The sequence below is a fragment of the Medicago sativa genome, chromosome 5 (assembly GCF_051527215.1).
Source record: "Medicago sativa cultivar Bolivia chromosome 5, Bolivia_mono, whole genome shotgun sequence".
NCBI lineage: Eukaryota > Viridiplantae > Streptophyta > Magnoliopsida > Fabales > Fabaceae > Medicago > Medicago sativa.
In genome coordinates, this window is record NC_140753.1 from 64,629,754 (window position 1) to 64,701,842 (window position 72,089).

Consider the following 72,089-nt stretch of genomic DNA (forward strand, 5'->3'; position numbering starts at 1 on the left):
ATAGCTTATAGCAACACTTCTACAACCTACAACAAGACTCTTACAACCTACAACATTAGTTATACTTATAATAATAAAAGCAAAAAAAATAAAACATAAATAGAAACAGCAACTATGTAGAGCAAAAGATGACAGTTTTTTTTTTTTTTGCAGCATCAGCAACAATTTTTCAGCAAAGGGCAACAATTTTAGCCGTGAAAGCAACTTTTACAGAAAACAGAACAACCAAAAACAGAAAATAGTTTTAGTGACAGACACCAGAAAACATAAATACACACTAAAATGGTTTTAGTGACAGACAACAAAAACACAATTTCATATAGGATGACTTTTAGTAACAGACAACAAGAAAACAAATTATAATAATAAGAACATCAACACATAGAAAAATCAATGGGCTAATCCTATAAATATCATTTATAAGGTAATATATCATCATCTAAATCCTCTTTAATTCACAGACTATGATCATCATGTTTTGTAAGAGTTATTTCTTCAGTAAGTTAGTCATTTATCTATGTTTCATAAAAATTGTTTCTTTGCTACTAATAACATATCATAGGCACCAAATACCACTATAGAAAAACATGAGTTTTCAAACTCAAAATGACAGCAAATAATTTTTTTTTCACACAATGAAGAAATCAAATAACCATCCATAAGAAAATAACTCAAAAACCAAAATCATATGTTCTATAAGTATTATCAAAAGTAATTTTTTTTAAGCAAGGTGAAATAATATTAAAAAAAAATCACAAGATATGACTAAATTGCAAAGTATCAATACTACTCTGTATATAGCAGATAACTTAAATCAATTGCAACACCTATAGTCTCTAAAGTTTTTCTAACAAACCCCAAAAACACAAACTGAAATTGACAATCGGAGACCAAAGTCTAAGAAATTAGTGCACTTTCAAATAAATCGAATACTTTGATCATATAACAAGCTTATAAAACTACCACCAAACAATCCACCATATAACTAAAGTGTCATTTACTTTTCTAGAAACTCAACACCAAGCAAAAACCAATGTTGCTTAATCCATACCAAAACAAGTTTTTTTTTTTTTTTTACTTCTTTCTTTATGTGGATATCTAGTTCACCATATTTTTGTCTTAACCAAAGCAGACTCAAACTTAATCCAAAATTCAAACTATGTCACATCTTTACCCCAAGTTACATATCTAGATCAAATACACAATAAACTAAGACATCAAGAAAACATAATATAGAGAAGGACCATAAAGAAGAAGAAAAAAACATTAGCAGTCCTGCACCAAGTTAAATCACACCACTAACGAAACAACACCTATAAAATGCATTAAAGCCACACTTCTACATCAACTCAAATTAATCACGAGACTTTACAAAAACATCATGAAAGAATTAAAGATAATATAAGACGCCAAACTACTCAATTGATGCAGATTCATGCTCAACATACTCAATTTAAATAAGCATCAAGAAGCCATAAAATACAAGTAACTTTCGATCATCAATTTAATAATAGTAAAAATGTAAAAAACAAAAAGATAAAATCATTCAAAAACATCAATCAAAAGCATGCGTCATACAAAAGCGTCCCACCCAAAAATAAGTCCGAGGATTATTGCTCTGATACCATAATGTAACGCCCCAGATTTTGGTCCAAGACATTACGCCTAAATCATTTTCTTTTTCTGAAAAACACTACTATTTATTTATTTTATCAATAATATATATTCTAGCAAAACCTATACAAAATTCTTTACATAATTTAATAAAAATTCTTAAACTAAATGTCCTTCAAAATCACTTCTAAAATTACAATTTAATCAAAAACCCAATTTCGCCCACATACGCGCTTCAAGCAAAACACCAAAGCAAACACATCTCTTCATGTTCATGGGTACCTAAAATGTTGGTGTAAGGGTCAATTTCCTTATCCAAATTGGTTCATACTCAAAGCACAAGAAACAATGTCATAGAATAGACAGTATCAAAACTTCTCAATCAAAAAGAATTAAGAAAAATACATTTAATTCTTTAAGGTAAAGTTCATACACATTTCTTTTATATATATAACAGTTTAATCATTTATCAACACACAGATGTATAATAGACCCAATGCAATGCAATGATGTGCAAAATGCATGCTCTTATAACTATATGATCCGGATATAATTCCCGCCACTAAGGCATCCACATAGAAATATAATTGCAATTCCCGCCACACATGCATCCACACAGAATATAATTGCAATTCCCGCCACATAGGCACGACACAGATGCATATGACATGCATGATAATGATAATGAAACTAAATCCCGCCACTTAGGCACCACTAAGAAATGCAAACTAAATCCCACCACTTAGGCACCACTAAGAATATAATTATAACCCGCCACACAGGCATCCACACATATATATAATATTAACCCGCCACTAAGGCAATTACAGTCAAATATTAAGGCATCACCACACAACCAAAAGTCAATCATTTCACAAACTCACATTTTCATCTTTTTCTTTTCTTTAATTAATCAAAATATAACATGTCTTTCTCAGCATCACAAAAACATATAAACATAATAAGATAAAATACAATTATCATTCCACATCACATCACACACAACTTTCATATAAAACATAATTAAGAGTAATCACTTGAAAGGATTAAATTTTACCAAGAAAATACATTTTAATTATTTTCTTTTTTAAAAGACAAGTATTGCCACCACTATTTAATAACACATCCCTAGCACTTAGTAAAAAGCCCTTACCTCATACGTTTTACTTCCTAGCCGAAAACTCTCGATCTATACACGTCCCTCTTGCTCCACTTGGTTTATTTCCCACCTTGCTGATATCTTGCGTAAACAATCTCTACCATTTTTATGTTAAATTCACACAACCGCTGCAACACTATATTTTGGCTTCCCTCTGATTGTTTTTCAAGTTACTAATCTCTCAGTAAGATGGATGAAAATAAAGGAAGACTTATAGTAGGATAAGTATGTGAATGAGGGGAGAGTGATAATTGTAACAGCCCGATTTTCGCTAGATTTATTTTATTATTTATTTATGTGTGTTGTGTGTGCTATTATGTGATTATTTGCATCTGTGTGTATTTTTGGTTGGGAATTGTAGAATTCTGTGTAGAAGGGTATTTTAGTCATTTTGAACTTAGGGGCATTTTGGTCATTTTAAGAGTAGGGGTAATTTTGTAATTTTGGTTGAGGATTATTATTTTGAGTGTTAGTAAGAATGTTATTTTACCAAGTTACTAGAGAGGGTGTAGTAATTATTTTATTTACCGGTAAGTGACCGTTAGTGTTGAATTTACCATTAAGTGAGTAGTGACATTTTGGGTGTTAGAATAGAAATGGGTTAGGCCCATTAAGGTTGAGAGATAAGCCCAATTGAATAGAGCACATATATAAACTCTAGTTGTTGGTGAAAATTAGGTTTCACAACATTATTTATTTCATTTCATTTGAGAAGAGAAGAGATAGAAGCTAGAGAGAAGAACAAGAACAAGAGCTAGAGCTAGAGGAGGGGATTCATCATCTAGGAGCTAAATTGAGGCTTGAATTAGAGATTCTTGGTGTTAGAGGTAAGGGGGTTAGTTTTTAATCATAATTTCATCATTTTTCTTTTACCCATTTTTATGAAATTGATGGATTGATTTCAATTGTTGTAAATTTGTGCATGATTGTTGTTGTTATGTTTGAGAACATGATTTGTATGATAATTGTGTTGTTGTTGTTGAATTTGTATGTCAAATGGGTATAGATGAATATGATATGTTTTTGTGGGAAATTGATGAAGAATGAAGTTGTGGTTGTTAAATTGTGGATGATTTCATGATTAGATGTTGTTGTTGTTGTTGTTAGATGTGTTGTTGATGAATTGATGAATTGGGTATCATAAATTGGTGAATTATGATGAGATTTGTTGCTGTTGTTCAATTTGTGAAGTGGTGTTAAGGTGTTCATGTGAAGGACCAAAATGAAGTTTTGAAATATGATGTTGTTGACTGAATTTTTGATCTTGTTGGATGAATTGAACTTGGTAGAATTTCTGTTTTCATGTTGTGATTTTGTTAGTCGAATCGTTTGGGAGAAAACGGGATTTTCGTGTGAAAATTCGAGTGTTAACCGTTTTGAAAATGAGTGTGATGTGAGGTTTTGGAAAATGATTTTGGGATGGTTGAAACTTGAATTTTTCTGTACATTATGATAGAGCTATGTGTTAGGAGAATGTAGGCGAAAACGGCATCGAAAACGGGTTAACGGTTTGGATTTTACGCGCGAAAACGTGAAAATTGGAAAATCTGATGTTGTCTGTCAGGTGGCCATCGTACTACGATATTGGCCATCGTACTACGATTTTTGACCAGTTTTTGGAGTGTTTTCGCACTGGAAAAATTGTACTACGATGGAGAAAAATCGTACTACGATTTTGCCTGACCAGAAATTTTAAAAATGCATTTTTCTTCAATCCAATTGCTTCCAAACTTGTTCCAAAGTGTAGGGGCTTTATCCTAACCATCTAGGGATGTTTTTATGAAGGAATTAACTTTGTTTAAAGAGGACTATTGAGTTCTTATGTTGCTTGGCATTGAAATGGATTAATTAAGAGACGAACTTGGTGAATCCTATAATTCGTCGTTTTTGGCCGATGAAATGCTTATGTATCCTCTACTGCACCTAAGAGTGACTTGTGAGAATACATGACATAGGAAATTGAGCTTTTAGAATTGGTTTTGGTTCATAACCTCTAGTATTTTTAAAACGGTGACTTTGGAGACGAACTTAGTAGAAATGAATCATGTTGAACTAAAGTCTTATGAATCTTTTGTGAATGGTCACATATGACTAAATAACTGTGTTTGAATGATTGTGGAAGGTTGAGAATGATGTTTGTCATAAATTGTTGTGTTATTCCATTTTACTTTATTTATGTGATGTAAATGGAAATGAATTGTAAATCGATGTTGATGAATGTTGATGGATCTTATGTGAGATGTGATTGTTGAATGTGTGGGCATGATTTCTTGATAATGCAATGTTGTTAAGTTGTTGAAATGTAAAGGGAGGTGTACCTTTACATTGTCTTTGGTAGTTGTTATGTTGGAGTTGTGCATTATCGAGTCATTGCTATATGTCCATGCATCATACCATGTTGTTGTTGTTGAAATGTAAAAGGAGGTGTACTTTTACATAGTTGTTGTAAGAGGAGGTGTACTCTTACATAGATGTTCAGTTTGTTGGAACAAAATGTGTTTAACAATGAACCTTAAAGAGTTTTGATGATAACAAGGTATTAAAAATTGTAAATTGGACTAGCTAATATTTGTTCAAGTGTACATGACCAGAAGCTGCGTTATCAGAAGCTGCATCATCAGAAGCTATGTTATCAGAAGCTGCCTCATCAGAAGTCATTTCACCAGAAGCTGAAGATCAACTGGATTTGCAAAAGATTCAAGGATTGAAGAATCATCACTGCAAAAGTTGTCTATTGGATTCGAAAACACAACAAAAGATTAGTGGAATTTTGCAACGGTCATTTCAAAGGTGTTTGAAGACATGTGCTTGCAATTTGGACGAAAGCGTTGACATTGTACTATTGTACGAACTGTACAACCACCTTCTCCACTACTCTGTTTTGTGTCCACGCTACACGACAAGAAAACAGCTCCAGAATACGGCTTCGCCTGCATAGATGTTCCTTTGGATAAGGAATGGATTTCAAATTGGTTCTTCATAGGACAACAACCAAATCAGGCAAAAGATCATTGGTGAAAGATCAAGCTTCAACAACGACTCTTTGATGTGCTGGCAATTTCACAACGTCTCTTTCACACCTCTATATAAAGGAGTGAAGACTTAGAGATTTGGTAATGCTGAACAAAAAGACTCACAACATTTTTACAAGTGCCAAACCTCTGCTGAAATTGTTCTGCATTCACTTAGAATTTCTGTGTCTCAAAGTCATATCTTAGAAATTCTTAAGTCCATTGAGTCTGTATCTGATTTCTATTGTGAGCACCTCTGATTGTATATCAAGTGTTCAACCTTAAACAATTTTCTGTGTAATTTTGTTTAGTTAGAAGTCTCTTGCAGTTGTGCTTGAGCAGGAAGTCTCTTGATTTTGTTCTTGAGCAAAGGAAGTCTCTTGCTTGTGTGCTTGAGCAAAGGAAGTCTCTTGCTTGTGTGCTTGAGCAATTGTAATCAGATATTACTCTTAGTGAAATCTCCTTGGAAGTGCAAGGGGGACTGGACTACTTCCGGATTGTGGAAGGAACCAGTATAATTGCTTTGTGTCGTTCTTCTTCTCTCTCTCTCTCTCTGTTTTATTCCGCTGCATTTAGATTCTGATTATCACTTCAGAAGCTGTCTCACTTAGCTTCTGACCAGTGTGTTCAGTTTGTAGGAGAAACGAAGAATTTTCCAAAAACACAATTCAACCCCCCTTCTTATGTTTTTTGTCACCTTCAATTGGTATCTAGAGCATTGGTCTGTTGTGTAACACTTAACCGTGCAACAGTCAAAGATCTGAGAAAAACATGTCTACTCCTCCTCCTACTGGATCTGGTGATACTAGCTATAAAAATGTCTCACATGATTATAGTGATAGTAAGAAATCCAGTGTTGGAAAGATTCCAAAATTCAACGGAGATGCTGAAGAATTTTCTTGGTGGAAGACCAACTTTTACAGTTATATCATGAGCCTAGATGAAGAATTATGGGATATTCTGGAAGATGGTGTTGGTGATTTAGTCCTTGATGAAGAAGGAGTTGCTGTGGATAGAAAGAAACATACTCCTGAGTTGAAGAAACTCTACAAGAAGCATCATATTATCGGAGGAGCTCTTGTCACTGCTATACCCAAAGCAGAGTACATGAAGATGAGTGACAAATCCACTGCTAAAGCTATGTTTGCTTCACTCTGTTCAAACTACGAAGGCAGCAAGAAGGTCAAAGAAGCTAAAGCTCTCATGCTTGTACTTCAGTACGAGTTATTCAAGATGAAGGATGATGAAACTATTGAGGAGATGTACTCAAGGTTTCAAACCATAGTCTCTGGGCTACAAATTCTAAAGAAGAGCTATGTTGCTTCTGACCATGTGAGCAAGATACTCAGAAGCTTACCTGCAAGATGGAGACCAAAGGTGACTGCCATTGAGGAAGCTAAAGATTTAAACACTTTAAGTGTCGAAGATCTTGTTAGTTCTTTCAAAGTTCATGAGTTAAGTCTTAATGAACATGAGTCTACTAAGAAGAGTAAATCAATAGCTCTTCCATCCAAAGGCAAGTCATCAAAAGCTCTCAAGGTGGTTGAATCTGAAGAGGAAGAACAATCAAGTTCAGATTATGAACCAGATACTGCTGAAATGACCATGCTCTCAAACAGACTTCAGTATCTGGCCAAGAAGAACAAAAAGTTTCTCGCTAGAAGGGGTAACTCTAGAAGCTCAAGGAAAGAAGATCAGAAGGGATGCTTCAACTGTAAGAAGCATGGACATTTCATTGCTGAATGCCCTGATCTTCAAAGAGAAAAGTCAAAGGACAAGTCAAAAAGGTCTACATTCAAACCAAGCAAATTAAAGAAGCAGATCAAGCAGAGTTTAATGGCAACCTGGGATGATCTTGGAAGTGAATCTGGATCTGACAAAGAGGAAGCTGGTGAAGATGCAAAGGTAGATGTTGGGCTGGTAGCAACAGCAACTTCAGAAGCTGGATCAGATTCAGACTCAGAAGATGAAAACGAGGTATATTCCAAAATTCCCAGAGATAAACTTGTTGAGTCACTTAAAGAACTTCTTACACATTTTGAAGTAAGAACCAATGAGTTGAAGGATTTAAAAGAAAAATATGCTAAATTGGTAAAACAGCAAAAATCAACTTTATTGGATCTGAAAGCTTCTGAACAAGGACTTAGGGGCTTTGACTTCATGTGTAAAACGTATGAAGATCAGCTCAGGTTCTTATGTCAGAAGCTACAAGAAAAGTGTAACAAAAAACATTTAAGTAACCATGAAATTGCTCTTGAAGATTTTATTATATCTGGCATTGACAGAAGCAAAGTGGCTTCTATGATTTATAGCATTTACAAGAACAATGACAGAGGAATTGGTTTTCCAGAAGTGAAACTTGAGAAAACCAATCTAAAATCTTGTTGTGAATGCATCAAGGAAGGTCTGAAAACCTTCTTTGTACCAGAAGGTGCTGAGTTGGAAACTGTTGTTCAATCAGAACCTGAAGCTTCTAGTTCTAAGGCTAAGATTAATTCAAAGCCAAAGAACTCTAAGTCAAAGGCTATGATCAAATCTGATTCCAAGACTTCAAAGATCAGAACATGTACCTCAGAGTCTGGTGAAACCAAAATCTGAGGTTCTGAAGTCTAAGTTTCAGAAGAAGACAGTTACTGTTTCTGAAGTACCAAAACCAAAGGTAATGGTTAATCAGAAGCAACCCAACTCACAACACAAGGTACAAGGAGCGAAGAGTAAAGCCTTAAGCACTAACCTTCCAGGACCCATAGGACAATGGGTACCTAAATCTGAAAATGTCAATGATGCAGGTATGTCTAAGAGCAGCACCAAAACAAAGATCATGGTACCTAAACAGCGGTTGCTCAAGACACATGACAGGAGAGAAGTCCAGTTTCCTCAGCCTAACAATGAAAGAGGGAGGAAATGTGAAATTTGGAGGCAACCAGTCAGGCAAGATCATAGGTACAGGAACTATTGGTAATTCCTCTACCTCAATTAATAATGTATGGTTGGTAGATGGTCTTGAACATAACCTTTTGAGCATTAGTCAATTTTGTGATAATGGTTATGATGTGCTTTTTGAGAAAACCAACTGTACAGTAATCAACAAGGAAGACAAATCCATAGTGTTCAAGGGAAAGAGAGTTGACAATGTCTATAAAATCAATTTTTCTGAACTGGCTGATCAGAAGGTGATTTGCCTTCTATCAGTGAATGATAAGAAATGGATGTGGCACAGAAGGTTGGGACATGCTAACTGGAGGTTAATCTCTAAGCTTAGTAAGTTACAACTTGTCAAAGGGCTACCAGACATTGACTATCATTCAGATGCACTCTGTGGTGCATGTCAGAGAGGAAAAATTGTGAAATCATCTTTTAAAACCAAAGACATTGTTTCAACCTCAAGACCCTTAGAACTACTCCATATTGATTTATTTGGACCAGTGAGTACTACATCCTTGTATGGAAGTAAATATGGATTAGTCATTGTTGATGATTACAGCAGATGGACTTGGGTGAAATTCCTGAAAAGTAAGGATCATGCATATGAGGTATTCAGTAACTTCTGCACACAAATTCAAACTGAAAAAGAGTCAAAGATTTTGAAAATCAGAAGTGATCATGGTGGAGAATTTGAAAATGAGCCATTTGAAGCTTTTTGTGAAAAACATGGAATTATCCATGAATTCTCTTCTCCTAGAACTCCACAACAAAATGGGGTTGTAGAGAGAAAGAATAGAACTTTACAAGAAATGGCCAGAACCATGATCCATGAAAACAATTTGGCTAAACATTTTTGGGCAGAAGCAGTGAATACAGCATGTTATGTTCAAAACAGGATCTATATTAGACCTATTTTGGAGAAAACAACATATGAACTCTTTAAAGGAAGAAAACCCAATATCTCTTACTTTCATCAATTTGGATGTACATGTTACATTCTGAACAACAAGCTCTACCTAAAGAAATTTGATGTCAAGGCCCAAAGAGGAATCTTCTTAGGTTACTCTGAAAGGTCAAAGGCATACAGAGTGTATAATTCAGAGACACTCTGTGTTGAAGAATCTATGCACGTTAAATTTGATGACAAAGAGCTTGAAGATAAAACTTCAAAGCAAGATGAAAGTGTTGCAGAGATACAGGTTCCTGAAGTTACTCCAGAACCTGATCAGATAGCTGAATCTGAAGAAAGTCCAGAAGTTGAACCCACATCAAAAGCGCAAGATGAAACTGCTTCTGATGAAGCACAAGATGGCTCACATCAAGAATATCCTCCCAGAATCACTTTCAAGCACAAGTCTTCACATCCTGAGGAGCTAATCATTGGAAACAAAGATAGTCCAAGAAGAACAAGATCATTCTTTAGACAAGAAGAATCAATGATTGGACTGATCTCAATGATTGAACCTACAACAGTTGATGAAGCACTTTCAGATGATGGATGGATCTTAGCTATGCAAGAAGAGTTGAATCAATTTCAAAGAAATGATGTGTGGGATCTGGTACCCAAACCTCAGCACAAGAACATTATTGGAACAAAATGGGTATTCAGAAACAATCTGAATGAGCAAGGAGAAGTAACAAGAAACAAAGCCAGACTTGTTGCACAGGGGTATAGTCAACAAGAAGGCGTTGATTACACTGAAACATTTGCTCCAGTTGCAAGATTGGAAGCAATCAGGTTACTTCTTTCCTATGCTGTTAATCATGGCATAATATTATATCAAATGGATGTCAAGAGTGCATTTCTTAATGGTGTCATAGAAGAAGAAATGTATGTCAAGCATCCTCCTGGATTTGAGGATATTAAATATCCTGACCATGTTTTTAAACTGAAGAAATCACTATATGGCTTGAAACAAGCTCCTAGAGCTTGGTATGATAGACTAAGTAATTTCTTAATCAAAAATGATTTTAAAAGAGGACAGGTTGATACAACACTCTTCAGAAGGACCCTTGGGAAAGATATTCTTGTTGTGCAAATATATGTTGATGATATAATATTTGGTTCTACTAATGGATCTCTTTGCAAGGAATTTTCTAAGTTAATGCAGGATGAATTTGAAATGAGCATGATGGGAGAGCTGAAGTTCTTCCTGGGCATTCAAATTAATCAATGCAAAGATGGAGTCTATGTTCATCAATCAAAGTATACAAAGGAGCTTCTGAAGAAGTTCAAGCTTGAAGATTGTAAAGTGATGAACACTCCAATGCACCCTACGTGCACCTTAAGCAAAGAAGATGAAGGAGCTAAAGTTGATCAGAAGCTGTATAGAGGTATGATTAGTTCTTTGTTATACCTTACTGCATCTAGGCCAGATATTTTATTCAGTGTATGCTTGTGTGCAAGATTCCAATCAGATCCCAGAGAATCTCATATGACTGCTGTCAAGAGAATCTTCAGGTATCTGAAAGGAACAACTAATCTTGGACTCCTTTATAGGAAATCCTTAGATCATAAGCTAATTGGATTATATGATGCTGATTATGCTGGTGATAGGATTGAAAGAAAGTCAACCAGTGGCAATTGTCAATTTCTGGGTGATAATCTTATATCCTGGGCTAGCAAAAGACAAACAACTATTGCTATGTCTACAGCAGAAGCAGAATACATTTCAGCTGCAAGTTGTTGCACACAACTACTTTGGATGAAACATCAGTTGGAAGACTATCAGATAACTGCTAACAGTATTCCCATTTATTGTGATAATACTGCTGCTATTTATTTGTCTAAAAATCCAATTTTGCATTCAAGAGCTAAGCACATTGAAATCAAACACCATTTTATCAGAGATTATGTTCAAAAAGGAATTTTAGATATAAAATTCATTGATACTGAAAATCAATGGGCTGATATATTTACTAAGCCTTTAACTGTTGAAAGATTTGATTTTATAAAGAAAAATTTGAACATGCACTTTGTGTCTGATTAAATGATTGCTTGCTCCTGAATAGGATTTTAGGTTCTGAAGTTAGTTCAGAAGTAGTAGTCCATCAGAAGCTGGATTTTATGCTTCTAAATAGTAGAGTTAGTGGAAACGTTGGGAGTTACTTTTTATGGTAACTTCTGGCCCACTAACTTGGTAGTTACTCTGTGAACTTCTGACGTGGCCTGTATGTATTGGTGTATAACTAAAAAGGGCAATGATGATTTAATAGCTTTGAAAGTACTTTTCACGCGCCCCCAATTTTGTCATTAATGTTATGTTTGTTTGTCTTTTTTGAATTGCAATCGTTTTACTTTTAACACTTTGTCAATTCACACACTACTCACTCACAACAAACACATTTACTTTCAAACCTTTTGCGAAGTAAGCGCATTCTCTCAACCCTAGAACCCTAAAATCATCATCTTCTTCAATCATCATCAAATGACATCATCAAGCTCAAAAGTTTCAGAATCCACATCAAACATGCAAGGTGCATCAGAATCTGGGTCAGTCTATAAAGAAAAGACTATGTCTATTCCGATCAACTCTCTGATAGTTCAAATAGAATCACCAGTGGACTTTGCTTCACTCAAGAGGTATAAAGTAGACATGGAAGCTTTTGTAAAAGCTCAGAAGCTGTCTGAGTATTTCAAGATGCTAAATGGGCCAACGTATGTGAACTTGGTCAAGGATTTCTGGTTTAGGGTTGAAGTGTTCAATGGAAAGCCTGCAAAGGTCGTGGGTAAACAAGCAGCTTCAAAGAAGGGAAAAATGACGGTGGAAATGAATCCTACCTCCTTCAGTCAATTGGAAGTAAGATCTGAAGTGATGGGCATTCCTGTAACTATCAATGAGGAAGTTATTGCTAAAGCATGCAGGGTGTCTGCTGAAGGAAGATTTCAGGAAATTGTAAAGAACGATGATATCTTGCTAAAGAGTTTCTATAACTTGCTTCTGGATGGAAATTCAGACACAAAGACTTCAGAAATGGAGATTCATAACAGGACGCTAGTAAAATTCTGCACTGATTGTTTCTTTCAGAAAGCAGGAGGGTCTGATCAACCCAATAATCAACAGAAGCTGGCCATCTATTTCATGGCAATCCTTGACAAGATCAACTTCACAAGATACGTCATGGATTATCTTTGCTGGGCTATTAATGAAAGCACTATCAAAGAAAGGAAGCAAGTGCCTTATGGAAGATTATTGTCTGAGATCTTTCATCAGGGAAGAGTGCTGGATTTCTTGAGAAAGACAAGGGATGCTTCTGATGAATGCTTTAAGGTTTCCACTGCTAAGAAGACTATTTGTAGCAAAACCTTGCATTCCATGGGTCAGTTCAAGAACGCCCCTAAAGATGAGAAATGGATAAAGCTGACCACAGAAGAAACTGAGGTCATCAGAGACTTTCCTCCCATCTTTAAGGAAAGTGACTCTGATTTCCTAGTTCAATCAGTTGCTAAGTATGTCTTGGAGGAAGATACAAGCACTCAGGAGGAAGCTGCTCCTGCTAAAGTGAAGAAAGTTAAGGGTGCTACTGCATCAAAAGCAGATACTGATAAGGGCAAGCAAAAGAAGGATGTTAAAAGAAAGAGGGGAAAAGCTGAAACAGTTTATCACAAGGAAAAACTGGATGAAGCTATGGATGAGCTCGAAAAAGAAGAAGCTGAGCCCAAGCTGAAGAAGAAAAAGGTACATGTTGATATGAAAACTTCTACGGTTGAACTGACTCCTGCCAAGGCCAAAATGGCTAAGGAAATTGCTGATTTTAAATTAGCAGATATAATGGAGAAGAAGAGAATTAAGGCTGCTTCTATTCCCATAAAAAGAAGTAAGGGCAGATCAGAGTCCATCATCACAGAAGAGCATCTGAACAAAGCTATTGATGGGATAAAATCAAAAGAGCTCGAGAAGAAAGCATCTGGGCCAATCTTCACTCCAATGGTAGAAGTTACTTCTGACATGAAGAAGAAGGCTGATGAAGAAGCTGCTCAGATGCTAGCTGAACAGCAGGAAAGGGAAGCTAAGAAGAGAAGGGATAGGGATGAAAGGCTTAGAGCCTCAGGCCTTGAACATTGTGATGAATTCTTCAAGAAGAAGTCTGAAGAAGTCAAGGAAGTAGCTGTTAAAGCTTCAGAAGCGGTTCTAAAAGCACCAGGTGCTACCACTTCAGAAGCTGAAACTACAGTCAAGATATGTCAGATTCCAGTCACCTCTACCCCCATTTCACCCTTTTCACCTCAAGCAACTGAGCAAGAAGAAGACACTTCTGTCTTAGAAAATCTTGCTCTCCACTATTCAGGTGAGTTACCTCCAGAAGATGTTGAACCTAACTCAGAGAAAGCCTCTGAAGCAACTCCAGAAGCAGCTGCTTCTGAAAATGTTGTTTCAGAAAGCCCCCATCAACAACCACCTGAACCACACAAACCCACATCACCTCCATAACCTCAATCACCAACTGTTAACATTGATCCCCAACTCATCTCTCAAACATCAACTTCACCACATCAACCACCAACTGAAACTGAAACCAACTCCCCACTTAACCAACAACCAGAAGAATCCACTCACCAACACATGGACATTGATCCTGACCAACCATCATCCTCAACCCAAGCTGAACAACTCACAATTCCAGAATCCATCCTTGTTCAAGATAACACTCTTAATGATTCTGACCTGGAAACCCTTGAACAACCACCCCTGGACATCCTGGAATCTGAATGTATTGACAATGAGCTACTCAAGATCCTTTCTGAAATGCATGATCTGGTGGATCAAAGAAGGACAATTGATCTCACCAATGCATATGAAGAAGCATGGACATCTCTTCAAAACAGAGCTGCAGAGTTAATAGAAGTTGTTAAGGCCAAGTGCATCAGAATCAAGGAAGCTTCCGTAAGAAGGTTAATGGAAAACCTGAAGCAAAGATTCAGAGTCAGAAGTCCAAGACTGCTTCTGGAAAACAAGCCTTTCTTCTCTGAAATGGATTATTAGACCAGAGACGCAAGGATGTTCAAGCTTCTGAGGCGGAAGATGGCAAAGCAACAACAAGAAGCTAAGGAAAGGGAATTGGAGCTTCTCCAGAAGCAACAACTTCTTGAAGATCAGTTGAGGGAACAAGCTGAAGAAATGGAGAGGATGAGGAAACTACTTAAAACCAAACCTTAGTTGCACACCTTGTGTTTATATTTTGTTTGTTGTTTGTTTAATCCTGTCTATTTCCTGCTTCTGATCACTTCTTATCTTAAGTTTCTTCTGCTTCTGAACTCTTAATGCTTCTGTTTCTTCAATATTTTGCCTTGTTCTTATATATATTTTCATTGCTTGATTTACTCAGTTATTCATGCTCTGTTTATATTCCTTGATGAGATTATAGGTTCTATTTTTTATACTCTCTTATAGTTTGAATTTTTCTCAAATCTTTTGTCTTGTTTATTTTTTATTTTTGATAATGACAAAAGGGGGAGTATATGTGATAGTATTTAAAGGCTCTGAGCCCCATTAATGATATTTGAAAATTTTGAAAAACTTATAACTTTTTGTCTTACCTAAAGAAAGGTGTATCAAAAAGGGGGAGTATCAAATTTCAAATAAAATTAATTGAACCACTCTTCTCATCTATAACTTATTTCATTTTAAAGCTCTAAGATTTTTATTGCGCGAAAAATGAATTTAATTAACTTGGATAGAACTTAGGGGGAGCTTACAAACCTCACCTTATAGACTATCAGACTCAGGGGGATTCTGAGCTTACAAACCTCAGAACCCCAAAGTCAACTTGTTAATTAGATTAACAAAAATTGATCAATTTTAAATACTATTGTTTGTCATCATCAAAAAGGGGAGATTTTTGGAACAAAATGTGTTTAACAATGAACCTTAAAGAGTTTTGATGATAACAAGGTATTAAAAATTGTAAATTGGACTAGCTAATATTTGTTCAAGTGTACAGGACCATAATTAAAAATTTACATCATTTATTGGTTCTGAATGAGCAAATGAAGAGCTAAAGGAATCAACAAAAATGAAGCTTAGTGCTTCTGAAGGCAACTCGCTCCTGAAGAGAAAAGCGCTCCTGAAGTAAAGCCGCTCCTGAAGTCAGAATAGTGCTCCTGAAGAATAGTGCTCCTGAAGACAAGAGGTCCAGAAGTCACATCATCAGAAGCTGCGTTATCAGAAGCTGCATCATCAGAAGCTATGTTATCAGAAGCTGCCTCATCAGAAGTCATTTCACTAGAAGCTGAAGATCAACTGGATTTGCAAAAGATTCAAGGATTGAAGAATCATCACTGTAAAAGCTGTCTATTGGATTCGAAAACACAACAAAAGATTAGTGGAATTTTGCAACGGTCATTTCAAAGGTGTTTGAAGGCATGTGCTTGCAATTTGGACGAAAACGTTGACATTGTACTATTGTACGAATTGTACAACCACCTTCTCCACTACTCTGTTTTGTGTCCACGCTACAAGACAAGAAAACAGCTCCAGAATACGGCTTCGCCTGCATAGATGTTCCTTTGGATAAGGAATGGATTTCAAATTGGTTCTTCATAGGACAACAACCAAATCAGGCAAAAGATCATTGGTGAAAGATCAAGCTTCAACAACGACTCTTTGATGTGCTGGCAATTTCACAACGTCTCTTTCACACCTCTATATAAAGGAGTGAAGACTTAGAGATTTGGTAATGCTGAACAAAAAGACTCACAACATTTTTACAAGTGTCAAACCTCTGCTGAAATTGTTCTGCATTCACTTAGAATTTCTGTGTCTCAAAGTCATATCTTAGAAATTCTTAAGTCCATTGAGTCTGTATCTGATTTCTATTGTGAGCACCTCTGATTGTATATCAAGTGTTCAACCTTAAACAATTTTCTGTGTAATTTTGTTTAGTTAGAAGTCTCTTGCAGTTGTGATTGAGCAGGAAGTCTCTTGATTGTGTTCTTGAGCAAAGGAAGTTTCTTGCTTGTGTGCTTGAGCAAAGGAAGTCTCTTGCTTGTGTGCTTGAGCAATTGTAATCAGATATTACTCTTAGTGAAATCTCCTTGGAAGTGCAAGGGGGACTGGACTACTTCCGTATTGTGGAAGGAACCAATATAATTGCTTTGTGTCGTTCTTCTTCTCTTTCTCTGTTTTATTCCGCTGCATTTAGATTCTGATTATCACTTCAGAAGCTGTCTCACTTAGCTTCTGATCAGTGTGTTCAGTTTGTAGGAGAAACGAAGAATTAACAATTCTGCAAAACTGCCAATGGCCAACCACAAAGTTATGACTCATTTGTTCTAATATATGCAATTGATCATCACTCATCATGTCATTTGTGTGAATATATTGGCTCTAATTTTATGCGTCGGATACAACCTTTTCACTGTATTTTTCTTTTAATATGGTTTTGGCTTTTCTTACATGCATGGTAGTTCTCTTTTTAGTCTAAATGTGTCGTGCACTCATATCAGTCATATGTAAAACCATATGCTAAGTTCAATTGCATGTAGAACTTATGGAGTGTGAATTCTGATGACAATGTTTTACAGGAGGCTCCAATAATATACAGACGCGAACAGCTATACAACCAATTTCACGGAAGATCATCATAAAAAAGAAGCATTTACCCCCTAAGTCTTCTTTCTAATACTTACTCTCACTGCATCATTCGTTTTTTTTCTTCCCTAGTAAAAGACACACAAATAGTTTTGCTAAATGATGAGTGCCTCAAGTTGTAAAAGACTAAAAGCCATGTAACAAAAAAAAAGTTGTAAAATCCACTTACCTAAACTTCATTCGTAAAAGATCAATCATTGATAGAAAAATTGGATGAGAGAAGACAAAATCAAGTAAAGGAGACAAAATTAACTTTAGACAAAGATTAATGGAATTGATTCCAAGTGATAGAACGAAAACAAAAACCCAAAACAAAAAATACCCAGCCAAGCAAACAACTACAATCAATTTCTACATACCCGCGCCATTTCCTCTTCTGCTCCAGATTGAAAAAACTGCAATGCCATGCTTGAAACAGAAGCAGAAAAATATATGAGGATAGAAAAAAATGATAGAAAAATGAAGAGAGAAAGCAAATGAGATGAAGGGTAAGAAAGAAGAAGAAAACAAATGATAGAGTATTAAATTAAAATGGAAAAAACTGTAAAGGGCAGCAAGCTAAGCTCGATAACATATGAGCTTGCTAATAGGATCTTGGAAATTGGAGAGAGGGAGGGTGGGGTAACATGTGCATCTGTGTGGGAAATATACCATTGTGGTGTTGAGTGGAGAGCTGTATGGTTTTCCATGGGTATCCCAATAGACGTGATTAAATGCAGTTAGTAGTTCAAGCATACATTCAAAACCAAAATATTCTGAAAGACTAATGTATCACGGTTCACAACATTGTTTAGTTAATGCCACCGAATTAATAAGGTCTGATTCCAAAAAACAAAATTCGAAATTAAAATCTTTATATCTAATCCTAGCTAACACTCCAACCCTAATTCCAACCCTAAACCTAATTGATTTAGGCGCCAATTAATGTTGACCGTTGATTTCAATCAAAATATATCTGACGGTCGAATTTGAATTGTTGCCTACCACCATATTGTTTGTTTCCAACGCAAATAATAGTTGTTGCCATTTAATGATAAATGTATTTCCAATGCACCACTTATTATCTTAGGCGGAACATGATTCCAATGAACCAAAAAGGCTTCATCTCAATTAACTTTGTTCATTTTCCAATTAAAAAATAAAATCAACATTTTCCTTCAAACTCTGAGACCCATTTCACCTCTTCCCCTCTCGACACCTCCACCGTCTACTCTTCATCCAAAACTTCTTTGGCGTCTTCCACTTTCCTCACCTGCACACTCGAAGAACCAAACAACCCTCAAACGCAACACCCATCGTTGACCGTTCGTCCTTCTCAACGTCTCTTTCACGCTTAGTTCATCTTCCCAAAATTCTCATGCATGTCACCCCATTGGATCATTCGCTCGCTTAGTTTTATTGCATCACGCCGAATCATCATTTCCGATCTCCACTCCGTCATCTTAATCATGATTCTATCAGTCGGCTTTTTTTGGTACGCCTGTTTTTTATTTTGCTTTGTCCTTGATTTTGCTTTTATCATTTTGAGTAGCATAGTTTTAGTATAATATCAAACTTATTCTTTGTACCTGCTTATCTAAATAGTTTGAAGCTTTTTTTTAATAGTACTTTCAATTGCACACATGGGTCTCCTTGATTCTTTTTTTTTTTTATCATATTTGCAACACTTGATGATTTTTATTATATGCTTTTGAAGTTTTCTATTGTTTTCCTTCTGAATTACATGAAAGAAGATATGTTTTTGGCAGAAGCTTGATTGAATGACTGACATTTGCGCTGCAAAAATCGTCGTAGAGAGACCAGCAGTGGAGAATCCGGGTTTCAACGAAAACGAGACACAACGAAGATATGCACATTTCATTGACATGTATGCCTCCTTGATGAAGGGTAAATCCTACCTCCGTATTTTTGGTGCGCCATGACAATTACATAATATGGCCGTATCTTATTTTTGTAATTCTTATGTTATTTGTATAGTAATTGTTTTGAATTTAACTATCAGGTACGTGTTCGGTGCATCCTCACATTTGTTGTTAGTGAAATATATGTTTCTATTTGGAGGATAGATGGCCCTTAAAAGCATTCACTTTGATGAAAACTATTTTGCATTTTAATTGATGTGTGTTTTGAGGTGTGCTAAGGCTGTTATTTTACAACCAAACAAGCTATTTGTACGTAGTTAAAGTAAGATTTGAGTTTTGATATCTAATTTTTGTTTACACTTCCAATTTCATTCTTGAATGAGCTTTGTTTCAAGATTGATCAATTTCATAGTTAAAGAAGATAAGGTAATCATGGAGTCAAAATATGCATCAACTACCCATTCACACATCTCCATTTTCCTGTTTCAACATTGATCAACTATTCAAGTTCCTCACGCTCAAATGAAAGGGTTGTATGATGTTTATTTTAGTTTGATATGCCTTTATATAGTTTATATTGAACTTAAAATTCAGTTTCTATTTTTTTTTTCTTTGTTGAAGGAATTCATGTTACCTTTTAGACATGTCAAATTGAGTAGCTTGGATGATCTGCGATTGATGAAGATGGTAATTGCATCAATACTACATCAAATGTGGTATATAAAGAAGTTTTCCGCAATGTGTAGTTTGTTCAATGTCTATGGTGAAAACTGTTTTGCTTTTTTGGCTGACCTGCTGCTTTGCCATGGATATAGGTAAATGCGAAACTGAAATACAACAAACTGTTATATAATATAGTCGTACTATGATGTGATTAATTTATTTGGCTGTTTCCGTATTTGTGCAGGTGAATTCAGTTTATGTATAATCATGGAAAATCTCACTCATGATATCTGAAGGTGAGAAAAACACAAGAAGGGGGGTTGAATTGTGTTTTGAAAAATTCTTTGTTTCTCTAAACAACTGAATACACTGATCAGAAGCTAAGTGAGACAGCTTCTGGAGTGATGATCAGAATCTAAATGCAGCGGAATAAAACAGAGAGAGAAGAAGAACGACACAAAGCAATTATACTGGTTCCTTCCACAATCCGGAAGTAGTCCAGTCCCCCTTGCACTTCCAAGGAGATTTCACTATGAGTAATATCTGATTACAAATGCTCAAGCACACAAGCAAGAGACTTCCAATGCTCAAGCACACAAGCAAGAGACTTCCTTTGCTCAAGAACACAATCAAGAGACTTCCTGCTCAAGCACAACTGCAAGAGACTTCCTAACTAAACAAAATTACACAGAAAATTGTTTAAGTTTGAACACTTGATATACAATCAGAGGTGCTCACAATACAAATCAGATACAGACTCAATGGACTTAAGAATTTCTAAGATATGACTTTGAGACACAGAAATTCTAAGTGAATGCAGAACAATTTCAGCAGAGGTTTGGTACTTGTGAAGATCTTGTGAGTCTTTCGTTCAGCGTTCTTGCATTACCAATTCTCTAGGTCTTCACTCCTTTATATAGAGGTGTGAAAGAGACGTTGTGAAATTGCCAGCACACCAAAGAGTCGTTGTTGAAGCTTGATCTTTCACCAATGATCTTTTGCCTGATTTGGTTGTTGTCCTATGAAGAACAAATTTGAAATCCATTCCTTATCCAAAGGAACATCTATGCAGGCGAGACCGTATTCTGGAGCTGTTTTCTTGTCTTGAAGCGCAGACACAAAACAGAGTAGTGGGGAACGTGGTTGTACAATTCGTACAAAGTACAATGTCAACGCTTTCGTCCAAATTGCAAACACACGCCTTCAAACACCTTTGAAATGACCGTTGCAAATTCCACTAATCCTTTGTTTGTGTTTTCGAATCCAATAGACAGCTTTTGCATTGATAATTCTTCAATTCTTGATTCTTTGCAAATCCAGTTGATACTCAGCTTCTGGTGAAATGGCTTCTGATGAGGCAGCTTCTGATGATGCAGCTTCTGATGGTTCAGCTTCTGATGAGATGACTTCTGCAGCTTCTGATGATGCGGCTTCTGATAATGTGGCTTCTGGACCTCTTGTCTTCAGAAACACTATTCTTCAGGAGCAGCTTACTTCAGGAGCGCTATTTCTTCAGGAGCAGCTTGACTTCAGGAGCGCTTTTTCTTCAGGAGCAAGTTGCCTTCAGGAGCGTCCAAGCTTCAAATTCTTGTTGTTTCCATAGCTCTTTATTTGCTCATTTAGAACCAATGATGATGTAACTTTATAATTATGGTCCTGTACACTTGAACAAATATTAGCTAGTCCAATTTACAATTTTTAATACCTTGTTATCATCAAAACTCTTTAAGGTTCATTGTCAAACACATTTTGTTCCAACAATCTCCCCCTTTTTGATGATGACAAACAAAAGTATTTAAAATTGATCAATTGTTGTTAATCTAATTAACAAGTTGACTTTGGGGTTCTGAGGTTTGTAAGCTCAGAATCTGAGGTTTGTAAGCTCAAACTCCCCCTGAGTCTGATAGTCTTTAAGGTGAGGTTTGTAAGCTCCCCCTAAGTTCTATCCAGGTTAATTAAATTCATTTTGCGCGCAATAATATTATCAGAGCTTAAAAGCAAAATTGAATCATTGAAAGAATTAACTTATAGATAAGAAGAATGGTTCAATTAACTTTACTTGAATTTTGATACTCCTTCGTTCATTCATAGCTTATACCAATAAGGTAAAAAGATAGAAGTTTTTCAAAAATTTCAAATGCCATTAATGGGGCTCAGAGCCTTTATATACTTGTCACATATACTCCCCCTTTTGTCATTATCAAAAAGAATTGAAATAAATCTAAGCACAAAAGACAAAAAGATATGAGAAAAACTCAAACATGAGAGAGTATACTAAGCAATGAACTAAATAAATCAGAGCAAAAATCATATATGTTCAATTGTCAGAAGCAGCTAAATAGTCAGAATCAGTAAGCATTCAGAAGCAAAAGAAATAAGACAAGATGATTTCAGAAGCAAGGACTAAGAAATTTTAAAAACAAACAACAAACAAAGAAAAACACAAGGGTGTGCAACTAAGGGTTGGTTTGTTGTTGTTTCTTCATCTCTTCCATTTCTTCAATCTTCTTCTTCAACAATTCTTCAAGTTGTTGTTGCCTCTGAAGAAGAGCTTGTTCCCTTTCTTTAGCTTCTTGCTGCTGCTGTGCCATCTGTTTCTTCAGAAGCTTACACAGCCTTGCTTCTCTGGTCAAGTAATCCGTTTCAAAGAAGAAAGGCTGGTTTGCCAGGAGCAGTGTAGAGCTTCTTACTCTCAGACTCTGATTCACATGCTCCATTACCCTTCTGACTGAAGCTTGCTTGACTCTGATGCATTTGGCCCTTATGCTTTCAATTAGCTCAGTTGCCCGGTTCTGAAGAGATGCCCAGGAGTCTTCATATGCACCTGTGAGATCAATTGTCCTTCTTTGATCCACCAGATTGTGCATCTGACTCAAGATTGTCAGAAGCTCAGAATCAATATATCCAGATTCCAGGATGTTTGTGGGTGGATGTTCAAGGATTTCAAGATCAGAATCACTGATTTCTAAATCTTGAATAAGGTTAGGGACTGGAATGGTAAGGTGTGTTTGTGTGTTTGAAGATGAGGGCTGGTCAGAAACAAAGTGTGTGGTGGAGGTTGAGGCTTGAACGTTGACTAGAGAGATGTCAACATCCATGGAAGTTGGTTCAGGAGAGTGTTCAGGTAAAGGTTGAAATTCAGTTTCAGATGGTGGTTGTTGTGGTGAAGTTGTTGTTTGATTGTTGAGTTGGGGGTCAATGATAGCTATTGGTGATTGAGGGGGTGTTGTGGGTTTATGTGGTTCAGGTGTTTGTTGATGGGGGTTTTCTGAACCAACGTTTTCAGAAGCAGTTGCTTCTGGAGTTGTTTCAGAGGCTTTTTCTGAAGTGGACTCAACATTTTCAGGAGGAATCATGTTGAGAGGTTGAATGCAAAGGGGTTGAGGGTTAAGGCGAAAGATAGAATCAATGACTCTTTCTCTCTGCTCAGCCAGTTCAGCTAACTTCTCATTAATTACGTGGCCAACTGGTTCATAAGAAGTTGACGAAGAGGGCTTATCGTTGGTTTTGGTTGATGTTGATTGGCTTTTTACTGGTTTTTGAAAAAGTTGAGCTAGGGGTACATCATCATCAGAATCATCAGAATCTGATAATGATGCGGATGCGGAATCTGATGATATATTAATTACCTTTTCTGGTTCAGGATCAGAATCCTCTTTAGCAGATTCACTGGACATCTGCAACAGTTGCTTGGCTTCTGAAACTACAGATTCTCGTAGCTCAGCAGCAATTTCCAGAACTTTTTCAGCAGCTGCTTTCTTCTCTTGTAACTCTTTTAACTTCAAATCAGAAGCAGCTTGAGCTCTTAAGGTGATATGAGGAAAATCCTTGGTTCTTCTCAAGGCTGGCTTTCTCTTTCTCTTTGGTATAGCAGGTTGATCAAGAGAAATGTCAACACCCATGATCATCCTGGAGTTCATGTCTTCAAAGGCTTCTTCAATAGAAGGTACTGATGAACTACCAATTTTGAGCTTGTCAGCAGCAACTTTTGCCTTTTTAGCAGGTTGTTCAACCTCTAGATATTCATCTGCAGTCATCTTCCTTTTTGACCTTCTGCCTTTGGCTCGTGGCAGAGCACCACCATACATTTCCTCTGGAATATCTTCCAATCTGATTCTCTCATTGGTTGCCTCAAAATGTTCCTTGATATAGTATAACTGCACTTCAATGGGATCCTTCTTGCAGATGGGTGGAAAGTCCTTCATAAGATCAGACTTAACAAGTGATTCACTTAAATCAGTTTGAAGTTTGGTGACTTCACTGATTAGCTTCATATTCAAAAGAGTATGAGCATTAATGAATTTTCCAGCTTTTGTGTCAAGTAGCTGATCTGTGAAGCCTTGTGATTGACTGAGACTGTCCAAGATACCTCCTTGATAGAATATCTCTGAGAGTAGTCTTCCATAAGGAACCCAGGGTTTATCCAGTAGCTGACTCTGTTTCAAACACTCTACCAAGTACTTGAACATGTATTTGGGCACATTCACCTTTTCCTTCTTGATGAAGTGCTGGAGAAGGACCTTCTGAGCTAGGTTTGGTTTCACACAGTCACTACTTGGAAACAGGTTCTCATTCTGAATCTTCAGAAGCATCTTAGTTTCCATGCTCAATTCAGCATATTTCTTCTCCTTCTCAGAATTGTATATTACCAAGTTGGCTTGCTTCTTCCAAATGCGTTTTTCAGCAGCATCTGAAAGATCAATTCCAGAGTAGTATCCAGAGGCTGCAGCCTTGAGAACATACTCTATGTGCCATTGTGCAATTCTTAATGGAATACCACAGATGCTGGACCTGATTTCATCTTCAACAAATGGCGCAAGACCCATTTCTTCTCTTGTTTTCCCTTCTAATTCAGGATACATTAGCACCATCTGACTTTCTTCAGCTAAGGATGCCGCTTTGTTGTAGAATTTTGCTCTTACCCAGAAGTGTCTAACCAGAGCTTCATATGTTGGTCCATTCAACATTTTAAAATAATCCATGAGTCCTTGCTCTTCATAGTAGCTTCTGATTGAACACCTATGAAAATTCAGAGAATCAAAGTCCACTGGGTTCTCTATCTGAACCTGCAAATCCCATTCTTCCAATTTCATGCTTCTTCCTCTGTAGTCATATTCAGGTACCATTCGTGAAGTAGATACTGAATCTTCTCGTTGCGAGCTTGATGATGCCATTTGATGATTGACGAAGATTTGAAGAAGATGAAGATTTTAGGGTTCTAAGGTTGAGAGAATGCGCTTACTTCGCAAAAGGTTTGAGAGCAAATGTGTTTGTTGTGAGTGAGTAGTGTGTGAATTGACAAAGTGTTAAAAGTAAAACGATTGCAATTCAAAAGAGACAAACAAACATAACATTAATGACAAAATTGGGGGCGCGTGAAAAGTACTTTCAAAGCTTTAAAATCATCATTGCCCTTTTAGTTATACACCAACACATACAGGCCACGTAAGAAGTTCACAGAGTAACTACCAAGTTAGTGGGCCAGAAGTTACTTTAAAAAGTAACTCCCAACGTTTCCACTAATTCAACTATTCAGAAGCAACAAATCCAGCTTCTGGACTTCAGATGCTGATGTCATCATCAGAAGCGAGTTTATCTCAGAACCTCAATAAAGAGCTTCTGATGGACTACCGCTTCTGAACAAACTTCAGAACCTAAAATCCTATTCAGGAGCAAGCAAACATTTAATCAGACACGAAGTGCATGTTCAAATTTTTCTTTATAAAATCAAATCTTTCAACAGTTAAAGGCTTAGTAAATATATCAGCCCATTGATTTTCAGTATCAATGAATTGTATATCTAAAATTCCTTTTTGAACATAATCTCTGATAAAATGGTGTTTGATTTCAATGTGCTTAGCTCTTGAATGCAAAATTGGATTTTTAGACAAACAAATAGCAGCAGTATTATCACAATAAATGGGAATACTGTTAGCAGTTATCTGATAATCTTCCAACTGATGTTTCATCCAAAGTAGTTGTGTACAACAACTTGCAGCTGAAATGTATTCTGCTTCTGCTGTAGACATAGCAATAGTTGTTTGTCTTTTGCTAGCCCAGGATATAAGATTATCACCCAGAAATTGACAATTGCCACTGGTTGATTTTCTTTCAATCCTATCACCAGCATAATCAGCATCACAGAATCCAATTAGCTTATAATCTAAGGATTTCCTATAAAGGAGTCCAAGATTAGTTGTTCCCTTCAAATACCTGAAGATTCTCTTGACAGCAGTCATATGAGATTCTCTAGGATCTGATTGGAATCTTGCACACAGGCATACACTGAATAAAATATCTGGCCTAGATGCAGTGAGGTATAACAAAGAACCAATCATACCTCTATACAGCTTCTGATCTACTTTAGCTCCTTCATCTTCTTTGCTCAGGTTGCACGTAGGATGCATTGGAGTGTTCATCACTTTACAATCTTCAAGTTTGAACTTCTTCAGAAGCTCCTTTGTGTACTTTGATTGATGAACATAGACTCCATCTTTGCATTGATTGATTTGAATGCCCAGGAAGAACTTCAGCTCTCCCATCATGCTCATTTCAAATTCATCCTGCATTAACTTAGAAAATTCCTTGCAAAGAGATGCATTAGTAGAACCAAATATTATATCATCAACATATATTTGCACAACAAGAATATCTTTCCCAAGGGTCCTTCTGAAGAGTGTAGTGTCAACCTGTCCTCTCTTAAAATCATTTTTGATTAAGAAATTACTTAGTCTATCATACCAAGCTCTGGGAGCTTGTTTCAAGCCATATAGTGATTTCTTCAGTTTAAAAACATGGTCAGGATACTTAATATCCTCAAATCCAGGAGGTTGCTTAACATACACTTCTTCTTCTATGACACCATTGAGAAATGCACTCTTGACATCCATCTGATATAATATTATGCCATGATTAACTGCATAGGAAAGAAGTAACCTGATTGCTTCCAATCTTGCAACTGGAGCAAACGTTTCAGTGTAATCAATGCCTTCTTGTTGACTATACCCTTGTGCAACAAGTCTGGCTTTGTTTCTAGTTACTTCACCTTGCTCATTCAGCTTGTTTCTGAATACCCATTTTGTTCCAATAATGTTCTTGTGCTGAGGTTTGGGTACCAGATCCCACACATCATTTCTTTGAAATTGATTCAACTCTTCTTGCATAGCTAGGATCCATCCATCATCTGAAAGTGCTTCATCAACTGTTGTAGGTTCAATCATTGAGATTAGTCCAATCATTGACTCTTCTTGTCTGAAATGTGATCTTGTTCTTCTTGGACTATCTTTGTTTCCAATGATTAGCTCCTCAGGATGTGAAGACTTGTGTTTGAATGTGTTTCTGGGAGGATCTTCTTGATGTGAGCCATCTTGTGCTTCATCAGAAGCAGTTTCATCTTGCGCTTCTGATGTGGGTTCAGCTTCTGGACTATCTTCAGACTCAGCTATCTGATCAGGTTCTGGAGTAGCTTCAGGAACCTGTATCTCTGCAAAACTTTCACCTTGCTTTGAAGTTTTATCTTCAAGCTCCTTGTCATCAAATTTAACGTGCATAGATTCTTCAACACAGAGTGTTTCTGAATTATACACTCTGTATGCCTTTGACCTTTCAGAGTAACCTAAAAAGATTCCTCTTTGGGCCTTGGCATCAAATTTCTTTAGGTAGAGCTTGTTGTTCAGAATGTAACATGTACATCCAAATTGATGAAAGTAAGAGATATTGGGTTTTCTTCCTTTAAAGAGTTCATATGCTGTTTTCTCCAAAATAGGTCTAATATAGATCCTGTTTTGAACATAGCATGCTGTATTCACTGCTTCTGCCCAAAAATGTTTTGGTAAATTGTTTTCATGAATCATGGTTCTGGCCATTTCTTGTAAAGTTCTATTCTTTCTCTCTACAACCCCATTTTGTTGTGGTGTTCTAGGAGAAGAGAATTCATGGAAAATTCCATGTTTTTCACAAAAAGCTTCAAATGGCTCATTTTCAAATTCTCCACCATGATCACTTCTGACTTTCAAAATTTTTGATTCTTTTTCAGATTGAATTTGAGTACAGAAGCTACTGAATACATCACACGCAACATCTTTACTCTTAATGAATTTCACCCAAGTCCATCTGCTGTAATCATCAACAATGACTAATCCATATCTACTTCCATATAAGGATGCAGTACTCACTGGTCCAAATAAATCAATATGGAGTAATTCTAAAGGTCTTGAGGTTGAAACAATGTCTTTGGTTTTAAAAGATGATTTCACAATTTTCCCTCTCTGACATGCACCACAGAGTGCATCTGAATGATAGTCAATGTCTGGTAGCCCTTTCACAAGTTGTAACTTACTAAGCTTAGAGATTAACCTCCAGTTAGCATGTCCCAACCTTCTGTGCCACATCCATTTCTTATCATTCACTGATAGTAGGCAAATCACCTTCTGATCAGCCAGTTCAGAAAAATTGATTTTATAGACATTGTCAACTCTCTTTCCCTTGAACACAATGGATTTGTCTTCCTTGTTGATTACTGTACAGTTGGGTTTTTCAAAAAGCACATCATAACCATTATCACAAAATTGACTAATGCTCAAAAGGTTATGTTCAAGACCATCTACCAACCATACATTATTAATTGAGGTAGAGGAATTACCAATAGTTCCTGTACCTATGATCTTGCCTGACTGGTTGCCTCCAAATTTCACATTTCCTCCCTCTTTCATTGTTAGGCTGAGGAACATGGACTTGTCTCCTGTCATGTGTCTTGAGCAACCACTGTCTAGGTACCATGATCTTTGCTTTGGCACTGCTCTTAGACATACCTGCATCATTGACATTTTTAGATTTAGGTACCCATTGTTCTATGGGTCCTGGAAGGTTAGTACTTAAGGCTTTACTCTTCACTTCTTGTACCTTGTGCTGTGAGTTGGGTTGCTTCTGATTAACCATCACCTTAGGTTTTGGTACTTCAGAAGCAGTAACTGTCTTCTTCTGAAACTTAGACTTCAGAACCCCAGATTTTGGTTTCACCAGACTCTGAGGAATAGGTTCTGATCTTTTCAGGATCCTAACCTTTGAAGTCTTGGAATCAGATTTGATCATAACCTTTGACTTAGAGTTCTTTGGCTTTGAAGTAATCTTAGCCTTAGAACTAGAAGCTTCAGGTTCTGATTGAACAACAGTTTCCAACTCAGCACCTTCTGGTACAAAGAATGTTTTCAGACCTTCCTTGATGCATTCACAACAAGACTTTAGATTGGTTTTATCAAGTTTCACTTCTGGAAAACCAATTCCTCTGCCATTGTTCTTGTAAATGCTATAAATCATAGAAGCTACTCTGCTTCTGTCAATGCCAGATATAATGAAATCTTCAAGAGCAATTTCATGATTACTTAAAGGTTTTTCATTACACTTTTCTTGTAGCTTCTGACATAAGAACCTGAGCTGGTCTTCATATGTTTTACACATGAAGTCAAAGCCCCTAAGTCCTTGTTCAGAAGCTTTCAGATCCAATAGAGTTGATTTTTGCTGTTGTACCAAATCAGCATATTTTTATTTTAAATCCTTCAACTCATTGGTTCTTACTTCAAAATGTGTAAGAAGTTCTTTAAGTGACTCAACAAGTTCATCTCTGGGAATTTTGGAATATACCTCATTTTCATCTTCTGAGTCTGAATCTGATCCAGCTTCTGAAGTTGCTGTTGCTACCAACCCAACAGCTACCTTTGCATCTTCATCAGCTTCCTCTTTATCAGATCCAGATTCACTACCCAAATCATCCCAGGTTGCCATTAAACTCTGCTTAATCTGCTTCTTGAATTTGCTTGGTTTGAATGTAGACCTCTTTGACTTGTCCTTTGACTTTTCTCTTTGAAGATCAGGGCATTCAGCAATGAAGTGACCTGGCTTCTTACAGTTGAAGCATCCCTTCTGATCTTCTTTCCTTGAGCTTCTGGAGTTACCCCTTCTGGAGAGAAACTTTCTGTTCTTCTTGGCCAGATATTGAAGTCTGTTTGAGAGCATGGCCATTTCAGCAGCATCTGGTTCAGAGTCTGAACTTGACTGTTCTTCCTCTTCAGATTCAACCACTTTGAGAGCTTTTGATGACTTGCCTTTGGATGGAAGAGCTATTGATTTACTCTTCTTAGTAGACTCATGTTCATTAAGACTTAACTCATGAACTTTGAGAGAACTAACAAGATCTTCGACACTTAAAGTGTTTAAATCTTTAGCTTCCTCAATGGCAGTCACTTTTGGTCTCCATCTGGCAGGTAAGCTTCTGAGAATCTTGCTTACATGATCAGAAGCAACATAGCTCTTCTTTAGAATCTGTAGCCCAGAAACTAAGGTTTGAAACCTTGAGTACATCTCCTCAATAGTTTCATCATCCTTCATCTTGAATAACTCATACTGATGTACAAGCAGGAGAGCCTTTGCTTCTTTGACCTTCTTGCTCCCTTCATAATTTGAACAGAGAGAAGCAAACATAGCTTTAGCAGTGGATTTGTCACTCATCTTCATGTATTCTGCTTTGGGTATGGCAGTGACAAGAGCTCCTCTGATAATATGATGCTTCTTGTAAAGTTTCCTCAGTTCTGGAGTATGTTTCTTTCTATCCACAGCAGCTCCTTCTTCATCAAGGACTAAATCACCAACACCATCTTCCAGAATATCCCATAATTCTTCATCCAGGCTCATGATGTAACTGTAAAAGTTGGTCTTCCACCAAGAGAACTCTTCAGCATCTCCATTGAACTTTGGAACTTTTCCAACACTGGTTTTCTTACTATCACTATAATCATGTGAGACATGTTTATAGCTAGTATCACTAGAACCAGAGCCATTAGGAGGAGGAATAGACATGTTTTTCTCAGATCTTTGACTGTTGCACGGTTAAGTGTTACACAACAGACCAAGGCTCTAGATACCAATTGAAGGTGAGAAAAACACAAGAAGGGGGGTTGAATTGTGTTTTGAAAAATTCTTCGTTTCTCTAAACAACTGAATACACTGATCAGAAGCTAAGTGAGACAGCTTCTGGAGTGATGATCAGAATCTAAATGCAGCGGAATAAAACAGAGAGAGAAGAAGAACGACACAAAGCAATTATACTGGTTCCTTCCACAATCCGGAAGTAGTCCAGTCCCCCTTGCACTTCCAAGGAGATTTCACTATGAGTAATATCTGATTACAAATGCTCAAGCACACAAGCAAGAGACTTCCAATGCTCAAGCACACAAGCAAGAGACTTCCTTTGCTCAAGAACACAATCAAGAGACTTCCTACTCAAGCACAACTGCAAGAGACTTCCTAACTAAACAAAATTACACAGAAAATTGTTTAAGTTTGAACACTTGATATACAATCAGAGGTGCTCACAATACAAATCAGATACAGACTCAATGGACTTAAGAATTTCTAAGATATGACTTTGAGACACAGAAATTCTAAGTGAATGCAGAACAATTTCAGCAGAGGTTTGGTACTTGTGAAGATCTTGTGAGTCTTTCGTTCAGCGTTCTTGCATTACCAATTCTCTAGGTCTTCACTCCTTTATATAGAGGTGTGAAAGAGACGTTGTGAAATTGCCAGCACACCAAAGAGTCGTTGTTGAAGCTTGATCTTTCACCAATGATCTTTTGCCTGATTTGGTTGTTGTCCTATGAAGAACAAATTTGAAATCCATTCCTTATCCAAAGGAACATCTATGCAGGCGAGACCGTATTCTGGAGCTGTTTTCTTGTCTTGAAGCGCAGACACAAAACAGAGTAGTGGGGAACGTGGTTGTACAATTCGTACAAAGTACAATGTCAACGCTTTCGTCCAAATTGCAAACACACGCCTTCAAACACCTTTGAAATGACCGTTGCAAATTCCACTAATCCTTTGTTTGTGTTTTCGAATCCAATAGACAGCTTTTGCATTGATAATTCTTCAATTCTTGATTCTTTGCAAATCCAGTTGATACTCAGCTTCTGGTGAAATGGCTTCTGATGAGGCAGCTTCTGATGATGCAGCTTCTGATGGTTCAGCTTCTGATGAGATGACTTCTGCAGCTTCTGATGATGCGGCTTCTGATAATGTGGCTTCTGGACCTCTTGTCTTCAGAAACACTATTCTTCAGGAGCAGCTTACTTCAGGAGCGCTATTTCTTCAGGAGCAGCTTGACTTCAGGAGCGCTTTTTCTTCAGGAGCAAGTTGCCTTCAGGAGCGTCCAAGCTTCAAATTCTTGTTGTTTCCATAGCTCTTTATTTGCTCATTTAGAACCAATGATGATGTAACTTTATAATTATGGTCCTGTACACTTGAACAAATATTAGCTAGTCCAATTTACAATTTTTAATACCTTGTTATCATCAAAACTCTTTAAGGTTCATTGTCAAACACATTTTGTTCCAACAATATCAACCACAAAGGACGGAAAATGATGGAGTCCGATTGTGATGTCTCTTTTCATAATAAGGATGTTATTATTATTGATGACGACGATGATGATGATGATGATGATGATGATGAAGAGGACATAGAAGGCAGAACTATATTAGAGGAGAAAGTTCTTGAAATACATGGCATGGCAGACAACAACAATGCAATGGAAATTGACATTGGAGCGAATGACAATATGCATTCCAATTCCTACTGATATAGAGCACAAACAAGATGGGATTGAATTCAACCAGGAAGGGATTAATGCCGATCAAGTAAATGATGATGTTTCCTTGATTGAATTGTTCACACATGATCAAATAACTGAACAAGTCTGAAAAAGCAATTTGTTCAGGTTAGTATTCCACCTTCCTAAAAAATTTATGATGTGTTTTCAATTACCTTGATCTGTTTAGGCATTGCCCGTTCTTCATCACATTCTGCTCTACATGTATTATGTCTCCCATTTTCATATTATTTCAAGTAGCAAGTAATATGAATTGAGTTTTAAGATAGTTTTCTTTGATTGCGATATTTCATTTAGAGAATATTGTTTGCCGATTCAGTCCCATCTGAAAGAAAGAAGTATCTCCATGGGATATCAAATCAATATACTACTTTATGTGATGACGATGATGTACATATCCTAATAAATATTGGGAGTTGGTCCTTTGGAGATGCTAATTTTATAGAAAATTGTGTTTTTGTTTCAGGTAAAACTTATTCAGAAGACAATGGAATAGAAAGTTTTCTGTGGTTAGTGAGACAAAAGCTTTGAGGTTGTGACTGGTGCGGTTTTCGGACGGCAGACTGTTGTCTGTGGTTCAACTGTGTTGGCAGTGGTGATGTGTTGCAGTTTGATACCTATGGTTTTCCTTTTTTAGCTTTGGGAGAGACTGTTGCATGGGACTTTGGTTTTGTTAGGGAGCAGATTTTCTGCCTGGGCTTTTCGGTTATCAGTACTGTGGGGAGCCTTTCTAGCAGGCTTTGTGTTTCTCTCACAAGCTTAGCTTAATAAATCAATTAAGTTATGTACTATTAATGCACTACTTGACTATTATTGGGACCTAAGTCACCGTATTTTCATGTCATTGCAAATATGGACGAAATCCATCCATATTTTAAGCATTTTGTTATGATCAATTGTGGCATTTGTTCACCATTATTAATCACCGTATTTAGTTATTGTAATTATTCACGTGCAATATTGACAAGTTGTGTATCCAATTTCGTGGCTTAATCTATGTAGTTATTGAACGTATGTTAAATATACCGTATTAGCTTCTCAATAAATATATACGGTTATGTTAAATATACCGTGTTACCTTCACAATAAACACTTCAAATAGCGGATGATTATTTATTTCTTCAAGTAATAGTGTTCTCAACTATATATGACACGTGCGGCAGCACGGGTGAAAAGACTAGTTGGCAAGAATTTGAGAGGGAAATATATTAGGGTTAGAGGAGCGCTAGCGGCAATCGCTCAGACACTCTCTTAAAAACACTCGCCGACTAATGAAGACACGTCATCTGTTTTTTAAAACAATGTACCGGATGATAGGCTTAGGCGGTTTTTAGAATTATAACATTTTTTTATTTCTAAAACTTTATCGCTTTTTTATTACGGGTCATGTTAACTTGTGCCTTAGGGTACAAGTTAAGGAGTTTAAAATGAAAATTAAACGTAAATTTTATATTGAAAGTATAACTTTTGTAATTTTTACGATATTGAATTCATAAGTTCCAAGAAAAACTTTTTACATTTGCCTTCTTAACTTATGCCCCAAGGGCACAAGTTAACATTTCCCTTTTATTATTGAAACCCAAAAGCAAAGAAAGTTTGCATTTGTAATTACCCTTTCTTCTTCAAACACCATTCTAGATCCAAGTTCAACCGTTGGGCGGCGGTGGTGCTGTGATGGTTCTGTTCCAACGGGAGTTACACAGTCTAGAGAAAAGGGGTTTTTAGGAGAGTTATGTGGTGAAGAGAAAACGGGTTTTGATTGGAGTTATGCAGTGAAGAAAAAAGGGTTTTGATGGTTTATTGAGCTGTCATGGAGATGCATTTTTTTGTTGTTTCTTTTACCAATTTGCTCAGAAGATCTTCTCACTATTGATGTCCAAAATAGAAGATCTTCTCTTGATAAAACATAAAAAAAAGAAAGGAGATTCAGTATTAAAAAGACCAGCTTTCATTGAACATTCCACTATGTAGGGGAAAGAGTGAGGTTAGTGGGTGTGAGACGGTTGATGGATAGCGGTGGTGGCGTGCAAGTGCAGTTGACAGAGAGAGAGAGAGAGAGAGAGAGAGAGAGAGAGAGAGAGAGAGAGAGAGAGAGAGAGAGAGAGAGAGAGAGAGAGAGAGAGAGAGAGAGAGAGAGAATGAGATGAAGGGAAACTGATAGGGTGACAGTGGTGGCTTCTGTTTTGTAAAAAAAGAAAAAAAATAAAAAAAGAAAGAGAGAACCGGTTGCCGATTACAAGCCTAAAATATAGGGTGACGTGGATGTATAATTGGGAGAGTATACAAGAGAGAGTGCATAACCGGTTGACGCTAGCATTCCTCGTTGAAAATTGATGTTGACACATTGCATAAGGTTGGGACACACATGTAAAATACAATTTTGCCCCCTCGGCAGTTAACTGCCGAGGAATTAAAAATCCGGCTGCAGTTAACTACCGAGGAAAACCTCGGTAGTTAACTACCGAGGAATGATACTGGTGTTTTTCGGCTATCTTCTTCCCCCTCAAAGCAAGCATGATCATTCATGATAGGCCCCACAAAGCTTAAAAATTAATTCTCAACCATATCACTTGTGAATTCCATTTCAACACAAACAAGAATTTAGATATATATAATAATAAGCTTACACCACAACAAAATCGTTACTTCTACGGTTGAATTTGTTTTAATTTTTTTTTACTTTTATAAAAAAACATGATATGAAGATTCATTTTCTTAATGGCAGTTGTTAATCGAACAAGCATGGTGAAATTAACACAACAAACGTGAACGTGGATCTAAAATTGATAAACTTCATCATCATCCATTTGCGTCGAAGACATTAATAACTTGAAGATAGCAGAAACAACACAATACTTGACCAAGGCTAAGATGAGTTAGTCTCCTACAAAAGCAAGCTTATAATATAAACCAGTTTTTGTGGTTGTGAAAGAAAAAAAACAAAAAAAGGGATTGAAGTGGAAGAAGAAGAAGAAGAAGAAAGAGAAGGGTCTGTTTTCCTCGGTAGTTAACTACCGAGGTTTTTATAATATTGTTTTCCTCGGCAGTTAACTGCAGCTGGATTTTTAAATCCTCGGTACTTAACTGTCGAGGGGGCAAAACCGTATTTTACATGTGTCCCAGCCTTCTCAAATGTGTGAACAGCAATTTTCTTCCTCGTTAGGGTTAACCTCATAAGAATTTACTGCGGTACAATTAAAGGGAAATTCCTCTCAAAAAAAATTAGAGGGAAATTATTAGGTTTAGGGGTTGCTTAATCTAATAAACTTTAAGAATAAGTGATACTCCCTCCGGTCACTATTATAAGCAAAAGTTCACTTTTTAGATTCATTCAATAAATTATGTATGTGGTCTATATATAGACCACATACATCATTTATTGAATGAACTTAAAAAGTCAATTTTTACTTATAATAGTGACCGGAGGGAGTAGGTCTAAAATGCACAAAAGGTAGCATATGCTAGTGTGGGAAACAAAAATAGGTGGGTGGTCCCAAAAAAAAACATAAACAAGCTATTGACGTAAGGTATTGATGACACATTCTCACTCTCACCCCAAGAATGAAGCTTTTTTTATCTAACAAACAAGTGACTCCGAGGCTACCATGTAATTATGTCTTTTTCCAATTATTTGAATTTATGTTTTCCATTTTTTTATACACAACTTTTGAACATCTTAACGCCCATACTTAGATTACAAACTTGCGTGACCAACCCCAACTTACGACTTATGATCCTTAACGAGTGCCACATTTTCCTTAGTTTAATAAGGATGCATGTCTTAATAATAATGATTTTCAACTCCACTTTAAAATACTCTCTCCGTTTCAAAATACATGTCCAATTTTTGTAATGTACACTATTCATTTGACTTACTTTGACCATACTTTTTACCTAATGTATAAATACAAATATTAGCATGTAAGATGTTGTTTGATTTATCTCGACAAATATTTTTAAAATATTAAATTTTTATAATTTTTTACTTTAGATTATTAAAGATATTAACGGTCAAAATTGTGCATTGGCATATGTGAAGTGGTTGACTTGGACATGTATTTTGAAACGGAGGGAGTATATTTTTTTGAAGATAAAATGAAATTTATTCAAAACACAAAGAATCCTAGCGAGCACAAGGAATGCTAGACTAGGAATCTTAAAGTAACAACATGCAAAGGAAGGCCTAATAACAAATAGCCCCTCAACATCAAAACAACATAAACTCCCTAAAAAACCTCCATAATTTCCAACTTCATAAATAGAAGAGGAAATTAGAAACAATAAATAACAGGAACTGGAAGCACACAGTACCAAAGCAATCTTCCTAAACAAAAAATCCCCACACTTGCTGACCACAGCCGAAGCACAACCATGCTGTCATGACAGCAACCTCACCAAAACACAAGGCAAAAGGAAGACAACCTGCTACACACACATGACAGCAGCCCCTACGAGTGACAGAACTCAACCACAGCCTAAAAAAAACAGCAGCAAACACATGCAGTCAACGAACAAACTTCACCTCAACAAGCATTCCCGAGGGCTCCAACACCCTTCATAAAACATACATGCCGTAATATTAAATCTCCCTAATAACCACTTTCATGACATAACCTTAACCTCCTCCACTAACTCATCCCACATAGTTATCTCGTTATTGAAAATACAACCATTTATCGCCCTCTGAATGACCCAAATCACAACCTCCCAAATCGACCGCAACCCCTTCCGAATTTTTTTATGAATAGGACCTCCACTCCAACACTCCCAATGAAGAAAACCCACAAAAAAAACATAACTACCACCAAAAACCACCACTAGCCACAACAAAAACCAGCACCACCACCACAAAAACCACCATAAATCCTCACGAAAAACCATCATCATCTACCACTAGCATCACCACCAAAAACTAACACCAGACACCACGAGCATCACCGCCAAAAATCACCACGAGTACCACCACAAAAAACCCAGTATCAACACCACCATAGAAACCACCACAACCCAACACAACAAAAAATCCATCACAGCCATATCAGATCACCACGTGACCGATCCATCACTACCCACGTTGCGAGCAAACAAAACCTACATCCACGGTCAAGAAAGAAAACGGATCTGATATCAACCACCACATACCAAAAAAGACAAACACAAGTCATCGGTGTTGAACGGTCGGAGAACCAGACTCGCAACACAATTCACGACTCCACAAGAGGTCGACCGCCGAAACCACCGCCAAAACCACCGTACAGGACCATCGGCAGATTTGGAGGTAGGTGGTGCGGAGGGCTTAAGCCGCTCATCGCACCGCTTTAAAATATTATATCCATTTCTAAGTTGCTACAAAAAATTAAAAGTTTTATGGTTGAATATCACATAATTGAGGTTCAATATGTTTGATAGTAATATTGTTTGGATGGGAAACCTCCATTGTACAGTGAAATTGAAATTATCTTCGTGGTCATTATAAATAACATATCTATATTCAAACTTGAAGCACCCTTATTAAGCCTATATGCAATTGCATGATATCACATGTTTGCTACCTTTCACATTTGCAAAAAAGTTTATGATGGAATTATTGTTGCCTTTGAGTATAAGTGCATTCTTCAACATTCAATTTCCAATTTAAGTGATATATGAGATTTGGTCTACTACATAACCATATAGGATGCCATTTTGTATATCCGTTTTTTTATTTATGGTGATATTCTTTTGATTCATAGGTGCTCTTGATTTAAGACGGCTCTACCTCAGGTGTTGATAAATGATCCTGTAATTCTCCACATGCCACCCCTACTATTTTTTTTTGTTTGTTTAATAGTGATTTTCCTATTCTGATTTGTACTTTTTCATTATATGGCTGTATAAAGTATTCACAAAATGGTTCCACCAAAAAAAAAAAAAAGGTATTCACAAAATGGAAAACAACACATTCAAAGGTTCGAGGACAAAGAACAAGAAGAAATCTACGATTCCTTTTCTTCATGTGTTTGCTGCAAGTCTCTTTCACCATTTCATATCTATTTTTCATGTTCAATTTTGTTTCCTTTTGTCATAGTTGTTGCCATTCATAATTTGAAAATGGTAACGCATTCAACTTTTCTTTTGTTTATCGGATCCCATGTTAATTTGACGTGTTTTGAGTTTGATATATGATAGTATAGTATGGCATATAACCAACTTGAATAAGTGATAAACTATTCAAATATTTTCCCAACCACTTCGCTAAAGCTATTATTTAATTTAAGGGTCTAGGCCATGAAACAAAACTGGTTCACAATGGTTTCTTACAAATGAATGAATTAACTTGGTCATTCTTTTCATCCGCTTGAAAGGCTTTCTTGATCTTAGAACATACACAATTGGACCCGTGCAATTTTCCACGATGTCACAATTGGTGCCTTTTTTTGTTCTTTGGATATCTTTAATAATTTGGGTCGTAATACTAATTAGAACTATGTACACCTTAATTTAACTACAGTTAGTTGTTTATACTACCTAGAATAGAAAGTTAGATTTAGTTAGAAGTTGATTAGTTAATTCGTCATTGGTGCTTTTATATAACCTTTTTTGCTCATTCAGTAATATTTAGAAGCTCATTTTATTCACATTGTACAAGATCAGTGTCATTCACTAGAGATGTTTTGCATGCCAACCATCACTTTCGTGTCTGACTTTGAGTGTATTTTTTTCTAGGAGCACATTCTTCTCTGTCGCAACGCCACCTCCTGCATTCCTTGTTCACAAGGTATAACTTCTATGCTTGAATTTCATAACACTTCATTTCAAACGCATTCATTTTGAAACTTAAATTTTCTACACCACTTTCATGTTAATGTGAAAAATAAATTTCGTCTAGTTTGATGAGGTGAGATATTATAAGCTCTAGTATTTTCCTCCCATGGTGCAGGCTAAGAGAAACAAAATAAGTGAAGAGGAGCTTATTCTGGAGTTGATTAATGAGAGATTCATCAAGGTTGTCATTTCCACAACCATTGATTGGATTTGAGTTGTATTTAATTAGGTTATTTTGTAACTAATACATTGCGTGGTACTTGGCTTGAATGTCTTATGTGATATGTCATTTTATGATTAGTGAAATTTATTTTCATCTCTTTTCTGGTCTAATTTAAGTGTAGCTAATATTGTTTGAATTAAACAATGGACCTTTAATAGCACTTGTTCGAATATGCTTATTGAAAGTACTTTAACATCCCACTCACATGCCACGGTAATCTGGGTTAAGACAAGTCTTGTTTAAATAAGCGCTATAAATCGGTACCTGTTATAGCGCTTAAAAGCGCTATTGCAGGTATGTCACCTTTAATAACTGGACGTTTAATAGTGCTTTTAATTGCAATTAAAGGTTAAAATAAGTGCTATAAAATGTCTTTTTAACGATTCCCTTGAATTATTTTAACTTCAAAAGCTATCGATGAATGTCTAATGTTCTTGATATTTTAAGCTTATAATAATATTATTGTTGTTGGTGTTGGTGTTATCGTAATAATTTTAGTTGGATCTATAGAGTAAGTAGTATTTGATTGCTTCGACGATAAAATAAGCGGTGTAGATGAAGTAAATCAAGGCAAGAAATAAGATAAGAGAGTCTAAGAAATCCATTCCCACGATGGGAAATGTGATTTTTTACCTTAGATATAATAATAAATAAAAAATTAAAAGGTTGTGATTTTTTACTTGTTACTCTTTTGCAACTTTTTGATTTTTCACTTGAAATAAAAATGAGTGAATAAGCATTTTGGTCCTCAAATTTGAATATGTCGATCAATTTCATCCTTCAATTTTTTTGAAATAGCCAATACGTCCCTAAATTGTATAAATGTCAATCAATTTAGTACATTTGTCATGTCTCAACGTTAACAATGTTGATGTGTCACGTTAAGAACCGACGTGGAGTTCTAAGTCAGCTTCCACGTGTACAAGGACAAATTTGATCGATTTTTTTTATTTTTTTGGAAGATTATTTAAAATGAAAGTCAATACAAATTGTGACACTATCAAATCGATCCTTGAATTAGTCATTAAAAATCAAGTTGGTCCCAGAATTATGTCACCAACTATCAAATCGATCCCTGAATTATTTATTATATATTGAGGAAAAATCATTTACCAGAAAAGTATAATAAAAAATAGCAATTTCATGGGATCTAAACAACCCATCAAATCTTCAACAACACACAAAATATAATGCCTTTTCATTGCAACTAATCACCAAAAATACATGAACAATCATGAAATTTAAAATCAGTGAAATTACGAAATAATTAAAAAAATGTGAAATGTGGTGAAAATGAAGAATATGTACCTCATGTGTAACCAAATTAGACGAGTTTGAGCAAAGTTTAACGTAAGTGAGATGGAATTGAATCATATTCTTCACATTCTTTTAGTTTTTAGCATTTATTTGACAAATTCCTAAAAAAAAGCATTTATTTTACAATATCAAAGATCAAATTGATAGATAAGATAAATAATTCAGGATTGATTTGATAGTGAATGACATAGTTCAGGGACCAACTTGATTTTTAATGAATGATTTAGGGATCGATTTAACAGTGTAATAATTTGCATTGACTTTCATTTAGAAAAAAGTAAAAATAAAAATAAATATTCAATCAAATTCGTCCATGTACACTTGGAAGCTGACTTAGAACTCCACGCCAGCACTGTTAACGACGAGACTTAATGGAGGGACTAAATTGATTGATATTTGTAAAATTCAAGGACGTCTTAGCTATCTTGAAAACCGAGGGATGAAATTGATCGGCGCATGCAAATTTAAAGACCAAAATGCATATCCACTACTAGAACAAAAATTGAGACCCCACAACATATAAAATAATGTTAAATGAGTGGACTGTTTTTTTATTGATTGGGCCATTTTTATGGGTTTGTGGACATGTGAAAATAAACCCATTAAACCTGACCACTCTATCCAAATCCCCACATACAAATTTCAACCTCACATATAACCAGAACTTTACATAACACTAGTCCTTGCACCCGTGCTGCCGCACGGGTCATAAAAATTGCATATGCGTAAATCCTAAAAGCAAATTTTAATAGTAAGTATCAAACCTTGAAACATAAAGTTTAAAAGTGAGTTAATACAATTGGGACACAAAAAAATCCAATTCATGATAGAGGTATGGTTTTTAAAACATTGCAAATTGCCATAGCACGGTTTGTAGGTGGATATCCCACTGCTACTACCAACTTCCCTGTAAGAGTCATTTCTTTGTTTAGTTTCCAATGTACAAAGAAATCATATGTTATATGCTATAGAAGAAAAGATTTCATTGAATTAAGAATAAACTTTAATTCATATTTTAAGCATGTGTGATCTGTCAAAAATATATTTAAGCATGTATAACACGTCCCATATAATTGTTACAGAAAGAATGTGTTTGGTGTGAAAGAAACGGTGGCAATGTGAACTTGGTATCTTAATAAGAGAACTTGAAAATTTTCTACATGTAACTTTACTATGTAGCCATCAGTTGCAGATTTTTAGATTAAAAAATAAAATTTATTTCTTTGATCAAAAGGCCTACATCAAGCTGCAAATTAAAGTTGATTGCAGAAAATCCATTTTGAAAAAATAAGGATCTTTGCGGCAACTGCGGTTAAATAAAAATTGACATTGGGTATGGATCAATGCTAAAACCTTTCATGGCTTACCTTATATATTTTGTTATTTTCCTATATCTTAGGTTTCCAATAATGCAAAAGAATTGAAAGAGATGAAGAATAAATAGTGATCACATGATAACAGCAACTGAAGAGAAAGCTGCAGAGGCCTACGACACTGCGGCCATAAAGTTCCGAGGCGCAAATGCAGTGATAAACTTTGAGATGAACAAATACGACGTGGAAACGATAATGAAGAGCTCTCTTCCAGTAGGCGGGGCAGCTAAACGCCTGAAGCATTCTCTAGAATCAGAACAGAAAGCTTCTGCTGACAACGACATTCAGAAGAACAATCCACAACAAAGTGTTGCAAACTTGACTAACACCAGCAGCAGTAACTACATCAACTACTTGGCCATTGAACATCAGCAACTAATGGCTTCAGTCCCCTATGGTATTCCGTATGACTCGAATACGGCTTACTATCATTACAACCTCTTCCAGCATTTTCATGCTAGTACCAATGATGGCGCTGCAGAATCAGCCATGCCACCAACATCGGCTGAGTTCTATTTATGGCCAAAACAGTTTAGGTCTATCTTTTCCTAATTTCTTGCTTTGCTGACTAAAGAAAAATTAAAGTTATAATCTCTAGCACAGTTTTAGCTGACAATATTTTATGATCTTCGCTATATGATATGATTAACCATTTAGCAACTAATCCATGTTATATGCAGTTTTTTGAGCTTGTTGTATGTTGGAAAAAGCACCATCGTTATGTTGTAAAGTAGTATAAAAAACACATGTTGTATATTGTAAAGTAGTATAAAAAACACATGCTATAAAACCAATTGCTAAATTGAAAAAGAAAAAATATTAACTGCTTATATAGTTCATCAATTTCACCTAAACCCATTGGCACCTTTAAATAGCTAAATTGAAAAATCTATATATTTCTGTCAAAAACATCAACCTTCAAGAAAACTGATAAGTATTCAAAGAACCAAGTGAGAATGGCTGATTGGAGTAGGGAGGGAGGGACTGATACCGTGTTAGCAAAAACACTGCAAGCACAAATTAAGTCATCCAAAATTTGACATGTGAACCTAAAGTCATCAAAATTTGACATGTGATACCAGTGTTACACTTTCCACAATATAAACGACCTGCAACAGTCCTCACCCTCCCTGCGCACTTTGTACATGTCTGGTAATACCAACTGTATTCTGATTCGATCTCACAAATTGTAGCGAGAACAATCCCTTGGCATTGCTGAAACAATAAAAAAAGATAAAATGGTGCATTTAACAAATCTAACTTCAATTCATACAGTGTCACATAGCATACCTCAGTTTCCTCTATTAAGTCCTCAATTGTCATTCGCTTAGTCTGAAGCATATCATCAACCAAAGAGACAACTGTTGAAGTTGTATTCTGACTTATGCATTGGGACACTTGCACATCTCCACCATCAATTCTGGTTAGCAACCAAGGGCAGAAATCAGTTAGAAGTCTAAAGCCCAGTAATAACTTCAAAAACTGAAAAAACAAAATTCGACAAATTAAAATTATATTACTTAGATTTGAATTCAATAGCTTCAGGCAAGTCACCATTCAGCAGTAGTTTAGTTCCAAAAAAAGCATTGGAAACGCCCATGACCCCTTGGTATTTTTTTAGCTTGCCTTGTTGGATCAAAACCACAACAGGCGATGATGGATCATGAGCTGCCAGGAATGAATTCATCCTCTCAGCATAGTTAGCCCATAGAGTGCAATGAACTCTCCTACTTCTGAAACACACATATCACTTGGTTAATATAAATGAACAAAATTTGAAAACATAAAACTTGGAGAATTTTTTAAACCACATACTCAGAATCCTGCAAGGTAAGATCCAATAGCTTACTCCTACGGCCATTAACATCCTTCTCTTTCAATTCATCTCTCTCAACGACTTGTCCAATCACATCTACGCATAATGGATTTACAGTAAAATGCTTACGATATAAAAAAACATACGCAAACACAAAAGAAAATAACATTATGCTCAATATATTACTCCAAATCTAGACACTCACCGACAATTTTTTCCTCCCTCTCTGCTTCCAATATTTCATTGAAAGGCATAAAATCAAAATGATTTAAAGGAATGGTACTTGCATCAATTTTAAAGAACTTTGTCCTGTCTATAAGGGTTAGCTTGAACCTATGTTGGGTAACCTGATACTTAGGATCATTTTTAGTCACCAAAACATTCTCAATGTCATATGCAGATCCCTCTTCCACATTTGACCTTATCTTTGGCACCAAATGTTTTTTAGCAGATGCTTGTATCTTTCCAAGCTGTTTTTATAAGTTAAACAAAGGTGAAATATAAAACAACCTGAGCCAAATATAATTTTCAAAATATAAGACCACATTATATAATTTCAAAAAAAACCAACCTTGTCATCAAGCAATAACATGTGAATAGAGTTATCCTCATTTGGATTGTTGAACTCAGAAACGGTCCAAACATGGACGACACGAACTCAAAGTTTGATGTTGATCTTTCCAGCAACAATGGCGGCAACATGAGTGATGAGTGGAGCCATGGTAGTAGCATGCACACGAAGCAAGAGTTTCACCTAGAACTTTGATTTCAATGTTTAGTGAATAATAGAGTGATGATCCATGATCTATATATACACCAGAATTTGTGGTATCTCATTAAAATCTCACTACTCAACCTAAGAGTCACTTGCAATATCAGTTTTTTTTTAACTGTTGGGCGCAACCTTGGCATGAATGAAAAACGGTTTTCCTCAATCAAGCATAAAAGTCTCCATAATTAGATATTCCATGAAAATTGAGAGTGAAAAGTCCCAATAATTAGAATTAACAGTAGTTATAGCAATTGATATTCCATCAAAATAACTGCCAAGTCCATTGATATCTTCTCAATCAATCATATTCCAACTCACACAAAATAACGGTCTTCAATCAATACATACAATACGGAGTTTTTTTTTTTTTTTCTTTCTTGAAACCAATATATGAATGATTACCCAAATTTTATAAACAATATTAAAAAAAAAACTTGTTAAACACCAAAAATAAACTTTCATGATCAAAAATCCACTTTTACTAAACTTTCAAAATCCACTTTTATATCAAATGGAAGAAATAATTTTTTTAATTAAAAACCAACATTCTTTAACGGAAGACAATATATAATGCTAGGGCAAATTTTCCACTTTTATCAAACCTTCAAAATCCACTTTTACATCACATAGAAGAAATAATTTTTTTAACTAAAAACAATCATTTTTTCAAGGGGAAGAAGACTCTTCTGCTTGACTTTATTAAAATTTGTGTGTCAATGCAATGCTGAAAAATCTGTCTAGTGCTTAAATAACTATATGCTTTAAAGTAGCAATAATTTTTTTGGTGTACACTCTATAGCAATAGTGTGTCAAATATTTCCTAGATATCGACTATAATTAAAATTCATAGGCCCTGGTAGTAATAGTCTATGCTCCATGAATTCAAGAATCCATAAGGTTAAAAATACCAGCTTTTATTATATGCATGCCACTATAAACAAAAGCGCTTATGCTATGGGTTAATTTTAGTAACACAACCTTTGTTTTGTAATGCAAGAATGCAGCTCTGTTAACAAATAAATTAAGCAGACAATAGATCACTAAATTGTTCTCACAATTCTCATAAGAGGCATATTAATTCATAGCTTCATTGGCACAAAGAAAACATAAAAGAATATAACAAAAACTCATGGAGAAATGCAAAAAACTCATCCATATAAGGATTGCATTATCTTATAAAGCATCTGCATTAGAAAGGAAACGGTCACAATCATCATACCATGTATTTCATGGTAAGTTTAAGCCAATTATTGTACCAAAAGGAAAAAAAAAAGTTAAAGCCAATTCACTTAAGGGTTATACAGACCACACGTAACAGGATTTATTTTATTAGTGTTAGATTGCAATGTTACCCTTCTTTAATTTTTTTTTTGGAGAAGGCATGATTTTTGTATAATGATAGTAGGGTTTACTATATATCTTTCAACTTCTTGTACTTTATCTTTACAAATAGCTCTTACATTACGTGCAGAACATGCATGGGTATGTCATCCATCATAGGATTTTGTATATGCTACTTGCTTGTAAACATTGAAATGCAAGGAAGGAATTTTTCAAGGTTACAATGGAATGATGATCAAATACTTTCAAGCTTACAATGGAATGATGATCAAATACAACTATGTTATGTATACAATCAAATGATAGAGTTCTGGACCATTATCGACTGTGTTTAACCTAATGGACACTATAGGAGCATATTTTGTTTATGTGTATATACATATTGGTTGAGCAACAATTTGACAAATCAAATAGAGTTATGCAGCAATGCAGCTCTGTCAACAAATAAATTAAGCAGACAATAGATCACTAAATTGTTCTCACAATTCTCATAAGAGGTATATTATTACATAGCTTCATTGGCACAAAGAAAACAGAAAAAAAAATATAACAAAAACTCTTGCTGAAATGCAAAAAACTCATCCATATAAGGATTGCATTATCTTATTCATGAAAACAGAAAATGGAAAGAACAGAAACACCACAATGGAAAATTACATCAAAGCTTAGTACAAAATGTCTTAGACTCAACGACGAATCACACAGAACCACACACATATTCAACGTCAACTTCAACCATGTATGTCCTTTACTTAAGGCGTAGCTCGTTGATCATCATATCGATTTCGGTCACTGGGTTGGGATCAAGCGGTGCTGCAAAAAACGACACACCAAACATCATCTTCAAACCGCAAAAATAAGGAAACTGTATAGGGAAAGCATCATATTTTTAAGAAAAATTTGTGCATACATACCAATCAACATGTTGTAAGAGAGCATCGCCACGTCGTTATGGTGGAAAGCCATGCCTGTGCAATGGTGGAAAGACAAATCCTGATATGTTGTTTATAAAGGAGAGCAAAACTCCTCAAATGATAGAAACCAGCCTTTGTAACCGCAAGGCATTCATTGCAGAATGGAGAAAACCAAAGGACTGTGGCTGTGTACATTTCAATCATAGCCTTTGTAACCGCAACTACAGAATGAAGTTCAAAAATCAGAATTAAATTAAATGGATTAAAGTGGAATCGAAATTAAATTAGGGTTAGGGCAAGAGGACACATGTATTAGTGGAAGCAAAATTATAACACCAAAACAGCTACTGGTCAAGTGGTTAAAGTGATTGGATGGAAGCCATGGGTTGCGAGTTCAACTCCCTGCAGAGACTTTCTTCAGAAGAAATTTTTTTTCTCAAATGTGACCGCGAAAAAAAATGGTATGAATTACGAAAACAGAATTAACATCACATTCACCGCATTTGGAATCTAAAACAAGCAAATGAATTATTGTATATTAAAATATGAATTTGATATGAATCAATTTTCGATACCTTGAAGAGATTACTCTTGTTAGTGCGAAAGCATGTTTGAAGAAAATGATAATTGCGTTACGTGGTGCGATGGAGATTGAACACGGATTCCGATAGCGAGTGTTTGATTTTGTTATCGGCAAGGAAGGAACTGCGACGAGGAAAATGATCGGAGATAAAACAAATTGAATTGAGAAATGAAAATAAAGAATGGTGAGAATTTAAGAGAAGTATTATACCTCTTGCAGTTGATGAGGAGAAGGTTACTTCCATTTACGTAATCGATTATTGAACAATGGTGAAGCTGAACAACAACTTGTTGCTATTAGATTAGATTAATTTTAGATAATATTTGTTAGAAATGGATAAATGAACAACAAATCGTTGTAATATAGTGGTAAGTATTCCCACCTGTCATGCAGGTGACCCGGGTTCGATCGTTTTAATTTATTTGTTGATAACGATATTGTTTTTTGAAGTATCGGGAATACATTTTATCCTTAATATATGTGGTATGTTACTCAAAATTATAACATGAAGATTGTAAAAGATATAATAGCAGTAGAAGACATAACTTTTGGTTAGAAAAATACTAGTCCTTGCACCCGTGCTGCCGTACGGGTCATACAAATTGCATATGTGTAAATTCTAAAAGCAAATTTTAATAGTAAGTATCAAATCTTGAAAGTACATCTTAGTGATCACACCTCTCTCTGTTGTTATGGATAAAATATGAAAATAAAACTGTATTAGTCTAAGAAAATAATGTGTTCTCTATGTATAATCTTATATGATATATGTGTGGGATATATGAACTTCTTTTTGAGAAAACATATCAACCAATTTACGGACCTTCCTTAAAAAAAAAACCAATTTATGGACCGAAAATGTATACCCAAACACAAAAAATAAGGAAAGGAAAGTAAAAGGAGAACCACATCACCTTAACAAAGCAGAAAAGCATAAATGATCATGGTAGTAGAGTTGGGCAATCATGCATATATAAGATAAGTTGGGGCAAGATTTTATTGAAAAAATTAAAACGTTCATTTTTAGAGTTTCCAATCTAATGAATGGAACTTTTTTTGGATATCATATTCATTTTAATCATCTTATAATGTTAGGACTGACTTTTCCTAAATTTTCTGACAATTTGATTAGTGTATACGTTTTTTTATTTATTTTATGTGGACATATGGATTTAATTATTTAATAATTGTAGCATACATATTTTTCTTTGAGGTATATAGTACTAACCGTCAAGTAAGTCTTTGTTTTCTCCTTTCATTTTGTGTGACATGCAGAATGGGAAGTTCCTTTTTTTTTTCAATAGTGGAGGAAACTATTCAATTTGATAATTAATTAATTCTTTAATTCTTCAAAGATAATTGGAAAGTCAAGTTGTTAATTAATAGTGTAAATTTTTTTTAGATGTACAAATTCAAAGATATATAAATATATAGAAGATAGAGAGATAGATGTGTAACTTGGATCATATCCTTTAATCTTCTCTATATATTGTTTTTAGAGGCATTATTCTTTATTCATCTCAATTTTATCTATCTTTATCTTAATTACACATACACATTGTTTATCTCTATCATTATACTTGGAGTAATATGTTTATTATTATTTTTATACGAAAAAATGGTAGACACTTGTCTTCACCTTTATAAAAAAACAGTATTATTTATAAATATACCCCTTATTTATATTACCAATTTGTATTAATTAATAGCCAAAAAATAAAGAGTAAAAAAGAGAAGAAAAACTATAACACCAAATTGAAGAGGAATCATCCAATAGTTTCAGGAGAAAGTGACGATAAACAACCATTTTTAATAAGCTTCTTCCTCACCATCAATGATGCAACAAAATAAAAAATAGAAGCATCATTTATCCTAATTCACAAAAAAAAATCAAAAATCCACATACACATTAAGGAATAAAAAATATATATAAAAGAAAGTTCGAAAAATAGACTAATAAACATTTGAAGCTTAACTATTTGATCAATCTAAGAGTAACTTGACTCCCTATCAATTATCATATCATAGAAACCAGTTAATAATCAAGAGATAAGAGAAAAATTGTACCTACACATTGTACCTACACTAATGAATAAATCGTCATATAATTAATACCAAGAAATATTGAAAAATGGATTCAAATCCAAATCCAACACCAAAACTCACTGGTTTCTAGCTTTCATCTTTTGCAGCGAATCAAGACTACTACCACCACATAGTATTATTAGAATTGTGAATATTGTTATTTCCTTTCATATTTGAAGCTCTTTGTCTCCTCATGTAGCCACCTAAAGCTTGTCCTATTGCAAACTCCAATCCACAAATAGAACACTCTTGTTTTAGACTTTGATAATCAAAAGATGAAGAGTAAAAGTGAGTGGAAAAACAACAATACAAAATTGAAGATAAACTATCCAATTGTTACTTGAAAGTGATGATGAACAAAACCTAAAATATGATGCACAAAATCACATATTTATACACAATGTTTTCAATGTAGAAACTAAAAATATTGAGATCATATTAGTGGTTGTATATATAATGAGTGAGTGTATAGTCATAATTAAAAAATTAGTTACGGAATAAAAAAAAAAGCAGTTCAAAGGTTGTGATAGAAATGAATCCATCCATCCATAATCCATAATAAACATGTAAAGAATGTGTGAAGGAGGTATAACGTAAAATGAAACAAAAAGCATAACGTCAAATTAAAAGTTAATTGTGCCTTGTATTACTTGACCTTGTGTATTCTTTTTAATTGTTGATATCAACTGCTGTATTAATTCATTGTTGGTTTGTTCATGATATGCTATTCATTCATTTCAATCATAATGTATTAGTGGAAGCGATATTATAACACTAAAACAGCTACTGGTTAAGTGGTTAAAGTGCTTGGATGGAGGCTATGGGTTGCGAGTGCGAGTTCAAATCCCTGCATAGACTATTTTCAGAAAGATTTTTTAAACCTTTAATTCAGAAAGATTTTTTTAACCTCTCAAAAAAGGCAGGATTAGGTTTAGGTTTAGGGTTTCATAATGAGCATGCATTGTGAACCTTAGTATTACTAGTCCTTGCACCCGTACTGCCGCACGTGTCATAAAAATTGCATATGTGTAAATCCTAAAAGCAAATTTTAATAGTAAGTATCAAACCTTGAAACATAAAGTTTATAAGTGAGTTAATACAATTGGGACACAACAAAATTCAATTCATGATAAATTGCAAAAAAAATCTTTGTAAACGACATTTGAAGTATTGTTGATGCAAACCCCATCGTCGTCTGTCAGAAGTATTTTAAGCCCACTCCTAGAAGTCACACGCGAAATAGGAACATAATGTTGACCATGAGAGAACACAGGTTGTGAAAGATATACTCCAACTTGTTTGAGAGACTGGCCTTAACTTTTGTTAATAGTCATTGCAAAGCATACACGGGTGGGAAATTGTCTTCTATTGAATTTAAACGGAATTCTTGTGTCAAATGGTGAAAGAGATAATCTGGGGATATACACCTTTTCTCCAATATTGCTCCCTGTTATTACCTTTCCTTCAAGAATATATCTACCCATTTTTGTAATTATCAACCTTGTTCCGTTGCAAAGGCCTGCAGTAATGTCCAAGTTTTGCAATAACATAACAGGCACTCCGACCTTCCACTTTATTTTGTGATTTGGAAGACCAACTTGCTGTTGAGTCCTTGATGATTCGTGACAACTCATTTCTAGACCTTGCACCCATGCTGCCGCACGGGTCATGTTGATGGCAAACAAAATATTCAATTATACTGTTAATTCATAATCTATTTGTGCAAATACAATGTTAAAAATAATAATGCAACTTAAAAAAAGGGAACAAATCATGCTGGTACATTACGAAAAATTTCCTTGTAAACAACATTGTATTTAGGATGATTTGAATGATTCAAAAATTCGTCGCAATCTAAAATATGGGAACCATCTCCACCATATACTAACAGATACAGGTGTTTCATTTGTTGAAACTGACATTAAATATATTGTCGGTTGGTTAGTGATGACAGATGGATACGGCGTGATAACTTATTGTTTGGTTACTGCACTGATGGTGTTGATAATGAATGGTGATAGTGAACAGAGAAGTGAGAGAGAGGGAGATGGAACAATGAAAAAAAATGGTGTATTGAAGTTGAAAAAAAAGAGATGACATAGATAAAGTAACGTTTTTGGAAAATGAAAAAGAAATTAAAGTGGGGGACACAAAGGTAATTGTGAGATTTGAATTAGGTTTAGGGTTTTCATATTAGTGAGTACAAATAAATAAATTGTGATTCACTACATATCAATTATTATGCTTGGAGTGGTGACAATTTTCAAGGATTCATCAGATGAGTGAATTATAAAGGGGGGTCAGTTATGTAAAACCACCCACTACACATTAGTTATGCTATGGAAGCAAAATTATAACACCAAAACAGCTACTGGTTAAGTGGTTAAAGTGATTGGATGGAAGCCATGGGTTGCGAGTTCAACTCCCTGCAGAGACTTTCTTCAAAAAAAAATTTTCTCAAAAAAGGCAGGATTAGGTTTAGGTTTAGGGTTTCACAATGAGCATGCATTGTGAACCTTAGTATTATATATTAAGATTTAGTAAAATAAGGTTTTACTCCTTAAAGCACGTTTAAGCATAAACTATTGTTAAAAAATTATACAATGTATGAGAATTTATTAATATTATTAACAAAAATCAATCAAGGTTGATGGTTACAAATTAGGAGATGGAATACGAGTATTCAATTTTAAGGAATCTATATTCGTCAATTTTTTTTAAGGAATCTATTACATTATTTTTTTTTTAGGGAAGGAATCTATTACATTATGTATATAATAAGTTAATAACGTTTTTTTTTTTTTGAAAGAATGAGTTAATAACGCTGACACACCTGGTTTTAGAGAACATTTTTACCCCACACTCCAACAATTATACTCCTACCCTGCAAATAACCAAACATACCGATTTTAACCTTTTCAAAATCACACCATTCTCCACCTCAAGTGTGTTTCTAGAATTGAAAATGGTCTAAGTTTTCAGAATTTATAACTACATCGAAAATCAATTGGCAAGTTTTTCAGAATTTATAACTATACCGGAATTTATTCTTCAAAAGAAAACTATACCGGAATTTTAATCTAGGCTTAAATGTGTGTTTGGTCCCTACAGTTTCACCATTTTTTGGTTTTAGTCCTTGCGTTTTTTTTTTGTTTGGCATAAGTCCATGCAGTTTGTAAAAAAATTGATATTGATCATTCTGTTAAATAGCTGTTAAAAAAACAAACGGAGTGCCACGTGGACCAGTTATTGCATGCCACGTGGCACACTAAAGGACAAAATCTTAAATATCTTTTAATAATATTTTTAATTGAGAATAATTATACACAAAAAAACCCTTAAAAAAAAATAAAACATTTTTTTTTTTTGAAAGAAAAAAAAAAAAAACATTGAATCATTGAGCAACGGCATATGTCTCAAAAATGTTCCACCAATTCGGAACGACGGCGGAATCATTGAGCAAAGCTTCAACGGCGGTGTTCCGAATCGGCACTGACGCCGCCCTCTACGACGATCCCGAAGACGTTAACATCCCTCCTCTCCTTGATAGCAGATTCGATTCCGAGAAATGTGAAGCTCTCAAACGGTTACTCGCTCTCATCGCTCAAGGATTCGATGTTTCCAATTTCTTCCCTCAGGTTACTCCCTCCGATCAACGCTATTCGATCTGCTTCATCTTCGTTGCGATGAAAATATTGAATCTAAATTGTGATTTTGTATTTTTTTTTTACTTTGTTTTGATTTGTGAATGAAAATTACAGGTTGTGAAAAACGTTGCGTCGCAGTCATTGGAAGTGAAGAAGCTGGTTTACTTGTACCTTCTACATTATGCTGAAAAGTATGTTGCATTTTACTTTCATAACTGCTTCTAGTTTTTCTTCTGTTTTGTTGTATTTAGCTATGTATTTTTGGTTCCGGTGAAGAAATTTAATTTCGAATGAATTCATTTTGTAAAATTGATTTTGAATAAAACTTGGTTGAATGTAAAATGGTCTTTGTTTGGTTACATATTTGTAAATGTGAGTTGGATACTAATTTGAGTGTTAAATCACTTTTGGAGTTAAAAATACTAGCTTAAAGTTGAAATCAATTTTGGAGGCAAAATCAATTCTACTGAAAGTCTGAAAGACATCGAACATTACAAAATCCATTCTACACCTCTAGAATCAATTTTGTTGTTTTAAGCTATTTGATTTGATTAAATGTGTATATTTATTTAAGCATTTGAAAATAATATGATTCAAAGCACTTGTTTTTGTTCTCCAGTTGGGTTTTGAACTCGTAGGTCGTTGATTTATTTTATCAATTCTTTCTACACTTTTTTTCATTGTTCAATGGATTTATTTATAACTATTTTTTTGTGGATCCAAGAAATTGTAGTATGTTGATCCTTGGGAATCGGGATACCAACGACACATAGAATTGTGGACGTGGTTTCTTAACCTTGGCACGGAAAATAAATTAAGTGTAGTAGAGAATAGGATGTTGCGTTGGATGTGTGGTAAAATTAGACAGGATAGGATTATAACTGTAAACATTAGAGAGAGTTGGGTTAACACCTATAACAAAAAAGATGGCGGACACTAGGCCTAGGTGGTTTGGGCATCTAAAGAGAATACCCGTGGATTCTGTCCTATTAAGAGAAACAAAGGTAGACTTAGAAAAACCATAAGAGAAATATGGTACTATATGATAGAACATGATGATGTCGTTTGATCCATGTAGCTGACCCACTTAGTGAGATAAAATTTCGTTGTTGTTGTTGGTTCTTTAACCTTAGCATTCTTCCGTCTTTAATTTGCCACATAATTGGTTGTTGTCTGCTGTTGTTCTTATAGTTTCAATGTTATTTCTTTTGTTCAGGCGTCCAAATGAAGCATTGCTGTCGATCAATTGTTTCCAGAAGGACCTGGGGGACACTAACCCATTGGTTAGGGCATGGGCACTCCGAGCCATGGCGGGAATCCGCCTTCATGCAATTGCACCTCTTGTCCTTGTTACTGTGGGAAAATGTGCTAGAGATCCGGCTGTTTATGTTAGAAAATGTGCTGCTAATGCTCTTCCTAAGCTTCACGATTTACGGATGGATGAACATGCATCTGCAATTGAAGAGGTCTGGTAGACGTGTCTACTGTTTATCATACTTGTTGAGATTTACCTGCTATAGGACATAGGTTACTTTATAACAATTAATAGAAAACATCTTATTTTCTCCTGGCTTTTCTTAAGTCTCAAACTTTTGAACTAATTAACCAAAGAAAGTTTTATGCCAGATATTTGATTTCATTAATGTATGGTTGGAAGGCCATAAAAGCCGTCAATAGTATAAATTAATTTTGATGCTTCATTTGGTGCAGATGGTTGGATTATTGTTAAAGGATCATTCCCCCGGGGTTGTTGGAGCAGCTGCTTCTGCATTTACTTCTGTTTGCCCAAACAATTTTTCACTTATTGGAAGAAATTACAGAAAGTTGTGTGAGATTCTTCCCGATGTGGAAGAGTGGGGTCAAATAATGCTAATTGGGATTCTGTTACGGTATGTGATAGCGAGGCATGGGCTTGTCAAAGAATCCATCATGTTTTCTTCGTATAATAAATATCATGGCAATTTAGATGAAGATGAGCATGATGTTACCCTAAAAAAAGACGCTGGTTATACCACTGAGAAGACTGTGTCGGAATTAACACATATGATCTTCCAGTGTTACATTGAAGGGCCAGACAAGTACTTATCACGATCAAGTTCTACTATTAAGGTTGCTCCTAAATTGGATGAATCGCTATATACATCTTGCAGCAATGAAGTTGTGAGGATCCTACTGCAGTGTACATCACCATTGTTATGGTCTCATAACAGTGCAGTTGTACTTGCAGCTGCAGGTGTACACTGGATAATGGCACCTAAGGAGGATGTTAAAAGAATTGTTAAACCAATCTTGTTTGTCCTTCGATCATCGCCTGCTTCAAGATACGTGGTAAGTAATGTTCCTTGAATCATTTGTTTATCTTGTTTTATTTCTTCCTCTATCTACATTTGCTGCTATATTCTTTTGATTTTTTTTTTAAAATTATAATACTTGTATTTTATTCATGGGCTCTTCTTCTAAGAAACTTGTGTATACATCTGCTCTATGTTACTTTAGGTTGTGTTTTATTGTCTAATGTCCAATGAATCAAAACTTCTTCAATAGAAAAAGTTTTTGGGAAAACAGTGGATCAAACCTTGATATTGGCATTTAGTAACAGTCTAACAGTTATGGGTAGTCATTAGCAGTTATGAGTATATGTTACTATGTTAGTGTGCTAACATATAGGCAAGAGAGTGGAAAGCTGGGAGGGAGAGAATCTGATTTGGGTTAGAGTAAGAGTCCAGGGGCACTTACCCTAGAGTCGTAGTCTGAGTCCTATATTCACTAGTAAATTATGTGCAATATGGTGTAAACTTGTTCTTTCTCATTTCCAGCCTCTATTACATTTCTGTTTATCTTGATACTGGTTGAAACATATCATGCCTACCAAGAGAAGAGAATCATCTATTGTCACTCTTAGGATACCAATACTAGTCTAGACATGGCAGTTGCAGTTATGGTTTACCTAAGATATAAAAGGATTATTATTTTTTAATTTTTGTCTATGGCCAATATATGATTTGAATGGACATATCATGATCACTGAATAACTTAATGCTAGTGGGATAGGTATTAAGCTCATATTGCGGGATCAAGGGTACATCCATCCCCTAGAACTTAGTAACGACCTCTTCCTTAGGAGTTAGGAGTCACCTTTCCGTGATGATTTACCCATATAATAGGTGATATCACAATATTTACATGGATGGTTTGAGTTTGAAATTAGATATTTTTCATGGAATCTATGAACTACGCAATTTAGTGGTCAATGTTAACGGCTTTCCTTCAAATGCATGATTTTATTTTACTTTTTTGTTGGCTTATATTTGAATGACGCAGAATTACAATAACATGTTTCCACAATTGACAGTTTAACATTTACTCAAGGCAGTCTCTAGTCAGTTGTGGTAACAAATAACAGAATGTGCTTATTGAACAACTTTTTGCTAATGCTCTGTCTCTGGCATGGTCATAAGTTCATAACATCACATTGCTCGTTCATTCATTCATTTTCTGAAGATTAACATAAATGAAATTAATGATTTACCGATTTAATTCTATCGGAGTTAACATTGTATTTGCAGGGTGTTCAAATTTATATTACTCTTAATCTTTTAAGGGTTGGTGTTGTTGGGTTGTTCTTGAGAGATTTCGCACTTACTGTTTCTATTGATATGCATTACTTCCAATTCAAATATTGAATTCTGACTTTTTTGGTTGGATAGTAAAATCGTGTTATGAAGGAAAAGGAAATACATAGAAAATTTCCTTAGCTAAGGCAAGAAAGTGATAAATTCTAGTTAATCAACATGTATGATCAATTTCTTTGACATATGACTTTGAAGTTAATGATTGTTTGTTCATTGATTTATGCAGGTGCTGTGCAATATCCAAGTGTTTGCTAAAGCTATGCCCTCTCTATTTGCTCCACATTATGAAGACTTCTTCATTTATTCTGCAGATTCCTATCAAATAAAAGCACTTAAGCTGGATATACTTTCTATTATTGCTTTGGACTCATCGATTTCATTCATTCTTAAAGAATTTCAGGTATTTCACATCAATTATATGTTTTTCTAGACAGTGTTGGAATCTGAATTTATTTGATCCGTCAAACTTTACACTATCTGAACTTTTTGCTGCTGTGCTTTTTCTAAATATTTTCCCTTGTTTATTTGCATATGAAGTGGATTTGATACCTCTATTAACATTATGTACTAAAAACAAGAATACAATATTGGCAATTCTAGAGCCCTAGTGTCTCCCAATCTATACTTTTTCCCACTTCTATTCTTCTTTGTAATTTTTACAATCAAATACAATCTTCAGCCCCCTTTCTATTTTGCCCAATATACACCCATTTTATTAATGGTCTGAATCAGTGTCCAAGGTGAGGGTTTCGGTCCTCCCATACTCAAATATGTGTCTCTGTTTTTTTTTTTGGTACAAGCAAAATGGGTTTTTTTACCGCACTTAAAAAATACAAAAATAAAAATTAAGGACCTAGATATGCTTATGCAGGGATGATGAATCCACTGTTACCTGCTCACATGTTTCATTAGTTATTTATGGTTATGTCTTTGCCAACCCCACTTAGTGGGATAAGGCTTGGTTGTTGTTGTTGTTGTATGTCTTTGCCATGACATCTAGAATCAGAGTTTGGTGCATTGATTGATGTTTTTCTTAGTGTGTTGCTAGGATTATATTCGAGATCCAGACAGGAGATTTGCTGCCGACAAGGTGTGTGACTCTGATTAGGCAAGGTGTGTGGCCTGATTATTAATTATATCTTCTTAAGAAACATTTCATGTTTCTTGAATTCTTGTTTAATATCTATATTTGCAGAATTTTTGTGTGGTGAAATCAGATCCCTGGATGGAGAAGAGGGCGTCCTAATTCAGGCAATTATGTCCATCATATCATTATCAATTATAAAGTTAGAACCGCCTAGTTATGAGAAGGTGCTCTTCTGATTCTTTTTCATATAAAATCAGAACTGGAAGTAGTCAGTACATCACCGCTCTCCAGTTCCACTGTACATCAGCCAAAGGAAAAAACTGAAAATGATCAATTTAGAGACTAGATGACTTCCATAAATGTGGCATAACTTTTGTTTACAGCGTGCATTTTGCATGAGATCCTAATTCTGGAGCATCTTACATTTATTGGATGTCTCCAGTCCAAATATGTAATCTGTGTTTATGCTTGTCTCAGCATGTCTTGTAAATCTACCTTCCTATCCAAATAAATATGCTGGATTGTTAACAACTTAGTCATTGTAAACTGTTTTTTAGTGATAATGATAAACTTGAGTAAGTTTCATACATTTTTAGTCGTGAATGTCACAATTCTCTGCGTGCTATGTCTACATAGATATCTTTAACCTTTCTTCCATTAATTCTAAGATGTTCTTAATAACTCCCTGCTTATCCTTTTACAGTCTCACAAATCTTATTACCTGTGGCATTTTTACTTTCCACTGTACAACGCACCTTCTACTTTTTTTTTTTTTTGAATGGCAAAATATATATATATAATAATAAACGGAAAAATACTCCGTAAAAAAATTACACCAAAAGGGAGAAAAACCCCTCAAAACCCGAAAGAAAAAGCGGGCACCCTCAAAAGGATAAACCAGCAACACCTGCAGGGAACAAAAAACAAGAGAGTAACCAGAAGGCCGCCCCGGGAAGGAAGGGGAGATACAACCACCCCCAGCCCGAAAGCAACCCCAGGCACCCCGACCACCACACAACCCTACTGATTCATACACAGGATGGGCTGCACCTCCCACTCATAGAGGTCGCACCTTCTACTTGAATTATCTATTTGGATCACTATAGAATTTTATATAAAATAGTGGTAATGATTGAAAGTTAGTGAGACTTGTAAAGTTGATATTTCTAGAAGTGTGTAGAATAAACTATTAAGAAGGTGGGCATCCGCACGTTTTGAATCTAATCATCTATAACACTAGAGTGCGCTTCAGCTTACCTTCACTTGCAGAGTTATCTCTTTCCATGATGTATAGTGTCTGGTTGATGTATATCATATCACTATGAATTCTATATTGTCCTGTTAAATTGTGTGTACCATTGTGTGTTTGCCAGTTGGATTTTAGAGGGCTAAGTCTATATATGTGATATTTTTTTTTTGAAAGAACAGCATGATACATGAACATATAATATCATTTTGTTCTTTTAATTTTTTAAAAATATCAAAAATATAGACTTAGCCCCCCAAAGCCCTCCCCTCCAAAAACCAATTCACAAACACACTCTAAATGGATGAGGACCATATAATGAGTTAAATGGCCCATGTCAGAACTTGGAACCTTATTTCTTGGCTCCTGAATTTTATATGCATGGGTTTACATTGAAAGAAGTGAGTTTACGGTTTGAATGGCTTTTGTTCTTAGGTCTCATTGTGCATTAAGGGAGAAGATAGTTGGACCTTGAGAAAAATTTGGACCTATGTAATTGAACTGGCTGAGCATGACCTGAACTATGATATTCGTGATCGTTCGCGTTTCTTGAAGAAACTTCTCTTGAGCAATTTGGAGTCTCAAAATGTGGAATCGGAAAATGGTGAATCACAGAAGGACCAGTCTAGTGTGCTTGCAGAATGCATATTTGGTGGACAGACAAAAACTGTGACAGTTCCATCTGAACCTATCAATGACAGGTTTTATCTCCCTGGATCTCTTACACAGTTAGTATTTCATGCAGCTCCAGGCTATGAGCCTCTCCCAAAACCTTGTAGCCTTCCATACATTGATCAGTATGATGGAGGTGGATGATCTTGGTACATCTGGGTCTTCTGATGATGAAAATGCTTCTGATTATAGCTCTGAACAGTCAATTTCTGGTTCCAGTGAAGTCAGTGGCAGCAATGAGACTGTATCTGGCGATGAAGGTGACAACAATGATGATCCATTGATTCAGATTTCAGAAACTAGCAATGTTAATGAAAACCAGAATGGCGGGGATCACTCTGGCACTTCTGGTTTTAATGACTTGATGTCAACGAAGTCTCTCGAGTCTTTGGTTGGATGAACCATCCAAGTCATCTAAAGGAAGTGAAACAGAACAAAGCCAAGTTCGAAGATCTTCAGCAAGAATAACCATTGGAGATATTGGAAGCCGTGTTAAACCCAAATGCTACACTCTCTTGGATCCTGCAAATGGAAATGGTTTAATGGTGAATTATTCCTTTTTATCTGAAACTTCAAGCATATCCTCCCATCTTGTATGTTTAGAAGTATTATTTGAAAATTGTTCTTTGGAGCCGATGTTCGATATAGTCTTACTAGACGAGGATTCTAGCAAAAGTGCAGATTCTACCGATCAAATATCACAAGCAGCAGAGAAGTAAGTATTAATCCTCCTTTTCTGGCAACTTCCATGTTTCTTTTACTTGGTAGAGTATAAATCTGTATCTTTAGTTGAAATTTAGATTGCCAGTAAATTGGTTTCCTATTCAAAGGCTGTGGCCACTGAACCTGCAGCAAATCCAGCTTGAATATCTCAAGTTTTACTTGCTCATTGTAATCTTCTTACGTGCTTATTCCTACAAATTGTTTTATGTTTTTGTTGCAATACCTTGAAATCTCATATTGATAAACCAGCGCTAGTTTCCATGGAGGCAATTACTTCTCTGGAGCCTAGTCAGAAAGCGAAACGGACTCTACTAGTTCGCTTCCATCACCACCTTTTGCCTCTAAAATTGGCTTTATTTTGCAACGACAATAAATTCCCTGTCAAGTTAAGGCCTGACATTGGATACTTTGTAAAACCACTTCCAATTAATATTGAAGCTTTCAGAGAAAAGGAATCTCACCTTCCAGGGATGTTTGAATATGTGAGGAGGTATGAAAATTTTGTTGTTTGTTGGGCACAAATAGTTTCATACTCCGTAATCCTCTTTGCCCACACTTTATGCAAGATGAAAGTTAAAATGTCAGGAGAAAAATGGAGATTTAAATTTAAATTTGAAATTTAAACCATCAAGAATAGGAACTTCTCATAAGTAAATGTTGTACTTGAGTGAATTTAAATTACATCCTTCTTTTGAGTTTTGGCCTATAGTTCACTGACTTATGTAAAAAAAATGGACACTTAAATTTTGAATAGTATGGATATTGCTCTGAAATGTGTTATATGTTTCTGTGGATCCATAAGTTGATATACATCAGAATTAAAGTTAAAAGAGTAGATCCTGTGTCCATTTGGTTTTAATATTTTTGTCAGAATGTAGAATAATTGTATTAATTATAATTTGTTCACTGGGCTATGCAGACAGCCCATTATAGATTTGTGTAGTATAACTAGTTTTTCACCATTTTTCTTAGGACTTTAGAATCTACGCTTGTAAAACAAAATGATCTTAGCAATTGCTTGCTAGCTTAAGGAACCTTCTCTTTTTCTCCCTTTTAATTTTTTCATGTTTCATTTTTGTGAACTCTAACTATGATTTTCTTGCATTATTGGCATCCAGTTGCACATTTAACGATCACATTCTAAAGCTGAACAAGGAAAGCGACTCTTTAACAGAGGATACATTTCTTGTCATATGTGAAACCTTAGCATTGAAGATGCTGAGCAATGCCAATCTTTCTCTTGTATCTGTGGATTTGCCAGTAGCTTCCAACCTCGATGATGCATCCGGTTTGTGTTTGCATTTTAGCAGTGAGATCTTGAGCAATTCCTTGCCATGCTTAATTACAGTTACTGTTGAAGGTAAATGCTCCGACCCATTGATTGTTTCTGTAAAGGTCAACTGCGAAGAGACCGTGTTTGGCTTAAATTTCTTAAATAGGATTGACAATTTCTTAGCTGAGCCGCCTGTTACCCCCTCATAAGTTTGGATAGAAAATGCACAAAAAGTAATTAATTTGTGGACATGTACATGGAAAACTTGAAGAGCATGGCTAATTGTTTTGAATTTATGTTAGGCGAGGTATTGGATTTCTGATGTTTCATTTTCACTAGTATTGGGAATTTTGTTTGGGTTAATCCTTGATTTTCATAGACTTGTATGCATAGTAGTCAATAGCGGCCGATAGCGGCGCTATAGCGGCCGCGCGTAGCGTGGCGGCGACAAACCGCTACGCTAATTGTCGTAGCGGTGCGGTATGAGATAGCGGCGCTATAGCGGCCGCTTCAGCTGCTATAGCAGCATAGTGGAGCGGAGCAGTAGCGGCCGCTTCAGCCGCTATTTGATTTTAGTTGAAAATTTTCAAATTGACACTATTTTTAAAACATTTTGTATGGTTTCCAAATTTCTAAATTTATTTTAGGGCATTTTGGGGATTTTTAAAACCAAATTGACTCTGTTCTATGGTTTCTCTGTTCTTTTTTTCTTCCTCTGTTTTATGGTTTCTCTTGTTTTATGATTTTTTTATTTGTTCCTCTATCTTTTGATTTTTGGCATTTTGATTTTATGAATGTCTCATGAGATTTGAGTGTTATAATTAATTTTATATTAAATATGTTTTTTTATAAATATGTAAGTTTGTTTATATTTTATAACGTTATTCATGTAATTTGTTCAAAAAATAATCAAATATCAGTGACCACTATTTGTCATACCACTATACGCTAACCCGCTATCCCACTTTTGAGGTTGGCCTCTACGCACCGCTATCGAGATTGACTACTATGTTAAATTTTGATTAAGACTTTCGATACTATGTTGAAGACTTTAAAGCTTTCATAAGATTTGGGTGTTTTGTATGATTTATGATTGATTCATGAGTAAAAGCTTTCATAAGATTCAGGTGTTTTGTATGATTTATGAATGTTTCATGAGATTTGAATGTTATATTTAATTTTATATTAGATATATGTTTGTTTATAATTTATAGTATTATTTACGTAATTTGTCAAAAAAGTTATCAAATAGCGGTCATAGCGCTATGCGCTATCCCGCTATAGCATTTTTGGGGTCGGCCGCTATAGCAATTGACTACTGTGCTTGTATGTCTATTCAATTTTAGTTTTATTTTTGGATCTCTTATTTTTGCCCGTAAGTTTTCTTTAATGATGGAGTGTAAGCAAAATCCAGAAGTGATTGTTGTATTGTATGACTAATAACGGTGCACTTAACATTTATGGAGAGAGTTGTATATTCTGCAATGTGCTGCAGATTTTAAATATAATATGAATGATATTACTGAGTTATCTTTCTTAATTTCTTTCTTCCAAAGGCATCAGCACTGAATGAAGTTTTCAAATACTTGTTAGGTTGAAGTAGCATTTCATGTTGTCTACCTACCTGTAAACCAAAACAACATATTGTAGCAGGTCATGTTTAGTGTAGCTTGTACATTAATGCAGGCCTTTGTGATTGCGTAACTGACCATGTTACAAAATATTATAGTAGTCATCCTTCTTGAGCCAAGGTTCAAGGTGTAAAATATGGAATGTATTCACCTCCATCAGCATGCACGGCACGTTATTTTATTTTTTTGCTTCAGCAATATTTGATCAACACCTTCCACCATTTACATCTTCCTTGACAAAAATCACACTGGTTTATTTGATCTCTAAGAAATACGATATATTAATTTGGTCCTTAAGAATCTCAAATATAGATCAAATTAGTCTTTTTAAAGATAAACTTAAGGGACACTTTAGTCTTATCTGAGACTAATTTGACCAGCGTTTACTAGTATTAAGGATCAAAATGATAATTTTTATTTCTTGATTAGAGCAAATTATGTCCTAATACTTTTCGATGGAAACTATTTCTTAATTAGAGCAAAGTATGTACAAATACCTTTCGATGGAAACTAAATTGAGTATGCACCAAATTTTTTAGAGACATTCACTATACAGGTCATATGTCCCCTCCTGCCTCTGAACCATGCGTCCTCCTCTGCATGTGTCTAATTACATCTCACCATTTAGGTATTGATGAATGTTTTAAAACCTAATATAGTAAAGCGGTGTTATGGTGCGATTTAATTATATGCATGTGCAAAATAGTTATAGTTGGTTGTCGGTCTTATGGTCATGCAATATCTTATGTGTCAATGACATTGTTCAATGTGGCATTGTAGTGCTCTATCAATAGGACATACAGTTTAGCACCATTTTTTTTGCTTTCAGTGCTTCGGTGAATAATAAAAACACCATCTTAGATGCTTAAAATTAAATAGGTAGGATGTAGCGGAGTTCAGATTCATATGGCTGGATTTCCACCATTTTAGACATGGGATGTTTTGTTTCCTTTATTACACATTCCATCATGGCTCTTTTCAACGATCCTGTGCGTGGCAATTGGCTATATATCCATTCCACTAGCGATTCCATCTCATCAGCAAAATCATGCATATGCCATTGCAAAAGTTTAGGCACAATTATCTTTCTCTTGTTTGTTATACCAACTGAAGCTTCCAAGCACTCAACTTTGGCCCTTCCTAACTGGTTCACAACTTCTTCTGAAGTGTACACCCTTAACTGTCACAAGAAACACCTCATATCAATTTCTTTTTCCATCACATTTATACACTGTTTCCTCAATTTGGATACACTTAAACAATACACTTACTGCTGGTGAGGACCAAGTGCCTCGACAGAGAGCAAACGTGACATTAGGTTCGGGATACCCCACACACCATAAGCATGCCTCAACAAAACTTCCTTCTCGTCCACAGGACCCTATTAATTTTTGTGAACTTTACATTAATTGGGTTATATAAATAATCACAATATCATTTTTAATTGTGGTGATAGAAAAATGTTGGATGAGTGAAGTTGAGACGTTATTGTAGGATAAGAAAATAAGTTACATACATGTTTTGATGATGGCGAAGAATAAAGTGTTCAATAGCCAGGGCATTCAGTACAATCCCCCCAACATTCATTGCAGCCTGAGTCAATGCATAGCCACACAGTTAATATTAGCACAATCACTAACAAAAAAAGAGTCTCTCTCTCTCTCTCTCTCTCTCTCTCTCTCTCTCTCTCTCTCTCTCTCTCTCTCTCTCTCTCTCTCTCTCTCTCTCTCTCCCCCATATCCATTCTCTCTCACATATACCTTATTCATAAGAGACAACAATTTATCTTGTGTACTTGGAAGACCATGATCCAGAAATGCCTGTAATTACATAAAAAAATTTAGAAAGGTTTATAAGATTCATAAATATAATGTATCATTACTATTGGAATGATAGGCCTTGCCTTTCTATTGATTTTCAATGATACATATACAATGTCAGTTTCTCTGTATATTTGCTATACAATCATGACTATTTAATGACAATTATATTCTAATAATAACAATAATATTCTAATAATGACAATGATATTCTAATAATTCTAATACACCCCCGTAGTCGAAACGGGAGGCTGACGAATGTTGAGACTATCACGAAAATCATCAAAGAGTTGCAACGGAAGTCCTTTGGTGAAGATGTCAGCGATTTGGTAACGTGAAGGGACATGTAAGACTCGTACTTGGCCACGGGCGACTTTCTCACGCACAAAATGTATATCCATTTCAATGTGTTTGGTGCGTTGATGTTGGACTGGGTTGCCAGATAAATAGACAGCACTCACATTGTCACAATAAACCAGAGTGGCTGTTGTGACTGGGCAATGTAGTTCCAACAATAAGTTTCTAATCCAACAAGATTCAGATACTACATTGGCGACTCCGCGGTACTCGGCTTCGGCACTGGACCGAGAGAGGGTGTGTTGGCGTTTGGCAGACCATGAGATTAAATTGTCACCAAGATAAACACAGTAACCAGAGGTGGATCGCCTGGTGTCCGGGCAACCAGCCCAATCTGCATCAGTGTAAGAAACCAATTTGCTGACAGAGGAGGGATGTAAGTGAAGGCCGAAATCAATAGTGCCATGAATATACCGAATGATACGCTTCAGTGCTGACATATGTTGCGTTTTAGGGTCATGCATGAATAGGCATACCTGTTGTACTGCATAAGAGATATCGGGTCTTGTGAAAGTTAAATATTACAGTGCTCCTGCAAGACTCCGATATTCAGTTGGGTCATGATATGGATTCCCAGAAGAGCCACTGAGTTTTGCCTTGGTGTCGACTGGAGTCGGTGATGGTTTGCAAGAGGACATGCCTGCTTGTTCTATAATTTCCTCTGCATATTTTCTTTGAGACAAGAAAAGACCACCTGTGTGTTTAGTGACAGATATTCCCAGAAAATAACTCAGAGGACCCAAGTCCTTCATGGCGAATTCAGAACTAAGTTTAGACATAATAGAGTCACAAAGAGCATCAGATGAGGCAGTGAGAATTATGTCATCCACATATAGAAGGATATAAGCAGTATCAAGGCCACGATGAAAAACGAATAAAGAGTGATCAGAGATGCTGTGAGAGAAACCCAATGTGGCAACATAGTCAGTGAATCTTTGGTACCAGGCACGCGGTGCTTGTTTTAAACCATAAAGAGATTTCTTGAGGAGACAAACATGCTCAGGATATTGTGGATCACGGAATCCTAGAGGCTGGTGCATATACACAGTTTCGTCAAGATTTTCATGCAAAAATGCATTTTTGACATCTAGTTGATGGAGACACCATGATTTGGATATTGCAATGCTAAGTACCATGCGAATAGTGGCTGGTTTGACGACAGGGCTGAAAGTTTCTCCACAATCGACACCTGATTGTTTTTTTTTGAACAAACTCGACACCTGATTGTTGATTAGCACCATTACCTACAAGACGAGCTTTGTATCGCTCAAAAGAACCATCAGATTTCTTCTTGTGCCTGAAAATCCACAAACTTCGAATAACATTGGCATTAGAGGGACGAGGAACTAATTCCCACGTCTTATTTTCAATAAGAGCATAATATTCGTCTTTCATGGCCATTTTCCAATTAGGATCTCTTAATGCATCAATGGGATTTGTAGGTAAAGGAGAGATAATTTGGTTGGTTGATGTGTGTAGGTTGAAAAGTGTACGAGGTTTGACAATACCGTGTTGTGAACGGGTTCTCATTTGAGGTGAATGAGGTGCAGGAGGGGAAATGGGTGTTGGAATCGGTGGAGAAGAGGTGGTAGGTGTTGTTTGTGGAGTCGTTGTCTAGGGGGGAGAAGGTGTTTGAACCGTGGGTGTAGGTTGTTGGGCCGAGGAGGTTGGTGAGAGGGGAACATTTGTGTGGTTCGTGGTTTGAGGGGTAGAAGTTTGTTGGACTGCTGGTGATGGTGATTGGGTGGCGGTTATGTTGGGAGAGGGGGCTGGTGGATATGTTGTGTACAAGTGTGAGGGAAGTAGGGGGATTATGCCATCATCTAAAAAGTTATAGTCAGTCGTTGTAGGAGCATTCATGGTGGAAAAGGGAAACATATTTTCCTCAAAAATGACATGCTGAGAAATAATGATTTTACGACTTGACAATTCATAGCACTTATAACCTCTATGGTTAGACGGATATCCTAGAAAGACACATGGTGTAGACCGAGGTTGGAGTTTATTCCTAGTGGTGGACGGAATTAATGGATAGCAAAGACATCCAAATACTCTGAGGTGTGAATAAGACGGGTCTTTTTGGTAGAGAATTTTGGTGGGTGACTGGAGAGTGAGTTTCTTGTTTGGAAGTATGTTGTGTAGGTAAGTGGCCATTTGAAGAGCATGGTGCCAGAAAACTGGTGGAATAGAAGCATGGGCAAGGAGGGTTCGGATTATATTATTGATTGTACGAATTTTTCTTTCGGCTTTTCCATTTTGAGGGGAGGTATGAGGACAAGAGAATCGAAAAGACATTCCATTTTTTTCACAAAACTTATGAAAAAGAGCATTATCGTATTCCTTGCCATTGTCACATTGAAAACATTTTATTTCACGTTCAAATTGTGTTTTAACGTGAGCACGGAATTGTAAAAAAATGGAATGTACTTGTGATTTGTTTGAGATTGGAAAAGTCCACAAAAAATTAGTAAAATCATCAAGAAATAAGACATAGTAACGATGCCCTCTGGAGCTTAATACCGGAGAAGTCCAAAGATCGCTATGAACAATGTCAAAGGGCATACAAGTAACTGACAATGAATTATAAAAAGGTAATTTTATTTGTTTCCCAAGTGGACAAGAGTGACAAAAGAAATCATTTCGAAACTTATTACATAGCAAAAGTTTGTTTCGATGAAGAGAATTTAAGATAGGAGCTCCTGGATGTCCTAAACGACTATGCCATAACTCATTAGATGAAGCAGCAAAGGCGGATGGTGGTAGTGCTGTTGTGTTTGGCCTTGTGGGAATAGGGTAAAGGTCGCCAGAACTATTACATCTCATTAAAAGCGTTCCTGTCTGGAAATCCTTCACAGAAAAACCAAGATAATCAAATTCAACAGAAACGTCATTATCGATTGTAAATTTTCTGACAGAAACAAGATTTTTGATAAGTTTTGGTGCATGCAAAACATTGTTTAAGGTTAGGGAATTGGGTAAAGATGCATTACCACAACCAATTACAGGAATATGATGACCACTTCCAACAGTAATATTATTACTCATATTAAAATAAGATGTGAGATCACCTCCATTGCCCGTCATATGAGAAGTCCCCCCGCTGTCCATATACCATTGATCATCAGGAGGAGAGATGGAGAGAGTATGCATTGCAGCTTGGATGTCAGTCGGAGCATAATAAGATGAGCTTTGCTGACTGTTCATATGAGGTGGAGCAGTTGCCATGTGAGCTTGCTGAGGTTTAGGACCTAGTATGCCTGTTTGTTGATGGGGAGCACCGGTTGTCGGATATGGACACGGTGGAGTGGCCCATGGCTGCCATGGATATGCCCACTGCTGCTGCTGTCTGGGATATGTGGGAGTGGTCCACTGAGGCTGCTGAGAGGGAAACTGAGGCCACTGATGTTGCTGAGGCTGGGAACGACCTCCACCACGACCATTGTTTCTGCCCCTGCCACGTCCACCACGACCATTGTTTCGGCCACCGCGACCAGCACCACTGTTGTTGTTGTTACGGTGGTTGCGCTGCTGAGAGGGAGTTGCTGAGGCTGCGTTATCATCAAGAGATGATACGAAAGCAGAGTTGCTGATGGAATTTGCTGCTTTCTTTGCTTTGGCCGTTTCTTCTAGGATAATCATAGAACGAGCTTTGTAAAAAGGTGGAAGAGTGTCTCCATGACGGATTTGTGAACCCACCGTAGCATACGCATCTGTTAGGCCAGAAATAAGTTGAAGAACAAGCCTTTCGTTAGACACGGGAGCACCAACATTAGAGAGTTGATCAGACAGAGATTTGAGATGTTGACAATAGGTGGATGCATCAGGAAATTGTTCCATATGGACATTAGAAAATTCTTGCTCTAGGTAGAGAGCCCGCAAATTTTTATTGTCATAGAAAATGTTGAACAATCTGTTCCACGCATTTTCCGTGGTTGAATCCCGCTCAATGATGGTGTGAAGAAGGTCATCAGAAATGGTGCCATAAATCCATTGAAGGACAACAGCATCAAGACGTGCCCAAAGATTTGGATCGGTGTCTTTGAGATTAGGAGATGATGTGGTTTCAGATGGGATGATATGATCAATGACTTGATGAACACGGGCATGGATTTTGAAGAGTTCAGACCAAGTGTTGTATTGACCCTTTTCAATACTTAGGGTAATTTTGATAAAAATGGTGATGTTAGAGATGGTGAATGCGGGATGAATGGGAGGATTGGTATTCTGCGTGGTTGCAGAGTTTTTGGGAGAGGAGGAGGAAGATTTGGGAGAGGAGGAGGGAGATGACTGTGCAGCAGACATGATGAGAGAAAGAAAGCTGATCAGAACATCGTGGGTGAGATGAGAGAAAGAAGAAGGTTGTGCAGCCGATTATGTGAGGAGAACGGCGGCACAATTAGGGTTTAGGATCAGTACCTATGCTTACTGATACCATATTGGAATGATAGGCCTTGCCTTTCTATTGATTTTCAATGATACATATACAATGTCAGTTTCTCTGTATATTTGCTATACAATCATGACTATTTAATGACAATTATATTCTAATAATAACAATAATATTCTAATAATGACAATGATATTCTAATAATTCTAATAATTACATAGATATGATATAATAGGTAATTTCTTGTTAATGAAGACTTGAAATGCCTTACAGTACATTCATTATGCAGGCATTGTATATGTTTGATCCAGGATGCCAACTTTTGCTTGTAGCTCAAGAAACTTAAATCAACATCACATTGCTTATGCCTCAAGACCCTAAAAAAGAGAGGGATATATAAGAATAAAGATATATAAGGAAAATAAAAAAGATTGCATAACATGTAGATAAAGTTTAAACAATTATTGATGAGCTACTAAGAGCTCAAAATGAACCTTAATTTTCTGAATGCTGGCAGGCAGTGCGAAAAGAATTCAGTGTCTAATGAGCTGCTACTAATTTGGATGAAATTCTTATAAGGTCCTACATCTCTTGTTGTGCAATCTAAATCTGCTGATATGCCATATGGGTCAAGACAAGAGGCATTGCCATTTGAAAGATATGAATGTGTTTTGCAGTTGGATGAATTAGTCATTGAGATGAAGCTTTTCGACTGCATGCATGAAAGAGTGAGTCTTGGGACACTAGTTTCTGATTCTTTGATGTCCAATGATGCTTGGTTCAATTCTAGGAAAATTCCTATTAGACATTTAAGAAGTTCCTCTGACAATTCATTTGGGTTCTCAATGGCATTTTGTCTTGGAATTTTTCCTGTTTTCGTTCTTGGCACTTCATATTCTGTGTTCAACAGATATTCAAAATCACACGGTGAGAAAATTGAGCAACTGAAGAAAAAGAAAACGAGTAAATAGTCATTTTAATCCCTGAAACTATAAAAACATTCCTCCCCGAGTGTCTTTTGTTAACAATTTCATGGACTAAACTGACTAACAACCGACACATTTGAGAATCAAGCTACCTAACAAAAGACACATTCGAGGATCAAACACGCTAAAAAAAACACATTCAAGAATGTCTTTGTAATTTAGATACATTCCAAAATCACTATATACTTCAAAAGAAAACACAAGGCTTAACACATATCATGTATTTACCTTTTGATCTTCTTGGGGTGGAAAATAGGCTATGGATATCCATTGCTGAACTCAAAGATGCCCTCCTATCTTTTGACTTTCTTCCTTTGGTGAATACTTCATAATTTTGTGAAAATGATCCTTGGAACTGGTTACATAATTTAAGTTGTCTTCTGATGAAATAGTTTTGCATCAAACAAGATAAGTATTTGTGTATCGTCTCCACAGGGATTAGTGCGATATCAAGGACAGTTTAACATCAAATATCATTCCAAGTATTAAGAGTACTTGTTTGTTTTAATTGTAACTAGCTAAACTAAATTGCAAAAGTAAAAGTTGAGATAAATAAGGCGTGAAACTTGTTAGGACTTGAGTTCCTTAACCAAGCGTCACACATAACCTAATGATCAATACGGATTCTAGCTTTATAACCAATATTATCACAATCATTTCTACAATATCCTTCGTGTCCAAAGCGATATCATTATTTCTAAGGTATCGTTTAAACATTCGTGTCCAAACCATTTAAAAGATAACAAAGTCGATCGGATAACTTAATCGATCGTGTCCAACCGACTAAATGTCCAAAAACATTAAGGTCTTGATTAAAGGTGATTATCAAAGATTACCAAAAGTGTCAAGAATGATAACTTAAGATAGATTGTTACTCTAGATCTAGATTCAAGAGTTCGTGTCCAAATCATCTT

General features: G+C 35.8%; 1 protein-coding gene, 2 long non-coding RNA genes and 3 pseudogenes across 5 annotated transcripts in view; 2 read left to right on the plus strand and 4 right to left on the minus strand.

Annotated features, from left to right (window-relative positions):
* The first annotated feature begins 32,220 nt into the window (after positions 1–32,220).
* LOC146924008 (uncharacterized) lies at positions 32,221–33,479 on the plus strand. The gene is made up of 2 exons (XR_015009976.1): positions 32,221–32,594; positions 32,953–33,479. It is a non-coding gene; the product is annotated as an uncharacterized LOC146924008 (long non-coding RNA).
* A 9,744-nt stretch (positions 33,480–43,223) lies between these two features.
* LOC146924009 (replication protein A 70 kDa DNA-binding subunit A-like) lies at positions 43,224–44,740 on the minus strand (annotated as a pseudogene).
* Positions 44,741–46,650: 1,910 nt separating this feature from the next.
* Positions 46,651–47,905, minus strand: LOC146924010 (uncharacterized). Its single transcript, XR_015009975.1, has 3 exons — positions 47,622–47,905; positions 47,047–47,267; positions 46,651–46,945 (listed from the first exon to the last, which is right to left on the minus strand). It is a non-coding gene; the product is annotated as an uncharacterized LOC146924010 (long non-coding RNA).
* Positions 47,906–53,083: 5,178 nt separating this feature from the next.
* Positions 53,084–62,316, plus strand: LOC146924011 (AP3-complex subunit beta-A-like; annotated as a pseudogene). Its single transcript, XR_015009977.1, has 10 exons — positions 53,084–53,352; positions 53,476–53,552; positions 54,578–54,827; positions 55,072–55,689; positions 57,220–57,393; positions 58,031–58,106; positions 58,189–58,304; positions 59,762–60,711; positions 60,940–61,211; positions 61,840–62,316. The product of XR_015009977.1 is annotated as an AP3-complex subunit beta-A-like (transcript).
* Positions 62,317–68,315: 5,999 nt separating this feature from the next.
* LOC146924012 (uncharacterized) lies at positions 68,316–70,062 on the minus strand. Its single transcript, XM_085711805.1, has 2 exons — positions 68,457–70,062; positions 68,316–68,341 (listed from the first exon to the last, which is right to left on the minus strand). The coding sequence occupies exons 1-2, from the start codon at positions 69,637–69,639 to the stop codon at positions 68,316–68,318; spliced, it is 1,209 nt and encodes a 402-aa protein (XP_085567931.1). The 5' UTR covers positions 69,640–70,062.
* Positions 70,063–70,456: 394 nt separating this feature from the next.
* Positions 70,457–72,089, minus strand: part of LOC146924013 (uncharacterized) — a 2,193-nt pseudogene continuing 560 nt past the window's right edge. The window contains exons 2-4 of the transcript XR_015011183.1: positions 71,404–71,555; positions 70,684–71,086; positions 70,457–70,566 (exon numbers count right to left, since the gene is read on the minus strand). The product of XR_015011183.1 is annotated as an uncharacterized LOC146924013 (transcript). The remainder of the gene's footprint in view (positions 70,567–70,683; positions 71,087–71,403; positions 71,556–72,089) is intronic.

What these genes read in the sequence shown, in the direction of transcription:
- LOC146924012 (XM_085711805.1), bottom strand. Translation starts at nt 69,639, where the DNA reads ATGGAACAATTTCCTGATGCATCCACCTATTGTCAACATCTCAAATCT. An exon ending in TCGAAACAAACTTTTGCTAT is followed by an intron (nt 68,342 to 68,456) that starts GTAATAAGTTTC and finishes CATTGTTCATAG; the next exon opens with CGATCTTTGGACTTCTCCGG.